This window comes from Lactuca sativa, chromosome 6, assembly GCF_002870075.4.
Source record: "Lactuca sativa cultivar Salinas chromosome 6, Lsat_Salinas_v11, whole genome shotgun sequence".
NCBI classification, from domain to species: domain Eukaryota; kingdom Viridiplantae; phylum Streptophyta; class Magnoliopsida; order Asterales; family Asteraceae; genus Lactuca; species Lactuca sativa.
In genome coordinates this window covers 193,254,544-193,326,632 of record NC_056628.2, presented here as the reverse complement: position 1 = coordinate 193,326,632, position 72,089 = coordinate 193,254,544, and the positions used below count along the sequence as shown (strand labels likewise).

At 37.8% G+C, this 72,089-nt stretch overlaps 3 protein-coding genes, 2 long non-coding RNA genes and 1 pseudogene across 11 annotated transcripts; 2 read left to right on the top strand and 4 right to left on the bottom strand.

Annotated features, from left to right (window-relative positions):
- Positions 1-18,231: 18,231 nt before the first annotated feature.
- Positions 18,232-21,003, top strand: LOC111879670 (putative receptor protein kinase ZmPK1). The gene has a single exon (XM_023876134.3). The coding sequence runs from the start codon at positions 18,507-18,509 to the stop codon at positions 20,868-20,870; it is 2,364 nt and encodes a 787-aa protein (XP_023731902.1). The 5' UTR covers positions 18,232-18,506; the 3' UTR covers positions 20,871-21,003.
- Positions 21,004-50,020: 29,017 nt separating this feature from the next.
- Positions 50,021-53,053, top strand: LOC111879609 (probable methyltransferase PMT10). Of its 2 annotated transcripts, none has more exons than XM_023876069.3 (9): positions 50,021-50,790; positions 50,869-51,018; positions 51,096-51,366; positions 51,463-51,573; positions 51,657-51,816; positions 51,890-52,147; positions 52,242-52,364; positions 52,440-52,517; positions 52,595-53,053. In XM_023876069.3, exons 1-9 carry the CDS (start codon positions 50,149-50,151, stop codon positions 52,797-52,799), a joined length of 1,998 nt encoding a protein of 665 aa, XP_023731837.1. In that variant the 5' UTR covers positions 50,021-50,148; the 3' UTR covers positions 52,800-53,053. The 2 variants fall into 2 exon arrangements, with proteins under 2 accessions (XP_023731837.1, XP_023731838.1); XM_023876070.3 differs by having other exon boundaries at positions 50,023-50,790; positions 52,598-53,053.
- Positions 53,054-54,883: 1,830 nt separating this feature from the next.
- LOC122194658 (uncharacterized) lies at positions 54,884-57,064 on the bottom strand. Its single transcript, XR_006184019.2, has 3 exons — positions 56,546-57,064; positions 56,241-56,451; positions 54,884-56,101 (listed from the first exon to the last, which is right to left on the bottom strand). It is a non-coding gene; the product is annotated as an uncharacterized LOC122194658 (long non-coding RNA).
- A 259-nt stretch (positions 57,065-57,323) lies between these two features.
- LOC111879653 (serine/threonine-protein kinase TIO-like) lies at positions 57,324-64,606 on the bottom strand (annotated as a pseudogene).
- Positions 64,607-64,630: 24 nt separating this feature from the next.
- Positions 64,631-65,302, bottom strand: LOC122194877 (secreted RxLR effector protein 161-like). Its single transcript, XM_042896175.1, has 2 exons — positions 65,236-65,302; positions 64,631-65,124 (listed from the first exon to the last, which is right to left on the bottom strand). The coding sequence occupies exons 1-2, from the start codon at positions 65,300-65,302 to the stop codon at positions 64,631-64,633; spliced, it is 561 nt and encodes a 186-aa protein (XP_042752109.1).
- Positions 65,303-67,834: 2,532 nt separating this feature from the next.
- Positions 67,835-71,362, bottom strand: LOC128126740 (uncharacterized). 6 transcript variants are annotated; one of them, XR_008224899.1, is made up of 6 exons: positions 70,626-71,362; positions 69,278-70,155; positions 69,043-69,100; positions 68,758-68,909; positions 68,480-68,600; positions 67,835-68,173 (listed from the first exon to the last, which is right to left on the bottom strand). It is a non-coding gene; the product is annotated as an uncharacterized LOC128126740 (long non-coding RNA). The 6 variants fall into 6 exon arrangements; XR_008224898.1 differs by lacking the exon at positions 68,480-68,600 and having other exon boundaries at positions 69,278-69,995; positions 70,075-70,155; positions 70,626-71,361; XR_008224897.1 differs by lacking the exon at positions 68,480-68,600 and having other exon boundaries at positions 69,278-69,388; positions 69,573-70,155; positions 70,626-71,359.
- Positions 71,363-72,089: the final 727 nt, after the last annotated feature.

The following is a 72,089-nucleotide window of genomic DNA, read 5'->3' as shown; positions in this document are numbered from 1 at the left end:
CCACACACCAATTCATGACAGTCTCTATTCATACCTACTTCCAACATATGGACGACTGTGGCCCGTTCAAATAATTTGACTGTTCTCAACCAATTAAATTATTCAGGAAGTCAAAACATGCAATGTGAAACACAAGAATAATACTAATACCATATGGCCTCAAACCTTTGAGCATAAATAAAACACCTTTTATATATCACCATATCGATTACTCATTATTTGTTGTTTCGGGTAATCAACTTCTTACTCGAATTATTACTACACTTGTCCCATGCTCCTAGCATGCACACAATGTTTACTTATGGTTCTTACTTTGTGAAATAGATCAAATTGAACACATTTCCAATCATACTCATTTCACAACTCCGAATCCTTTTCATAAGTGAAAGAATATCTAATTCTTGCCACTTATGGAATATGTTAGATTCTAACATTTTATGCAACGATCCTTTTGTAATGTCACTACACTAAAGTCACAATGACTATTGCCAATGAAATTACAAAGTCCTTTATTGGAGATTGTTACAAGACAATTCCTTAGATATGATGTCTCTCACTCAAAGTACATTCCTTTGAACATCCTTTTTGCATAAAAGTTTCTAATCTAGTCATAGATTATCAATATTCAATTCCCAATATGGACACGTTTCCATATTTTTCCATATGACAACTCATTCTTAATAGAATCTTATCTATTCATAATAATGTCGATATGGTCCATCCAATATGGAAACATTTCCATATTTTCCAATACTATACTTCCAACTACTCACAAGAGACCAATCATCAGCGAACTTTGGATTGTCCTTTGATAGTTGCTTAATTATTTTAGTCAAAACCAATTCTTGTCCTTTTTCCCTCTAAATGCGCTAGACATTTGGAAAATTTTAGAATGGTCAAATATTATAGCATTTGCAATCGATCCAATACCCGAAGCGTATGAGACACGATGCAAAATGTCTTACATAAAGATTTGATACTTCATCAATCTTCTGCCATAATGTTTTATTTGCTATGTTCTCAAAATTCGAATTGTGAAGAGGAATGTCGTAATCATAATCGAAATTTTAAGAACACACTATGTTTCTTTGACTAAGTTATTAACATTCTACAACCTAAGCCTTTAGATTTGAAACGAAGCATAATATTCTCTCCCTTAATTATAGCAAAACAACTTTACAACCCTTACGACTTTGCAAGGTATAACTCTTGTTTTCTATAATTAATATTTCCAACTTGCAATACGTGCCTTAATAATCATACAATCATAACATTTATGCTCCCAATATCATGATGATTATTATAAACATAAGACTCATACTCCCACTAGCTTTGACATGTATTCAGAAACAGTTTAACTTTCAGAAAAACAATGCTTATTGAACTTCTTAAGTTTATGTTTCTAATACTTAGTGCTTTGATAATCTTTTATCAAGGCTTCTTGAACTTATACACCTTTGCCTTAGATAGTTCATATGTGTGTCTAAACAATTGCCAAACCTCACAATTCAAATTATGAAAAGGGATACCGTAACCATAATCGAATTCGAGAATGCAATTTTACAATCACTATCTTCTTAAAATCTTTCTAAGTGAAAGTATTTCCTCACAGTCATTTTCATGAAGGAGGGAATCTTATGACACTTAGATTTTAATGGTGTATGCGTTCCTATCCATGTGAATTTGTCAAAACCAAGGTTTACGACAAATTCAAACTCATATGGATCGAACTTTCTTAATCTTGATTTCTTGCCTTATGGTAGCACAACTGCCCACCATGTCTTCCAAGTAGTCAAGCAGCTCACCTTTTTCTTATCAATGTACTTTCCATTGATCAAGGTTCTTTCCTTTTATGCATTCACATGCATAATTAACTCAATTGGAATGGCACAGAAACAAAATAGTGTCAACACGATAGGTTGTAAACCTCAACTCATGTGCTAGTGATGATCGATAAGGTCTATTTTGATTTGTTCTTGAAACCTTTCAAGACCATTAAGACTCCCACTGACTCCTTGACATATAAGATTCTCTTGTCAATAAACATTTCTTGACAACCAAATATTCAAGAGTTAGTGTAGTTTTTATCAAAACACTTCATAAATTGGTCCATATTTGATGAATGCTATAAACCTTCTTAATACTTATCACTCAATGTCACAATCTTAACTCTAAGACTTGTTTTGGAACTACGTATGATTGACCTCTTGATTTAACCATTTCTTCAATTCTTGATTCCTCTTCTTAGACATACAATTGTACTAAGACTCACTTAGAGGATCAATTGAGATATGGTTCTTAATCATTAAGACCTATCATAAAGCATAAAAGGTACTCTCCCTTCTTCTTAGAATGGATAAACTTTTATCTTTCTGCCTATTTGATTCTTTTTATTCGTTCTACTATTGATTTAAATCAATTCAGAATTACACTTAATCTTATAAGTATAATCATATTTACTAAACATTTAGTAAATCATGATTGATTCTTTGTTACTCTTATGGTGGACTTGATCAACACGCAACTTTGTGTATTCGATCTCCTAGTCCTTCACTTGACACTTTGTCAATGAATTAGTCTAATTTCCAAATATGAAATTTCTCATTCATCGTGCAACCAAGTTGCATGATTCCAAGTTTCTGTCCAATTGAAACTTGGGCGATGAGAAACTCTCCCTATTTGGTAAATTCTTGACTTTCCATAAACATCATAAACAAGAATCATATCCACTTGTTGTAGAAATATGCAAACATCAATTTTCATAACGATTTCATTGCAAGGAAATAAACAAATAAATAAATCAAACCAAAATTTATTTTATTTGTAAAAGTAGCGGAAAACATTTGTCCTTACAATGCAAAATCCATTGAAAACTATGTATTTCAAAAGGAAAAGTTCTAACAACTCTATCATAACTATCTAAGCTCAAAATCTAATCTTCAAGTCCATGCGATCAAGATCCATTCCTTGTGATTAGATTCATCTTGCTCTTTCACCAAGCTTCCTTTCTTTTCACCGATCCTGCAAAACATTCAAATGCAATCTTATCACATCATGTATTAAGAATCAATGAATAGGAACTTAACGGAGTTAGATAGTGGATTTTACCTGAAGCGCAACCATACTCTTTGACTCTCCCATCTTCTGGACTCTTCAGGCTCTTTGGGCAGACTTGTATCCAACGCCCTTTCTTTTGGCAGCAAACGCAGGTCGGTTCTCCTAGAACGTCCTCGGAAGCATTGTCGGTTGACTTTCCCAAAAAATACGCTCCATTGCTTCGTGAAATCATTTCTGATTCAACATCAATGAGCATGTAAGTTAGGTCAATGAGGTTGTCGTCATGATCCATCATATAATACTTTCTTTTGAACTCATTATATGATTCAGGAAGTGACTGCAAAACCTAATTCACATCTAACTCATCCGGGAATGACACACCCAACATTATCAACCTATCAATGTGTGATTTCATTCCTAGAACATGGGCACACACGGGTTTACCATCTTCATGTTTCATTTCTAATAGGGCTTTAGTGATATTGAACCTTTCAATTCTTCGATCTTGTGGGTTAGGGAGAACAATTGGAGGAGGAGGAAGTGAAGCATGATTTCTTGTTCCTCGATCGAATCGTGGAATACCATCTTCATGTGGAATGCTTGTTCCACGGGATTTGGGAAGACCATAGTTGTCGAACTTAGACATCTACAAAACGGGACAAACAAATTCAAGTTAGTTGATTGATTGATTCCTTAGTAAATCACCCAAATGAGATACTAAGGCTAGGACCCAACACAATACTCTACAACTCGGGAGAGGGATGCCGTAACCCAAATTGCAGAACATTTGAAGGTAAGTGAATGACGATTCACTAATTTCCACCATGAAAAAACGAAAAAGAAATTTAAGTTTTAAATCTATGAAAACTCCTAGATCCTATGAGATTCATTGAACAATTTAATGGCATGTTTAAATCTCGATGTGCCCCTCTTGTTTGTGACTGGGATGCCGAGGATCACAAAGCGGGTGTGAATAACCATGCAAACTACATGGTGCCCCCACATGTTACATTCACCTATTCGATGTGCCGGTAAACCACACACGCTCCACCGAACTATGACAAACATTGAGTCACCCTTTGCTACCTTTGCTTAGAACCATTTAGTGTGCCGGTAAACCACACACGCTCCACTAACGTCTTCGCAAGGGTACAAAGTGTAATTTCATGGAATTGCATCAATTCACTTTGCCTAAGTAACTAAGATTGGGAATTTGAAAAACATTTAGTTACTTTTATACTTCACTATACTTATAATGGAAGGTTTCGTCCTATCCTACCCGTTCGGCTAACGACCCTCCATTAGTCAAGAGTGCGGTGGGTAAGAGTGGATACCCATTCAATCGCCATTTTATAGGCAATTTCCTTAAACACCCCTTATAGACCAGCTTCGTGAATGAGGCCTACTAACGGTAAGACCGACTTTTACTCATACATATATATAATGTTAGACTTTTAATGTTATATATAGTATAGGGTGTATTTTACACTTTTAAAATATTAGGTGGTCAAATTTAACAATTATACTTTTAATTCAATTAAATTGTAAACCAAAACTTTATGGATTTATTAAACCCCTTTTAATTATACCCCTTTTAATTAGTCATAGAGTTGACTCGGCGAGTAGGGTCAGTCAGGGGTTGACTTTGACTAAGGACTTTGATTTTGGCCAAGGGTTGACCGTTGACTTTTAGGGTTTGGTCAGCGATGTGGCCTTTGGGCCAAGAGAGGGGTAAAATAGTCTTTTACCCTTAAGAGGGTGCATTGAGAGGATTGATTCTAGTCTCGAGAGTTATAGTCATGAGAGTTTTGCCTTACGTGTTAGGCGGTGGCGAGTTCGAGATCCGAGTATGGAGATATCTGCTCTTTGCTTGCCAGGTGAGTCTTCTCACTATATTTTACCTTGAGTAGGTAACCAGAGTTATGTGACAGAGTATTTGTATGCTATGTATGTTATGTGTTGTACTGCATTATTTCTATGTGATTTATGCTGTGCATGGTTGCAGAGTTGGAACCGAAGGGTTCCTAGAGTTAGAACCGGAAGGTTCATAGAGTTAGAACCTGAGGGTTCACAGAGTTTGGGTGCACGGACCCATAGAGTTATAGCCTCGAGTGGCTTGTATGTGTTATGTGTGTGGTATTTTGGGGAACTCACTAAGCTTCGTGCTTACAGTGTTTTGTGTTATGTTGTTTTCAGGTTTCTTTCAGTATCACGGTACGGCACCGGCTTGATTGTACACACCAGAGCAAGAGTCATATTTTGGAGGATCCTGGTTTTCTATGCAAGTGAAAATGGAGCTATGTTTTGTAATTTGATTATGAATGAGATTTTTAACAAGTGTTCTAAGAATAAAATGATTATTTAAAATGAAAATTTTGTCTTGAAATTTACGGTGTTACAAGTTGGTATCAGAGCCTTGGTTTGAGGGATTCGGATGCGCCTTCGAGTAATTCTGGACTCAAACTGAGGAAGTAAGAAAAGTTTTCAAAGAAATAATTTTCTAAAGCGAATAAGAGTTCAAAGAGAAAACGAGAAAGAACAGTGTGTACAATCAGCCAGAGCCCGAACGGTGATTTCCCAAAATACCCTTACTTTTGTGTTATGAGATATTTATGATGCACTTTATGAGATATTATTGCATGCTAGAGACAGGCTAGGTATTCCATATATTAGGAGTAGAGTGGCCTGATTTGTGATGCCTTAGCCTAGGAATTGCTGTGATATGCGTTGTGCTTTTGAGTATGTGATGAGTGAGAATATTTGATTGGAATCCTTTAGGGGATTTGAGTAGTGGAGTAATCTAGGGAAGATACCTAGACGAGTACTGTAGTACTTGGAGAAAGAATAGTTAGAGCCCGCGAGGGGAAGAGTTGCAGAGTTCGGTGGTACTTTCGAGGATGAGCAGAGCAAGCGGAGTTATCACCCAGAGTGAGTCATATATATTCTTCGATGCTCGAATGCTGCTTGCTTCGTGCTTTGTGGAACTCTCGATGATGGGAGTCAGCTACCAAGCGAATATGACGATATTCAGGAGGTAGATGGCTGGCATCATTAGGAGCTCTTCAGCAGCTGATGGCAGAGAAGTGTGGGAATCTAAGAAGAGCCTAGGGAGTAACCTTAGCCAGATGAGTGCACTGGCAGGGTAGAGAATTTCGCTGGGGAGCGAGCGCGCGATGGAATTGGTGAACGAGAAGGTCGAGCAGCTACTTAGGAGCTCCGGGATAGTCCGTGTGGAAAGTATGGGTAGATGTGGAAGGTAGTATGGGCCCGTACTACTGAAAGCAGAGGACCCATACTTGATACAGGGAGTATTCTGAAGATTCTAATGAGCGCATTAAGGAGTGATGTATGGTTCGAGTACCATACATCAGAGCAGATTAAGGAGTGATGTATGGTTCGAGTACCATACATCAGAGCAGATTGAGGAGTGATGATATGGTTGAGTACCATACACCGGAGCATATTGAGAAGAGATGTCATAGGATGAGTACCATGGTTCGTAGTGAATGATGCTTGTGATTCTCTGGTTATCCGATCGCGATTGATGAGGTAGAGATTGGACGCTATGGGTTTTAGGCCTGTAGGCCATGATTGAATTTGGAGAGGCGTCCCTCGAGAGGGAAGGCGAGATCCTATCAGAGTATTTTGGTAAGGAGTTAGAGGGAGAGGAGAATTTCGGTCTGAGTTGGGCAATCAGTCGATAGAGGAGAGGTCACCTTCTATGTAAGTGGTGCTATTTATGTTCGTGTGCGGAACATGAAAGGCCTGATGTTTTAGTTTTGGGTTGGGGGTAAACCCTGCAGGTCGTCATTGATGATGATTTTTCCCCCAGTGTATTAGGTAGCATGTGTGCCGCGAGGCGGTGACTTATCATGAGCAGATAGTCAGTTGGGACTGAGGTAGTCGAGGACCACACTACACCTATTTGAGTATAGTAGGATGTATTATAGTGGTATCAGTGGGGAGTTCAGTCGAGTTTAGCAGTGCAGAGAGTTTTCTATCTATGTTGGGTGTTGAATATGGGAGTGGGTCCCTGTTCTTGGGATGATCCCGGTGTTGGAGCGATGTTTGATGAGTTGAGGTGAGGGGTACGATGATTTTGCGGTTCAGTCTATGAGCCAGAGATGTTATTGAGCAGTTGAGATGCTTAGTGCTAGATTGGTATGAGATTTGGAACGACTAGAGGCAGTCGTGATGAGAAGTTCTTGAGGAGTTCATCAGAGGTTCACAGTATATGAGGTCGATTGACTTCCTTAAGAAGGAATTATCGGGCGTTGTGTAGCACTTTCCTGGGGCAGGTGCGATTTCGCTGGTGAAAAATAGTTGTGGGTTGGTTGCGTGCTAATTGGTGATGGTTCGAACCCTAAGTGGGGGAGAACCGGGTACAGTATGTAAGAAAGCAGAGATTTGTCAAGAGCAGTTATAAGTGGAGTATAGAGATCTGCTGTAAGAAATCATGAGACCAGAGATGTCGATGATCGAGGAAAAAGGTCAGAGTGAGTTAATGCGGGAAGTACTTGTTGAGAATGATGAATGTCTCCACGGCAGGTGTTTGGTGGTCAGTGTTGTTGCAAGTAGATAGAGAATGATTGGGCAGCCAACTCCCGGGTCAGTATGTGTATCCTTGTTTGGATTTTGAGCGGTAGAAAAAGGGTTTCGGAGGATCATCAGTGTGTTCTGAAGGGTTAGCGCCTTCCTTGTATTCCAATTGAGTGTTTGGATGCACTGAAGTTGCGCATCGTGTGATATCAGAAATTATTATGGGATTCAAAGGAAATGTATTGTCGTGAGTGTATGGTATTGGGAGTAAGGGAATCAGTGGTTGTGGCAGGATCTTGTGATGTTCTGTTGGGATATTCTGAGGTATCCGGGTATGATACCTTTATTTCGGAGTTACTCGTAAATCTTGAGTTGAAACGATTTGTGGTGTATCAGGTATCTACGGATCTAGTGGGAGCCTTTCGAGTATGGGCATCCAGGGAGATTATTAAGAGAATGGAACTTCGCAAGGGTGGGCATTTTGATATGTCGATTGCTTCCAGAGTCTGGAATGTGTATTCGAGCCGAGTATGGGTGGCTACCTGTGATAGTCTGCGGAGCATGAACTAGTGGAGTCAGAGGGTGTTGTGATACTGCGGGGAGCCGTAGTACTCACTAGTCAGAGAGTGTTGTGATACTGCGGGGAGCCGTAGTACTCACTAGTCAGAGGGTGTTGTGATACTGCGGGGAGTCGTAGTACTCACTAGTCAGAGGGTGTTGTGATACCGCGGGGAGCCGTAGTACTCACTAGTTAGAGGGTGTTGTGATACTGCGGGGAGCCGTAGTACTCACTAGATGGCAAGAGAATGTGATGATGGAGTGATCTCCGATCAGTGTATGATGTGGAAGAGTTTTGGGGCTTGAGTATCCCTAGTATTGAGTTCTGGAGCCTCGGTGTTGAACCGGGGGCGAGACTGGGGTCACCGTCTCTGTCGGGAGATGCGGTGAGGTGCGCAAGGGGTATGCGCAGCAGAAACCAGAGATTAGAGTTTAGGCGATCCTCGGTTGGATTGTATTTTCTCGCATGAGGAAAAGAGAATTTTGTGACTTGCGCGTCCCTGGGCCGGGATAGTGGTCACGGGGAGGAAGTTAGTGGGTTATTTGGATCATGATGATGTCTGAGGACACTTCAGAGCGAACGAGCGATTCAGACGCTCGAATACATGCTTCGGGCATGTGTATTAGACCTCGGAGGGAGTTGCGGCACGTATTTATCTTTAGTTGAGTTATCCTATATCAACAGCCATCATTAGTGCATGTGTATGCCACCCTTTGAGCTGTTGTATGGGAGGAGGTGTCGGACCCTCATTTCTTGGGGAGAGGTAGCGCATGGACCCGAGGGCCCTTGCGAGCAGATCCAGCGCATGTGTGATGCATGGAGTAGTGGCAAGGTTGGCTAGTGGTTTCCCTGGGTAAGGGAAGAGAAAGGTATGTAACCCCCGGGGGGGGAGTGTTGGTTCATGGAAGTGAAAGTAGTAGTGAGAGTGGATGATTTGGAGTATGGTGGTTGAACATTGTGTCTGTGACAGTGGTATGGAATGACATCATGTTGGGATGTCTGCTGAGGACGCGGAAGGGGTTCCGTGAGAGTAGGGCCAAGAGTCTCAGGATGAATGCAGGGAGGGAGTCGGGGACTCCCAGCTTGATTCTGATCAGGGTATTGGATATGTACTAGTGGTTCATCCTGGGGGGATGTTGGAGGATATCATCAGTGCATCGGGTTTTTCCCAACCCGAGGGTACTGGGCAAGTTCAGCATGCGTATGTGATTGCAAGAGGAGAACTCGTGGGAGTTGTTCTGAGATTGAAGAGTGGGTCTTTCTGTCAGCACGGAATGGATAAGGTGGGATTCGGATCGGGGATCCGATGGTTCATGGCTTTCTAGCCCTTATGGGTCGATCGGTTGTTGATATTTGGAGCAGTGATACATCTCGGGTAATTCTCGATTGTTGAGTGTGATTATCAGAGGGTACTGCCGGTGCCCGGTTTGAGACGGTGGTCAGGACACCGCAAGGAAAGAGGAAGTGAGTTCGAGTTCGATGGTTATGCTTTGATGAACCTGGTCCAGTTAGGGCCAGGTGGCGCGCCGTGGGAGTATTTTGTAGTTGAGTTGCCATAGGCTTCGAGGACGAAGCATAATTTAAGTGGGGGAGAATTGTAACATCCCGAAATATCAAGAGTAGAGTTGAAGGGCTAAAAGAGTAAGTTGTGAAAGAGTGACTCGGCGAGTCCATGGATGGACTCGGCGAGTAGAGTCGCGACTGGGTCGCGTGCTAAGTAGCCGACTCGGCGAGTCAGTGAGGAGGACTCGACGAGTAGGCGCTGATTGGAGAAAACCCTAATTCTCGGGGTTGAGCCCTATATAAAGAACATTATGTTTTCCTCCCAGCCTCCTTATCACCCCTTGAGCCCCAGAAAACCCTAAATCGCGGAGAAGCACCATTGTTGAGTGGATTGGAGCTTGGAGAAGTAATTGTTGAAGGAATTTTGGGAGATTGAAGGCTTGGAGCAAGGGGCTTTGCTTGGATTCGAATTACATTGCAGTTGGGGCATCTCTTGGAGGTAATATCTCGTTCTTGGGTTGTTATTATGTGTTTCTTCATTTTGGGGTTTGTGGGAACTTGTCTATGGATGTAATGGGAAGTCTAGAGGTTAGATCTGAGGTTGCTACCTCAGATCTAGAAGGGAGAAGAATCAGAGAGCATGAAAGTCCCTGTGTTGGAGTGTTTAGTGAAGCTTTCATGTCCCAAACCCTAGCCCAATGTGCAAATGGCCTAGATCTCTTTGGATTCATGTAAAGTTTGCCACTTTACGTGATGGATGAGTGGTAGGAGGCTAGATCTATGTTTTGGAGCAATTGCATGGCCTGGAATGCTTCCGAATGGATTCAGACCGGTGGTACTCGGCGAGTCACATGGGTGTACTCGACGAGTTGGATGAAGATGGCCTGGAACTCGGCGAGTTGTATGAACAACTCGACGAGTAGGTTGATGATAGTCTTGGACTCGGCGAGTCTGTTCTTGGACTCGACGAGTCTTGTCGAAGAATCCCGATATTCCCTGGTTGAGTCGAGAATCGGTGAGTCAAGGGATGACTCGGTGAGTTGTGTGCGAGTGGACTCAGAGTTGTTGGACTCGGCGAGTCTCGGAGTGACTCGGCGAGTTAGGTCGCGGATTGAGTGAAGTTCTGATTATAGAAACTCGGCGAGTCATAGAGTTGACTCGGCGAGTAGGGTCAGTCAGGGGTTGACTTTGACTAAGGACTTTGATTTTGGCCAAGGGTTGACCGTTGACTTTTAGGGTTTGGTCAGCGATGTGGCCTTTGGGCCAAGAGAGGGGTAAAATAGTCTTTTACCCTTAAGAGGGTGCATTGAGAGGATTGATTCTAGTCTCGAGAGTTATAGTCATGAGAGTTTTGCCTTACGTGTTAGGCGGTGGCGAGTTCGAGATCCGAGTATGGAGATATCTGCTCTTTGCTTGCCAGGTGAGTCTTCTCACTATACTTTACCTTGAGTAGGTAACCAGAGTTATGTGACAGAGTATTTGTATGCTATGTATGTTATGTGTTGTACTGCATTATTTCTATGTGATTTATGCTGTGCATGGTTGCAGAGTTGGAACCGAAGGGTTCCTAGAGTTAGAACCGGAAGGTTCATAGAGTTAGAACCTGAGGGTTCACAGAGTTTGGGTGCACGGACCCATAGAGTTATAGCCTCGAGTGGCTTGTATGTGTTATGTGTGTGGTATTTTGGGGAACTCACTAAGCTTCGTGCTTACAGTGTTTTGTGTTATGTTGTTTTCAGGTTTCTTTCAGTATCACGGTACGGCACCGGCTTGATTGTACACACCAGAGCAAGAGTCATATTTTGGAGGATCCTGGTTTTCTATGCAAGTGAAAATGGAGCTATGTTTTGTAATTTGATTATGAATGAGATTTTTAACAAGTGTTCTAAGAATAAAATGATTATTTAAAATGAAAATTTTGTCTTGAAATTTACGGTGTTACAACATTAGGGTTTAGAATTTAAATATACATCAAAATTAAATTATTAATCAAAATTTAAATTCCAAAACTTTAGGGCAAGTTTTGAAACCTTTTTCAAAACAATAGGGTTTCAACTATTTAAATTTCAAAACAACAAAACTTTTGAGGTCAAATTTAAACTATAAAACCTAAGGGGAAAATATGAAACATTTCATAACACAAGGATCAAATAACAAATAATCTAAATTAACATTTAATCACATAATTATCCATATTTGATTTATTTAATGATTTCTTGCAAAACAATTTACCAATTTAATCAAAATAATTAATCAATTATCACATAAGGAAACAAATATTTTATTAATTGATAAATATCTTCAATTAGATCAAGAATATACTCATATATATCTAAAAATCGGATTTATATTGATCTAATATGATAAGGCAAGTATCCTCAAGCAAAAACAGCAAGAAATCCCGGTTTTCCCTCATTCTGACTAGCCGACTCGTCGAGTCAGGCATGGACTCGTCGAGTCATCATGAACTCGATGAGTTCATCTAGAAACTCGGCGAGTTCAGCATGCAAAACCACAAAAAACGAATTTTCTCAACATACAAGGCATCAATACAATAGAAACCAATCTAGGCTCTGATACCACTGATGGGTTTTGGTCCTAAGAACATCCTATGTGCTCATAAAAACCCTAATGCTTGGATCTAGGTTTCTCTATTGTACATGCAAGTTATCCAAGACTATAAACCCTAGATCTAGCATATGATAATCAATATAACATATAATAAGGGTTTAGATCATACCTTAATTGTTATGTAGCAATAACAATCTCAATTCCTCCTTGTATTGACTTTAGAAAGCTTAGAGTCACAAATGTCACTCCTCTAATGGTTCACAAACACCAAGAACAAGAGAATGAAGAGGAGAGAGGATGGAGGCTGCCCTAAAACATGTGACACCCTAGGAGGATGCTTAGCCACGTTTTTGGGTCATAAGGGATCTATATATATAGTAGGCTATTAGGGTTATCTAACAAGGAAACCTTAATTTGGATGCTTAAGCCCTAAGCAACCCATGGATCCCTTTCCTTAAGGCCTTGGACGATTTCTTTATGGGTTTCCCCATAGAATTCGTCCACTGCTTATTATAAGGCAATCCATGGCCCAAATTGCAATTATCTTATAATTACAATTCCAGTCCCTTAAGTTTAATTAATCTCTTTTAGTCACAAAACTAATTACCAATTAATTATTGACTAATATTAATTAAACAATATGATTTCTCCTTTAATATATTATTCTCATAATATATTAATAAATCATATTTAATCCTTTCTCTCCATAATTCATCCTATCAAGTTGCTTTGGTGAAGGCAACCCAAAAGGACCATGCACCATCGGGTCAACTACATACCAAAATAGTTATGGACTTAGACACTAATCCAACAAAATCTTTATCATATTTTGTTTTGGGAAAAATTCCGCAACACTTTTATTTAAAATGTTACTTTGATTTTCAAACAAAACATAAACAAAATCGGTCTTTTCTGGCCGTGAAAATGGGGATGTCACATCCAGAAACCACCATTGCCGTTGTCGGAAACCACCATTGGTACCGCGAAGATTTGAAAGACGACATGGACCTCCGTTGGAACGCATTCGATTAGAAATCCCTCGTCGAACCGCTTACAATCTCTCTCTCTCTCTCTCTCTCTCTCTCTCTCTCTCTTTCTCTCTTTTACTCTCACACACTCTCACTCTCAATCTCACCTCTCTCTCCCTTACTCGTCATCGATCTGAAAAGCTTTGTCGCCGAACTAAAATCCCTCGACATGGATCTCTCTCTCTCTCTCTCAGATATGAAAAAGCTTGTGATATCAACAAACACTCTATATTTATTCTTAGCGAACCGGCTTCGGATAATGCTAGGGTTCTAGTGAAGTTAAGTTATAACAACTCCGTATGTTTTTAGATATACATCTTCGTCTTCGTTTTTCAGATAGAACATTCAAGAACTTTATCCTTAAAACCCAGATCTGAACCAGATGATTTTCCAGCAAACGATGTTAAGAGAGATAGAGATATGGATATGAGGATGGGTGTTTATGGCGGTGCTCTACACGACTCAGCTGATGCGAATTAAGAGGTGGTGGTGCTCCATTGAAATATCAAACATACAATAAATGGTGGTAGTTGCCTCCAGTCTTCTCAATCCTTTAGACCCGCCAGATCTTTCTAGTCTTTGTCTTTCCAACATTGAAACCCTTTGTCGCCGGAATCCGGTGGTGGTGTTATTTCCCTTTTTGAAAATAAAAAAGGGGAGATAGGTTTTGTGAAGAGAGAGAGAGAGAGAGAGAGAGAGAGAAAATGAGGGTGGAGGATGGGGGTGGGGGTGGTATTTTCTTTTAATTATTTTTGATAAAAAAAAATGAAAAAACAAAATCAAAAGGGAAAGTATGTCATTTTAAATATTTTCAAAAAGTTATGAACCAAAACCGCAATAATAACTCTATTTTGGACTAATGGTGCTAGTTCAAAATTTTTTGTACTGAAGTGGCAATTCTTGAGTAAACACGAAGACCATTTTTCCAATTTTGTCAAAAAAAATTTAAGAATTATATCAAATGTTTTATTTTACACACACACACACACACACACATATATATATATATATATATATATACATACATACATACATACATACATACATACAGTGGCGACCCTGAGGGTGTGTCGACGGTGCAGTCGCATGAGGACTACGATATTAGAGGGCCTCCGATTTTTGGGACAATTTACGCGTTTAGTCTCTATTTTTAAATTTTAATTCGGGTCATCCCTATAATGTTTTTTCTTCACCCGGACCGTCCCTAATAGACATGAACCCCTTTAATCTTTCAAGAACCTCACCTGAATCCTTGCTATAGCTTATCGTCGTCTTTCAATCATCACTGTTGACATCACCAGCGACATCATCGTCGACCCCACCTTTCAAGGTCCTACCCTTTGTCTCTCCCCCTCTCTTTCTTCTCTCTCTCCCTCTCTCTATTACACATACACATACACACACACACACACACACACACACACACACACATATATATATATATATATATATATATATATATATAGTCAAAGTCAATAACATTTGCAACCATGAAGTAACCATGAAATGAAGTCTGCTTCGCCGGATCTTTAACTCGTCCGACTGGAATCTCGACGAAATCTACTATGCAGGACTTGCAACTTTGTCGGCGACCACATCTCCTCTCTTTTTGGATTAGCTTCTGATATACTTCTATAACCACAAATGGTGTTTATAGAGTGTAAGAGGGTTTTTGTCCTACCCTAGATTATAAATACGAGACCTGATGTAAAAGAACTGTTGCATGGATTAGCTCACAGTCGGAAAAGAGAATAAGGAGGATGTGCGCTTGTGATCTAGGGTATTGGGTCTGGTGTTGAATCCCGATAGGGTTTTGTGTGGTTGTTCAGGAGTGACTGAGAAGGAGGGAGATGATGGGTGAGGACGGTGTCTTTAGTGGTTGTGGAGCACCAGCAATGTAGTGGTTGTGGAGCACCGATGATGTAGTGGTGGTGGAGTGCTGACAAGAGAAGGGGTGACAGTCGGTTTAGATAGAATGAAAGATGGGGGAGAAATATATAGGGAAAGGGAATAGGGATGTGATTATAGATTTTCTTCCACATGAGCATCGCTAGAGCTTCGTCCTTGTCACATGGAGAAGAATTGGGGTTTCAAAATGAAAGGGTGAAGAAGCAAAGAATTCAATTAAAAAGGAAATGCTTTTGTAGGTTAATATTTATAATGAGTTATGTCCTAAAGGAAATAACCAAAATGCCCTCAAAAGTGGGCACTTAAGTAGGCTTAACGGTGCAAATCAAATGAAGTTTGGCATAATGACCATTCAAGTGCTTTCAAACTTAAGGATCATCCATACAACACATTTCTCATAAAGGACCATCTATGATATTTATGTAAATTATAGGGACAATTTCTATAATTTTTTCGAATTTATATAGCTTCTGTAGCCTTTTGCTTTTATCATTAAAGAAAAAGCTCGGAAAAAATCGTTTAGTAGTAGGAGCTTCTAGCTTTTATATAAAACAAAAAGCTTCAAATCTAAAATCTATTTCAAGTGACTTTAACAAAAAAATTGTTTTTATAATTTTGCACATTAACTTAATTATTTTTTTTAAATGATGTGTTTTAGACAAGTCTTTTTATATAATTTGCATGTTTTAAAAGCTTATAGATATTTGTAGGGGTGAGTATAAACCGAAGAGAAACCCAAAAAAACCACAAAAACCAAAGCCAAAAACCCAAAATCGAAACAAAAACCAATGGAGCGGTTTTAAAATTTTAAAGAATTGAAAAGTTGTGGTGCGGTTCGGTTTTATATTAAATAATTGCACCAAATTAACCGAAATAACCGCATAATTTAATATTTTGTTTAAATACAAATATTTTGAACGAAGCTTGAAGGCGCCAATGATTGCATGATTATTAACATCCTTAATTAATAGAATAGCGATAAGGCCATTCAGAATACTTAGCACGAGATGGCTCGTGGTATGCGTGGACCACGACCACGACCGTGCACACCATTCCGGCCGGTCGTGGTCGATCGTGGTCATGCTCGATCGTTGTGTGTTCCACGAAATCAAACGGAAAATGCTATTGGTTGATGTTTGCAACAGCTAGTTTCTTGTGCAACGGATTTTTTTGTTTTCTTTTTTCTTTTTGACCTTTCAAATATATTAAACTTCTTCTATAAATATCACACTTATATTAAATATACTCACACAATTTCTTCTTTGTTTTCTAACAAAATCACATACTTCTTTTACATTCTTCCAAAACCAATGGCTCCTAAAAGGATGAATTGGTCAGAAAATGAAGAATAGAACTTAGCACGAGCATGGGTAGCAGCTTTAGAAGACCCAGTAATGCCTCCTAATTTTGGATAAAAGTTGGAAACGTTTTCCATGATTTAATGGGTTGCCAAAGTCGTAGTCTTGATGAAATATGTTTGAAGTATCGCGATATGAGAGTTAAATGCCTTGAATTCAATGATATTTATAGCTTTGTTATAAACAACGTACACAAAGACGACCCGTTTGTTGTGGCCATGAACCAATATGAAGACACGAAACACACACTGTTTAAACATATCAAAGTTTGGCGAAAATTAAGAGAGTGCCCAAAATTTAGTGATTAAAAATAAGGTTTAAAAAGTAGTTTAAGTTGTTTGTGGTTGCATTTTTATGGTTTTTTTTATGTTTTTTGTTTTTTTTTTTTAAATTTTATGTTGTTTGTCTTAAATTAATGTAATATTGTTTCATTGAATAAAAAACTAGTTAAAAAAATATGTTTTATTGTGTTTTTGAATTAAATTTAATTAAAAAAAAATATGTGTTGTTGTGTTTTAATGTATTTTTGAATTAAATTTAAATAAAAAAATGAGATGGTGTTTTAGTGGTAGGTATCACATGTTAGTAGTAGGAGAATATGGTGCTGATGTGACATCGACCACATATGTAATATGTGGTGAGTATAATGAATAGTCTAATAGAGACTGAGATTTGTTGAATAGTGAAATTCTCTTTATTTATGGTTGTGTTTATTGTTATGCAACATGTTAATAGAAAACAATTATAGATTTGTTAGTTTATTCACTTATTGAAGTGACTCATAAATTGTATAATTCTTTGTGTTAATAGAAACAAGTATAGATTTGTTAGTTTATTCACTTAATGAATTGACTCATAAATTGCATAATTCTTTATGTTCTACATTAGGTCGAATTTGTTAGTTCATAAATTGCATAATGCTTTTTTTATTATTATTATTATTATTATTATTATTATTATTATTATTATTATTATTTTAACGTAATAAAATGCAACTTACAAGATAAAAATGGATTGAAAAGATGAATTATTTGCAACAAAAATCTAGAAATAAGTAAAAGTCAATAAAAAATTATATAAATAAAAGAAAGTCAACTAAAAAATTTTGTTTGGACATGAAAAACCGTATCAATTTAACCGCAAAAACACACCGCTTCATTTTGTGGTTAAAAACCGAAATCATATTGAAATAACCGCAATAACCGAACCTAAACAAACCATAACTTTCGGTTTTTGACTATAAATACCCGCAAATTGCGGTTACAATTACGCTTTGGTCCACAAATCATACTGAACCGCACCATGTTCACCCTTAGATATATGTGTCGAATACTTATATACAAATAAAAGTTAAAGTTTGGTTGAGGGTCACCACTTTAATCAATATTTACTACTAGGTGTAAAACTTGTGTATTATACGGGTTGATTAAACAAAATATTAAATATTAAAATGTAAACATTAAGTATTTTTTAAATAAAATTTTGAAATAATAAATAAAGAAACCTATTAATTATAATTACTATCACATTTACTACATTTAATACTTTCCATATATATAAATATAAAAATATTATGTGAAAGTGAAAAAACCAACAATTCATTGATTTCAAAAATATAATAAAATAAATATCAAAACTCATGAATACATGTCAAAATTTCATTTATCATAGTTGATTTAATTATGGTTATTTGCCAAATTGTCAACTTAAGAATTAAAGAAGAGTGTTTATTATATTCTAGATTAAAACAACATAACTTAAAATTTAGAAAGTCCTTGCTGTATTCTTTTATTGACGGAATAGAATTTAACAAAGAACTTCTGATCTGAGTTCTGACTATGCTAATATGAAAGTCGGTGAAGTGATTTCCGCCACCGTGCAAGTCAAAGAGAAAGTCAAACACGTCTCTTTTCCTGTCGAGTAGAGTATACTGCTAATCGAATAAATGCTTTTGTTTCTTCAGGTTCACATTCTCACAAAATCATGGCTATCATCATCTTCGTCCTCTTCTACATTTTCTTCCCTGTCCATGGCTTAACCGGCGGTTCATTCTTATCCGTCGAAAACAACGACGACATTTTAGTTTCGCCAAATGGGCTTTTCATCGCCGGTTTTCATCAGGTCGGACAGAATGCGTATTGCTTCGCTGTCTGGTTCTCCGATGAACTCATCACCGAAGGTCGAACCGTCGTCTGGATGGCTAACCGAGATGAACCGGTGAACGGAATAAACTCGAGGCTTTCCTTATTCAAAGATGGCAATCTTGTTTTAACTGATGCTGACCAATATATTATTTGGTCAACACAGACAAAGTCAACTTCTTCTTCCTTGTACCTGCAACTCCATGACACAGGTAACCTTGTCCTCCATGAACGAGAACAAACTATTTGGCAAAGCTTTGATTATCCAACAGATACCCTTCTTCCAAATCAACCATTAACCAAAAACACACAGCTTGTTTCCTCAAGAAGCTCCACTAATTGTTCATCCGGTTTCTATAAGCTCTATTTCGACATTGATAGCATTCTTCGCCTTCATTACGAAGGTCCAGAATCAACCACTGTTTTCTGGCCGGATCCCGGTTTGCTACCATGGGAAGTCAGGAGATACCAGTACATGTACAATCGATCTGCCACCCTTGATTCCGATGGTCGATTCAACTCATCAGACGGTTTCGGATTCTTATCGGCTGATTTCGGGGTCGGACCACAAAGAATGATGAGAATCGACTACGACGGTGATCTGAGATTATACAGTCTCATTGAGCATCAAGGAAGAACGAAATGGGAAATTCAATGGCAAGCTGTTTCCCATTCTTGCAGGATTCATGGTATCTGTGGAGCAAATAGTCTCTGTATTTATTCTTCAGGAAGAAGAAGATGCACTTGCTTACATGGGTACAAAATGGTGAATTCTAAAGATTGGAGCTCCGGATGTGAACCTGATTTTGAAGTTTGTAAACCAGACGATGAAGCTTTCGTGGAGCTTCGTCATGTAGAATTCTACGGATTTGATATGCGGTATCACGATAACTACACTCTTGATGCTTGCAAGAAAGATTGTTTACAAGATTGTAATTGCAAAGGGTTCCAGTTTGGATACAATGATGATGATGTGGGAACTTATTATTGCTACATAAAGACTTCTCTATATAATGGATACCAAATGGGGTTCTACAATTCGATGTATATCAAGTTACCTAAATCGTTGGTGTCATCTTTTGTTCCGAAAGCCATCGAGAAGTCAAGCCTCCGGTGCACCGGCGGGAAGGTGACGCAGATAATAAGATCGTACGAGAAGAAACACGAAAGTAAGATACTTAAGTTCGTGCTTGTGTTGGGATGCGTGATTGGGTTTATCGAGATCATTGGCATCTTGTACTTCTGGTATAAGAGCTCTAAACGCTCAGTTACAGCGTCGGAGCAAGTTTATTTTCCGGCAGCCACAGCGTTCAGGAAGTTCACGTACAGTGAGCTGAAAAAGGCTTCATGTAATTTCAGTGAAGAGATAGGTAGAGGTGGCGAAAGCGTCGTTTATAAAGGAAGATTACCGGATAACCGGATTGCAGCGATCAAGAAGCTCAAGAACACAAACCACCACAATGAAGACGAATTTCAAGCGGAGATCGACACAATCGGGAGATTAAATCACATGAATCTGATCGAAACATGGGGTTATTGTGCTGAGGGAAAGCACAGGCTTATCGTTTACGAGTACATGGAGAACGGATCGTTGGCCGGAAACTTACTCATCGGAAAACTGGATTGGGAGACAAGATTCGAGATCGCGAAAGGAACAGCCAAAGGGTTAGCTTATTTACACGAAGAATGCTTGGAGTGGGTTCTTCATTGCGACGTGAAACCTCATAACATACTCTTGGATGCTAATTGCAATCCAAAGGTGGCGGATTTTGGTCTTTCGAAGCTATTGGATAGAGATCGAACTGAGATATCGAACTTTCCAACAATCCGAGGGACTCGAGGCTACATGGCTCCAGAATGGGTGTTTAATCTTCCGATCACTTCGAAAGTTGATGTGTTTAGCTACGGGGTTGTGATACTGGAGATGATAACCGGCCGGAGTCCAGGGCGGCGAAGCCATGAAAATGGCGACACAGGCCTTTCGGTGACTGAGTGGGTGAGAGATAGGATTCAAGAGTTTGATGAAAGTGGAAGGGAATCATGGGTTGAGCTGATTGTAGATCCTTCGATAGGTGGGGAATATGATCGGAGCACCATGGAAAACCTGGTTAAAGTTGCACTGCAATGTGCGGAGGAAGATATGGAGGCGCGACCCTCGATGAGTCAGGTAGTTAATATGCTTCTACATCCAGAAAAAGATTTGTAACTAGCCGAGTGTCATATATGACTTGTATTTTATGTGTAGGGTTACTTCTAAACTTGTGCATTTATGTATTTCTTTTTCCTCGTTCACTACTATATAAGCATTTAAATCAAGAAATTCCTTGCATTATAATAATCAATTGGAACTTGGGAAAGAGATTAGTGACCTAGAAATGATTTTTTTTAATGATTATCACATTGAAAACATAATTATGATATTAAGATAATGAGGGATTTATGATCAAGATCAAACAGAATGGTGAACAAAGAAAACATAACCAGAGCAATTCACATGTAACTAGATTAATCATTAAGTATAAAAACCAAGAATGTGAATTGAGAAATAAAACAAAACACAGGGTGTTTGTTTTAGCTTATTTTTCAAGGTTTTTAGCTTATGAGCTTACGAAAAAATTAATGGTTGAGTTAGCTTATTAGCTTAAACTTATGAGTTTATTTTATCTAAAAATATGCAAATTTTCATAAGCCATTTAAATTCAGGTTTTTTTTTTCCAATATATAAGCTTATTTATGTGTATTTACCCTTATTCTTCTTTTCCCAAAACACTAGAGCTCTCTTTCCTAAATGTGTAATGTAATTATAACCATTTTGGTCATTTTACAAAAAATAAACTAACTTAAACACTATTTTAAAAAGAATTTATTAGTTTATAAGTCATAAGCTAATTCAAACACTTTTTTACCTTATAAACTAATAAGCTCCTAAATTATTAAGCTTTTAAGCTCATAACTTTAAACCGAAAAAAATAAGCTTACACAAACACCCCTAAATCATGGTTATGCTCTAGATTTTAAAGAAATGTTAAGTCAACGGACAAACAATTCAACATGTCAACTCAACCAAAAGTCAACAATAATTAATTGGTAAAGTTGAAAATTTATACCTTTTTACCCTATCTGATTAAGTGGGTTAGGTTATACTCTAAATTTCCTACATAATTTAACTCATCAACCCCTTTACAAATTACATTTATCATTATTTTATATTTTTGAATATCAAATATATAATAATTATATTATATTTATGTTTATTGATGTATTTTTTTTATAAATCTGAACAATTATTAGAGTTTTTAAAATTTCTAAAAGATTTATTTGTACAATTATTGGAATATGTACCATATTTAATTAGGTGTAAATTTTTATTTATTTTCTTGAAATTTAAATAGGACATGTTGGGTTGTGAAAAAATAAGCATATCAATCCACAACCAATTTAATAAATAGGATAAGTTCATATGAAAATTCTTAACTCGTTACTTAAAAATTGTTAAATTAAGTTAAATTTTCAAATACATTTAATTAAATGTGTCAACCCGAAATGACGACCAAACTTATTTCTTTATCTATAACGTAAACTTTAAACTTAATTTGTGATCTTACCATTCACTTGTCATGTCTTTTTCCGATACAATCCACCTAAGCAATCCACCTACGAGCATCCATAATATATAGTTCAATAGAATAGTCGAATGTTGAATGATTAATTGGCATTCAATTAATTAGATGCTTTGTTTTCTGATATTATGCTGTCATTCAAAGGAGACGATGTTCAATGGTTAATAAACTCTTCAATAAGAAAAGAAAATCTTTTACTTATTAAAGATATATTACATTGAACATTATAAAGTTGAATGCATGTGTAGAAAAATTAATAAAAAGTCATATAAAAAATAAAATGATATGTAAATCCATTAAACTCTAATAAGTTAAACGTATGAATATCCTAAATCTAATGGATGATGCATTGTTATACCATTTTAATACACTTTTGTCTTATTATTTTTATATGAACTTACTAAGATATAACATAAACATAAAAATGATAGTCATTTAATAAAACAACCATATTTTTTTGTGTCAAATATAAAATTGTGTTTTGAATGGTCTCTAATATAAAAACTTTTAAGCATATTTTTTTGCACAAACATTCATAAATTGCAAAATATATTGGTATTGTGGAATCATTAGTACAAAACTCATTTAATGGTATGATTGCTTATTATTTTTTTTGGTGTGGTTTAGTTACAAAATACAATCATTAAATAAGATTCACATTAACAAACTAAGGAACTGTACCATTTAATGTATTTGTTCGTGCGGTTTTCATATAACTGTATAAAAAGAAATAATAAACATATTTATTGATGCCATAGACAAAAACTGCATCATTAAAACACATACCGACGCATTTTTTAAATACTAATTCAACTTTTCAACTAAAAAGCTCTGGGGATGACGAAAGGTCATAGACAAACCGGCGCATGGACGGAAGTCCGAAGGAAGAAACCTCCGGTTAACACCAGCATGGAGACCACCTTCTATGTATCTAACATACCCAATGGATCCAGATTAGCTGAAATAAGAGCCCCATTCACCAAGTTTGGTCAGGTGGTAGATGTATTCATCCCTCCCAAGAAGAATCGCAATGGCAAACACTTTGCTTTCATCCGGTTCAAAAAGGTGAAAGATGAATTAACACTGGAAAACACTCTACAAGGTATCAAGTGTAGTGGATACGTTCTCGAAGTAAACCTGGCCGAGCACCCAAGAAACTCTGCAAAAGCCTCAACTAATGCAACCCGTAAAGTGCCCATGCAACCCCAATTCCAGACACATGCTAATACCCCAGGTGGGTTCAGAGACTGAAGATCCTTTGCCCAAGTTGCCTCTGCAATTGGGTTCCCCCTACCCCTCCTCCTCCCCCGCCCCCTATTCCAATCAAGGTCAACACATAAATGGATAGTTGGATTCATAAATCAATACTTATTGGGGAAGCACATAGTCTTGACCACATTGCAAACATCCCAGAATCATTAATCAATGGGGACCACATCAAATATATGGGAGGTTTAAACATCGGCATTGCCATGGGATGCTCGGTCAGTACAAACGCCTTCCTTGAAAACAAGAATAATTGGAGTGAATGGTTTAAGTGGCTGACATGGGGGCCAAAAAGATCTACGCTATGAAAGAATGGCTTGGCTAAAAATCATTGGACTTCCCCTAATATTATGGGACGAGGCCACCTTCTCTACCATAGTAGGAAGATTTGGATGGGTGACTCATCCATTTGACACCATTGGAACCAGGAGAGATTACTCGATGGGAAAAGTGGGTATCATCACATCGGAAATGAGATGGATTAATGAAGAAGTAAGGGTCTCTGCAGGAGGAGAAATAATTTGTGTCGGCATCGTCGAGTACACCGTCAACTGGTCGCCTTTTACGCCCCTCCAATTTGACAAGACCATCGAGTCAGATGGGGAAGACGACACAGGAGACACAGATGATGAAGATGGTATATCTGAAACATGGATGCAAGAGAATGATGTGGTGCCAGAGGATGGGGAATATAGACTTGATAGTATATTGGGTAACAAGGATAAAACTTCGGAAGAGCTGATGGAAGGATCATAATCGACTAGAGAGGCTTCATTGACAGACTCGACGGTGCCAAATTTGTCTGTTGAGGGTGCGACTCTTAAAATCCCATCTATTCCAGTTCTCAAGGTATTGGCATCGGGAGGCAATGACAACATTAACTACATTAATTACCCTATTTTCAACAATGATGTGGTAGGTAGGAGCAAGTCCTGGGGACGTGGAAATGGGACCCAGTTGGGGGAAAACTTCCCAGTAACACTTCCACTAGGTTGTTTTGGGCCTTCCCAACCCCCATTAATCCAATAAGATTCTCGGCTCAAGCAAGTTATGAAGATAAAGCCCATCCGGAGCAATTAGGGTCCATGAGAAAAAGAAAGTGGCTTAGCAAATCAGGGCAAAAATCCAATTCTCCTCTCCGTTCAGTCTTCTCCTCTTCTACAGATACTCCTGGTGATCCTGGTATTCTCCTCCCACCCATTGACAGAAACCTCGATCCCAATCAGCCCAATCCTCTCGACCTAAACAAAAACCCGGCTTCCCACTCAGCCTCTGATGCTGTTTCAGAAAGTAACAATGTGCCCTCCTTCTCTCAGGAGATCGAAGCAACTACAAAAGTGGGGTTTGCTGTCGGATTCCAGATTGATTCCAAAGATGCGATTCTCTCGGAAGTCATGGGCGATTCAGGTGAATACAACCATGATCAATGAACTGCTTAAGTCTAAACATCAAGGGCATCGTGGAAGATGCCAAGGTGGGATGGGTTAAGAAACTCAAGAATATAAATAAAATAAATTTCATTGGAATTCATGAAACATGGATGGGAGACTTCACCAAAATTGACACTGGGGGATGCTGCGATACCTCTAATTTCGACTTTGAGGGCGTTGACTCTACCGGTAGGCCTGTTGGTCTACTTTGCATATGGAGCCCCCATTTATTTCAAAAAACTGAGGTCATTAAGTCTAGATACTACTTAATAATTATTGGGCATTGGACTGGCCACAATGGAAACACAATATTTGCTAACATGTATGCCCCTCAAGCTCCAAATGATAAAGCCAAACTCTGGGCTGATCTTCTTGAAATCATCCGCTCCAAGACTGGTAGATGGGTAGTTTTTGGAGACTTTAATGCAGTAAGGCGTCCGTCGGAAAGGCTCAATTCTCATTACTGCAAACGCACCGCTACTGATTTTAATATATTCATACAAGATGTTGGTCTACATGATCTAAATATGGGAGGCCACCAGTTTACTTATTTTCATGACGAGGTCAAGCTGAGCAAACTTGACAGGTCCCTAGTTTGTCAAAATTTCTTATCTTCTTTTCCCTCGGTTGCTACAACGGCTCTACTCCACGAACACTCGGACCATTGCCCAGTCACACTAATATCACAACATATCGATTTTGGACCTCCGCCCTTCAAATTCTTTAACTCCTGGATTTTGATAGAAGGAATTGAAAATACTGTCCTCCAAGCTTGGAATACGTTTCAAGGTTATGAACCTCCTGACTCTTATTTGGCGGCGAAATTGCGACACCTCAAGGATGCAATTCGTAATTGGCAGAACCTAGCACACATCAAGGAGTTTGATGTTGTGACAAAATTGAAACTATCTATGGAAAACCTGTTATGGATAATGAGGGTGTCAATCCTAAATGTGGTAAGGTGTATCACAGGAAGAAGAAAGAAGCATCAGGGATTTAGAATTTTTAATTTAAATAGGTTAAGAAAATTATTTACTTTTTGGTGTTGGAATCGTTTAAGGATTCTATCAGGATTGAGTTTCTAGTTCCCATGTTTAAAAGATTTTCTAGCCCTATTTAAAGGGTGTTTTTGGGAGAAATAAGATAGGCTTGAAATCAATTATTTTAATCTCTTAGAATAGTTTAACCTAGTCTCCTCTCCAGGGAGATTAGGTCTTAATAATACTCACGGTTGCAAGAAGCACAACCACAGGGCCTGTCACGAGATCTAAATCCCGGGGCGTATCAAGTTTGATATCAGAGCCAAATCTCGTGATGTCTGTCTCAAACGATGAATTGATGAAGAAATTGGAAGAGTTTATGATCCAACAAACACAAAACACCAATGAATTAAATGATGGGTTTGAGCCATAAGAACATTCCTATATGCACATACAAACCCTAATGCTTGGATATAGGTTTCTCTAATTAAACATGTAATGTATCCAAGAATTTGATTAATAGATCTAGTATAATAACATAAGAAAAACAGATCTAAAGGATTACCTTAAGTTTCTTGCTTGAATCTTCTTGTCCTTGGAGCTTAGAGTCACAATTGTCACTCCTCTAATGGCTTACAAACACCAACTTAGCAAGAGGATGATTATATATATATATATATATATAGAGAGAGAGAGAGAGAGAGAGAGAGAGAAGGGCTAGGAATCGGCCAGGGTTTCTTCAAAATCAAGAGTGTCGATTTCCTTGACCCCATGGGTCTATTTATACTAGTGAGTCTCCTAGGGTTTCACCCTTAAACCCTAATTGGATAACTTAGGCCCTAAGCAATCCAATCTACTTATTGATAAGCGTTGGACGATTTCTAAGTCCTTCCAAACCCTATAACCATCCACCACCTTAATCATAAGGAATCATAGCCCAAAGTACAACTATCATACAATTGACAGTTTATGCCCCTTTATTCAATTAATCACTTTAAGTCACCAAATTAATTCCTAATTAATTTATGACTTATATTAATCAAATAACAATATTATTATTCCTTATATTATTCTCATAATAGATAAATAATATTTCTTCTCTCATTATAAATCATCCTGTCAAGTTGCTATGGTGAAGGCAACCCAAAAGGACCATGCACAATCGGATCAAATACTTACCAAATATAGTTGCAGCCTTAGACACTATTCCAACAGTCTCCCACTTGGATAAGTCTAGTAACTATATACACAAGCATAATCCGATTAGCAATCGTAGCTCTCAAAGAAGCTGTCAAAATCTGATCTTATCAATCTTGTCCTTTAGATAAGGGATCGTACAGTCCTCTGTTTAGATATCATGCGGACAATTCTATGGAACCAATTGTCCAGCAATTGGTTTCTCGATCTCAGATTTATTTAACATAGAACTTAATCAAACACATCAATTTAGTTCTGACCGGGCCCGACACTTAAGTCAAATCAAATCATCGAGCGGCCGAGATATCGCTTTTACCCTCTTAGGATAAAAGTAACAGATAAACTCCGACTTATATGCATTTACTTATTCATTAATCAATTATACACAACAATGCGTTTTATAACATCAATTTACTGATGCGGTTTCGCATTATCAATGTACAACCAATTAACAAATAACAAACCATATGTCTAGGTTTTAAGACCATATGATATTATCGTCTTGCGATCAACCTTTTTTCGTCACATTCCATAAGGTGATTCCAGCAAGCGCGGGTTTGTTCCAATGCTCAAAACTAGTTCATAAGCACTCATGAACGTTGCAGCAAACTTTTGCTATGTCTAATACCATTTAGACAATCTACACACCAATTCATGACAATCTTCATTCATACCTACTTCCAACATATGAACGATTGTGGATTGTTTGAATAATTCGATTATTCTAAATAAACTCAATTATTCTGGAAGTCAAAACATGCAAAGTGAAACAATAGTTAAACAATTAACATAAGACAGTAGCTTTACTTATAAATAATACTCCTTTATTTAATCATCAAATGTTAATTACATTTATCTATTACAAGTTTCTAAAACTATCGAATCTAAACTAATATCATCCTTCAGTCCAATACTCCTAGCATGCTACAAAAGCTTAACCCTACTCAGTCCCTTCGTAAGCGGATCTGCTGGGTTATCTTCTGATGATATCCTCTTAACCACGAGGTGTCCTTCTTCTACTCGATGTCTAATGAAATGATATTTTCTGTCGATATGACGAGATCTACCATGATCCCTTGGTTCCTTGGTCAAGGCAACCGCTCCTTCATTATCACAGAAAATTTCCATAGGCTCCTTTATGGTAGGTACAACTCCAAGATCACCAATGAAGTTCTTCAACCATATTGCCTCCTTCGACGCTTCGCTCGCTGCAATGTACTCTGATTCACACGTTGAATCAGCTACGGTTTCCTGCTTGGAACTCTTCCAAATTACTGCTCCTCCATTCAGGGTAAAGACCCAGCCCGACTGCGAACGGTAGTTGTCCCTGTCGGTTTGAAAGCTGGCGTCACTATACCCTCGCACCTTCAAGTCATCACTCCCCCCGAGGACTAAAAACCATTCCTTGGTCCTCCGAAGGTACTTAAGGATATTCTTGACCGCAATCCAATGGGCTCTGCCAGGGTTCCCTTGATATCTACTAACCATGATCAAGGCGAAGGCTAGATCAGGGTGAGTACAAGTCATAGCATACATGATTGAGCCAACTGCGGAAGCGTATGGTACTCGGCTGATTTCTGCTATTTCAGCTTCGGTACTCGAACTTTGAGTCTTACTCAACTTGGCATTACTTTGTATCGGTAATTCTCCCTTCTTCGAATTTTCCATACTAAAACGTTTTAGTACTTTATCTAAGTAAGTGTTCTGACTAAGTCCTATTAGTCTCTTACTTCGTTCTCTCACTATCCTTATTCCCAAAATATAGGAAGCCTCTCCGAGGTCCTTCAGAGCGAAGCACTTCCCGAGTTAGGACTTAACCTCCTGCAGTGTCGGGACGTCGTTTCCTATGAGTAGTATGTCATCGACATACATAACGAGGAAGCTGACTATACTCCCACTGGCTTTGACATATACACATGATTCATCTTCGCTTCGTACAAATCCAAACTCTTTGACTTTCTCATCAAAGCAAAGATTCCATCTGCAAGACGCTTGCTTAAGTCCATAAATGGACTTCTCAAGCTTACACACTCTATTTGGATGCTTTGGATCAACGAAACCCTCTGGCTGAGCCATGTAAACATCCTCAGCCAACTTTCCATTAAGGAAAGCAGTCTTGACATCCATTTGCCAAATCTCATAATCATGAAATGCGGCAATAGCTAGCATCACTCTAATAGACTTTATCTTCGCAACTGGTGAGAAGGTCTCATCATAGTCAACTCCGGGAGTTTGAGTAAAGCCCTTCGCAACCAATCGCGCCTTATATGTGTGTACGTTTCCATCCATGTCGGTCTTCTTCTTGAAGATCCATTTGCACCCAATGGTCTTACGTCCGGGCACATTTTCAACCAAATTCGAAACTTGGTTGTCATACATGGATTGGATCTCGCTGTCCATCGCCTCTTTCCATTTTGCAGACTTCGGGCCTGCCATGGCTTCCTTATAGCTATTAAGTTCATCTAGATTTATTAGTGTACCATTACTAATATACGTGTCCCCTTCGGTAGTAATATGAAAACCATAAAACTGGGGTTGAACTCTAACTCTTTCGGAACGCCTAAGAGGTAAGGACTCATCAATTGGTTCAACCGGAGTTTCCTCCTCGGGTTGAGCGCCAGCGGTAGAGGTTCCTTTATTAATCGATTCTTGAATCTCTTCAAGCTCGATTTGCCTCCCACTGTCTCCTTGGCTTATGAGTTCTTGCTCTCGGAAAACCCCTCTCCTCGCAACGAAGATAACATTGTCCTTCGGTCTATAGAAGAGATATCCAAAGGATTTATGCGGGTAGCCGATGAAAATACATCGCTCACTACGAGGTTCGAGCTTGTCGTGAGTATCTCGTCTTACGAAAGCCTCGCAATCCCAAACCTTGATATGTGCTAACGAGGGAGCTTTCCCTGTCCACATCTCGTGAGGTGTTTTGGCAACCTTCTTAGTAGGGGACTCGGTTAAGGATATGGGCGGCGGTCTCTAAGGCATACCCCCAGAATGAGATAGGTAGTAAAGCACGACTCATCATAGAACGAACCATGTCCAACAAGGTTCGATTACGCCTTTCTGCCACACCATTCAACTGCGGTGTCCTAGGTGGAGTCAGTTGTGAAACTATTCCACATTCTTTGAGATAGTCGTGGAATTCAAGACTTAGGTACTCTCCTCCTCGATCGGATCGAAGCATCTTGATTTTCCTGCCCAATTGATTCTCCACTTCATTTTTGAATTCTTTGAACTTTTCAAACGTTTCTGACTTTTGCTTGATTAAGTAAATATACCCATATCTACTATAGTCATCGGTAAAAGTCACATAGAAGCGGTTCCCATCCTTTGTGGTTGATCTAAAGGGTCCACATACATCGGTATGTATGAGGTCCAATAAACCCTCACCCCTGTCACATGTGCTAGTGAAGGGTGATTTGGTCATCTTTCCAAGTAAACAAGATTCGCATGTGTCATCTTCCCTAAGGTCGAATGACTCCAACACTCCATCCTTTTGGAGTTGGGCTATGCGCTTCTTGTTGACATGCCCAAGACGACAATGTCACAAGGATGCTCTATCCATACTATTGGAAGAATCCATGCACAAAACATCATTTCCTAGGTTATCTACAATCATAACAGTTTCATAAATTCCATTACATGGTATTGCTTCAAAATATAAGACACCATTTAGATAAGCATAAATTGAACCATTCTCATAATTTAAAAGAAAATCTAAATCCTTGTCTAAACAAACCATGGAACGAAATGATGTTTCTTGCCATTTCTGGCGAGTAGCAACAATTATTCAAATCTAAACATAATCCATTACTAAGCACTAGAGAATACACTCCAATCTTAGTCATAGGCGACGATCTTCTGTTCCCCATGATTAGATTTATTCTTCCACGCTCCACATCCCTATTTCTTTTTAGTCCCTGCAGTACAGAACAAATGTGGTAACCACACCCGGTATCGAGGACCCAAGAAATAGCATGAGATGAATCATTAGAATTAATTGTGTAAATACATGCGAAAGACGGCTTGATCTTTCCTTCCATGATGGATTGAAGGTATTCTGGGCAGCTTCTCTTCCAATGCCCTATTTTGTGGCAATGGTGGCACTCTGCCTCTTTCGGGTTAGGGTTAGGCTTAGCAGGATCAACTTTGGTCCCACTAGAAGATGAACCATCTCGGGACTTTCCCCTGCGGTGACTCTTAGACGGAGCCTTCCTCTTCTTGCCCCTTCCTTGCCCAATTGCCAAAACAGGAGCAACGGGTGGATTGGTAGTTGGTGCAACAGACTTGTCCTTGAGGTTGCTCTCAGCAACCCTTAGGAGACCTTGGAGCTTACTTAGGGTGACCTCTTTCTTGTTCATGTGGTAGGTCATCCTAAATTGGTTGTAACACGGAGGCAAGGAGTGAAGGACCATGTCGATAGCCAAATCTTCCCCAAAGTCGACATTCAACTTGCAAAGACGATCGACATACCTTTGCATCTTTTGCAAGTGTACAGTTAGAGATTCTCCATGTCCCATTTTAGTGGAGATCATGTTAGTAAAGATCTCGTAACGTTCCTGCCTCGCGTTTTGATGGTATCTCTCCAATAAGTCTTGATGCATTTCGTATGGATACATGTCCTCATAGGACTTTTGGAATTCAACGTTCATTGTGGCTATCATGATGTAATGAACCTTCTTCGCATCATGTTCATGAGTTTCAAAAGCAGTCATTTCAGCCGGAGTAGCGATTTCTGGGTTGATCTTCTCGAGCTTCTCGTCAAGGACATACTCCTTGTCCTCGTAGCGAGAAATCGTGCGAATGTATCTTATCCATTCGCTAAAGTTCGTTCCATCGAAAGTTACCTTTTGGCAAAGGCTCATCAATGTGAATGAACTAGCAGCAACGTTGTTCGCGTTTGACATCTACAAATAGAAAGGACAAAGATTGATTAGAATTTAAAATCCCTAATTATCACCCAATAAGAAAAATTAGGGCTAGGATCCAACAACATTATTTACATATTAGAAAAGGGATGCCGTAATCCAACATGCAAACAATTTGAAGGTAAGTGAATGACGATTCACTAATTCTCCACCATGAAAACATAACCTCAAGTTCTAAATGTATTGAGAATTCCTAGTTTTCGATGAGATTCATTGAACTTTTTAATGCCATGTTTAAATCTCGATATGCCCCTCTCGTTTGTGACTGGGATGCCGAGGATCACAAAGTGGGTGTGAATAACCATGCAAATCTACACGGTGCCTTCATTGTAACAATCACCTATTCGATGTGCCGGTAAACCACACACGCTCCATCGAACTATGATAAACAATGAATCACCATTTTCCACCTTTGCTTAGAACCAATTAGTGTGCCGGTAAACCACACACACTCCACTAACTTCTTAGCAAGGGTGTAAAGTGTAATTTCATGGGATTGCATCAATTCACTTTTCCTAAAGTAACTAGGATTGGGAATTTGAAAAACATGTAGTTACTTTAATATTATACTTTTAACGAGGAGATAGAGTTGCCTTATCCTACCCGTTCGGCTAACGACCCTCCACCGATCAAGCAAGCGGTGGGTGTGAGTGTACACCCATTAAGCGCCATTTTATAGGCAGCAACCTTATACCCACCTTATAGACCGGCTTCATGAATGAGGCCTACTAACGGTAAGACTAGCATTTTAATTATACATACACACACACACACACACACACACACATATATATATATATATATATATATATATATATATATATATATTAATCTTGTAATATTATATTAGTATAGGGTTGAATTTTAAACTTGTTAAATTGTCTAAATTAAACTTTTAATCACAAAACATAATTTTCAAAACTTGAGGACAAGTTTTAAAATTTTCAAAACATAAGGGATCAAATAACAAATAATTTAAATTAACATTTAATCACATAATTATCCATATTTGATTTATTTAATTGTTTATTACAAAACAATTTACCAATTTAATTAAAATAATCAATCAATTATCACATAAGGAAATTATTATTCAATTTATTGGTAAATATCTTCAATTAGGTCAAGGATATACTCAAATATATGTTAAAATCGGATTTATATTGACCCATTAAGATAAAGGCAAGTTTCCATAAGATAAACAACAAGAAATCCCGAAACTAGCTCCTTCTGACGCTCGAACTCGCCGAGTACCACAATGTACTCGCCGAGTTGAGGCCTACTCGCCGAGTACACAGTGGTACTCGCCGAGTTCATCAGGAAGAAGGACAAAAAAACGAATTTTGCAATCAACAATCAAGCAACCAATGCATCAATTCAATAGAAACCAATCAAGGCTCTGATACCACTGATGGGTTTGAGCCATAAGAACATTCCTATATGCACATACAAACCCTAATGCTTGGATCTAGGTTTCTCTAATTGAACATGCAATGTATCCAAGACTTTGATTAATAGATCTAGTATAATAACATAAGAAAAACATATCTAAAGGATTACCTTAAGTTTCTTGCTTGAATCTTCTTGTCCTTGGAGCTTAGAGTCACAATTGTCACGCCTCTAATGGCTTACAAACACCAACTTAGCAAGAGGATGATTAGAGAGAGAGAGAGAGAAGGGCTAGAAATTGGCCAGGGTTTCTTCAAAAGCAAGAGTGCCGATTTCCTTGACCCCATGGGTCTATTTATACTAGTGAGCCTCCTAGGGTTTCACCCTTAAACCCTAATTGGATAACTTAGGCCCTAAGCAATCCAATATCCTTATTGATAAGCCTTGGACGATTTCTAGGTCCTTCCAAACCCTAAAACCGTCCACCACCTTAATCATAAGGAATCATAACCCAAAGTACAACTATCATACAATTGACAGTTTATGCCCCTTTATTCAATTAATCACATTAAGTCACCAAATTAATTCCTAATTAATTTATGACTTATATTAATTAAATAACAATATTATTCTCATAATATTGTTATATTATTCTCATAATATATAAATAATATTGTTATATTACAAACACCAAATTAATTCCTTATATTATTCTCATAATATATAAATAATATTTCTTCTCTTATTATAAATCATCCTGTCAAGTTGCTATGGTGAAGGCCACCCAAAATGTCACAACTGGAAATTTTGTGTCATGTAATCTATACACTCAAGCTAATGTGAACCCAAAAGCTTAAGAACATGTGTAACACCTATGATTATGACTTCAAAAACTTCAATCAAATACATCATACAAAGTACTACAAATAGTCATCAAACAATTGGAGACCTTAGAAGCCCTTGTTTAAGTCCACTTTGGACTAGGACTTCCTTATTGGATCCAAATGGACCAATAAGCTTCCAATTAGACTATCATGGGCTTAGAACCCTAATTTGGGCTCTAATTGGACCCACACTAATTTATTTCAACATTTTGGGCCATGTTGGGCCTAGAATGAAATGAATTAGAAGCCTTGATACATGAATAACCTAAACTAGTCCAATAAAAATATAAAAGTCCTACCACATTCTTTTAGACTTAAAACATACCCAAGGCTAACTCAAATATTGGGCTTAGGAGCAAAAGGCCCAAATTTCTTTTTTTTCTTCCATGTTTTCGGCCCAAATCAAGCCCAAGAGGAGAGTTGACTTTACCATTGCCACCTCATTTTTATTCATTGGATATCCATGCATTATATCTCATTCTTCCATGCAAACATCACCTCAAATATCATTTCTTCTTCCTCTCTCCCTCACTCTCGGCCATCTCAAACACACACACATCTCACAAACTCTCTCAAGAACACTCAAGAAAACTACTCCCTCTCCACTTAAAGATCTCGAAATTTAGGAAGCATTCAAGAGGAAATTTCCACAAATTCTTCATCTAAGGTAAGATTATGCTTGGATCTATGACTTAGATTCTTTTTGTTATCAAAATCTTTTCCTAATCCATGCAAAAATCGTGATCTTACATCCTAGAAACACCTCAAACTCGAGATCTTCAAGGAAAGAGTGCTAAGGCCAAAAATCACCAAGTTTTCCTCCATATTTTCTTCAAAAACCGAAACTACATCCTAAGGTGAGCTTCATACCCCCTATTTTCTGTTTTTATGAGTTTTGTGGGGGGGAATACAAGTGAAAGTGTAGATCTATATGTGTTTTGTATGCTTTGTATGATTTCCATGCTTATATGTGTGCTTTTGTGTGTTATAATATTGGATCTAGCCATAAAACCCCTCAAAACCGAGATATACCTTATGTTAAATGATTTTAGCATCAAATATATTTCTACATACAAAGTGTTTCTAGAAAAATAGCTAAATGGCTTAGTAACAATTTCTTTGGGCTAAAAACACAATTTTTGGACCTAAAATGTGAAAAATACAAAATTAAGGGCCCAAATTGACATATCACGAATTCTGATGGATGAGGTGTGTCAAAACAGTTTCAATAAAACAATTTCTGGAAATATACTCATTTAGAGGATTAAAAACATAAATTTCAAGCTTAATGGGCTAAAAATGACATTTTCGGCCCAATGAGGCCCATTATGCGAGATTTTCTGTTTTGGAGGGCCAAAACTGTGTTTTTCTGTAAAACAGTGGACTATAAGTGTTCCAAGTCCTTTTCAAAGGTTTAAAATGCTTTTTAAATTTAAAAAGGACCAAAGTTGCAAAAAATTTACAATTTGGGCCAAAATTGTCAAAATTGCGAAAAAGAAGGGTTATAACCGAGAAAACTGAAATTTCAGGGACTTAAACTGTTTTCTATGAAAAATATGCTGAAAAATATTAATTTCAATAATTTTTGGTGTTAAAATGTCAAGAAAATTGATTTAAGGACCAAACTGGAAAGTATTTAATTAAAGGGTTGAAAAAGTAAATTTTTCAAACAATGAGGGGTTGAAAACAGAAAACTTTCAAGGCTAATTCAATACACGCAATTTGATCAAATGATGGCACCGCGACTATCGACGAAATACAATACATTACAATACCAAAAGTCGTTGTTAAACGAATTGGTTCGGTCTCGAACCAATAAAAATCAGAAACTACTAACACGACGACACTACGACACTATGACACTACGACACTACGATTCATACAAGTAACGTTTAGGAATTCAATATACACGCGAGTGTGCACAGACGTCTACGCACCATCTTTGGGCCCCAAAAGTGTAGAATCTTGTTTGTTGGGCCTAGCTAGCCCAATGACCTGATCTTAAGGCCCGAAGACCTCTATCTTACGAAGTGTTGGGTTTTACCGATCTAACACGACGTAAAAGGACTTTCAATGGCTTGTATACTACTGGTCCCCAAGGGTCCTTTGGTATTGCTAGTAAAGTCTACATTTCATGCGAGGCGGGTTTGGGACCCCTCGTACCTTTTTTTTATCCCCAACCGGTTAATGGAGTCATCGAGGTCTTCGTGTCCTCTTTCTCTTCGGATGTGGGACTACACGTAGTCAGGGCGGTTGGATAACGTGATTAGTACGGACGACGCCTACGGGATCGTTAGTATAGCTATAAACTAGTCGTTTGTGTAACGCGTGTTTGTAGCAATTAATCATGCTCAAAAATAATCCAACGTCACCTGGTATTGATAACTTCACGCGTTGCAATGGTTTCAATGTAAATTCATGGAATTCAAAGAATTAGGAAAACATCGGGTTTTCCTAGGGTTTTTCAATACATACAGATTCGAAATACATACAACTTTAATGAACAATTTTTTTTTACAAGTATAGAAACAAACAAGCATACCTATGGATCTTCACAAACGTTTTCAAAAGCTTTTCTTTTCAGAAAATATCGGATTTTCTGGTGGTTTTCAAACGATACGAAACATTGTTTTTCAAATACCGCTTATGAACTCACCAACATTTCACATGTTGACGTTTTTCAAAATACTTGTATTCTCAGGGAACCAGTGAATCAAAGGAAATCATATTCAGTGATGGCTTGCAGTTTATTTATGTACGAATCGAACAATTTATTTTTGGGAATGTAATGTTTAAACAATGTACTTCATGTAAACTTTACTGGTTGTACTATATTAATGCATGGTGACGAATGTTGTTACGTTTCATATATATACAATGTTATGGTATTCAATTGAGTCACGACAGCCCCCGAACGTTTCCGCCGCCTGGTTTGGGGGTGTGACACAAAAGGACCATGCACAATCGGATCAAATACTTACCAAATATAGTTGCAGCCTTAGACACTATTCCAACATTAAAGACCAGCACCAATGATCTGAAGGTGGCTGTGGTAACCCTGCAGTCCAAGCAAGCTGCGATAGAAGATGGATTATAAGCACAAAGTCAAAACAAGACATACAAACAAAGGGAGGATGAAGACAGTGAAGATAAGTGTTTCGAGGGGGAGAAATTTGAGGATCCACCAGAAGAAGGTCGAGGAAGGGGCCGAGGGTGGACTTTTGGCACTGACCCAAACAGCAAGTGGACTTACTTTACAGGATCGATCGGAAGGGGCAGAGGGCAGGTTGAAGAAGGAATGGGACGAGGATTAGGAAAGAATTTTGAGTCCTGGTGCACCGGAGGACAACAACCCATCAAAACCAATTGGCAGTCGGCTAAACCCGAGGGATCCAAACGTCGAGGACTAGAATCACCAAAAGAAGGGAACGATAGTGGGGATACAGGATGTAGCACCTGGTTCCTGGTATATACTCCTTGTGATTAATATTTTAATTTTATGCATTTTTGCCTTGGACTCGGCGAGTTGAAGGACCAACTCGCCGAGTAGGAGCAGGATAAGGCGCGGGGTTTGAACCTTGTACTCGGCGAGTCAGTCCCCGGACTCGGTGAGTAGACCCTGTTTGGACAAAAACCCTAATCCGGGCGTTTGCACCCTATTTAAATGCTCTAACTTGGCCTCCTTAGTCCCTAACACTTCCAGAGAACTGTAGAAAGAAACCCTATCCCCCATATTGTTCTTGAGAGTGATTTTGGCTTTGTGGAGAAGGTTTGGAGCTTAGAGGAAGGAAAAGGAGGTTGAAGTGTGCAAGGAGGAGAAGTAGATCTGGAATCTACATTGTGAGAAGCTTCCATTCAGGTAGAAAAGTTCTTACCTTGATCATTAGTTCATTAGATCCCCTTTTGTCCCAAATTGGTGGTTTCAAGCCCTAAAACCTCAAATTTCATGTATTTATGCTTTAAGTTCTGAAAGGACTTCAGATTGGGATCTTATGGACATCCTAGAAGTATAAAGTCTCTGTGGTTGGGGTTATTGAGGTCCCTATTGGGTGTATGACCCCTTAAAGAGCTTGGATTTGCCTTCTTAAGCTCATAGGGCCATGCATGCACGTAAAGTTTGCAACTTTACGTGATAAGCATGCCCTAGGAGCATAGATCTATGGGTTAGAGGTGTTGCATGTCTCATTTTTGGTCTGTATGGGAAGTGGGTCGAAGGGACTCGGCGAGTCCCAAAGTGGAACTCGGCGAGTTCTATGAAGATGGTCTTAGACTCGGCGAGTTGGATGAACAACTCGGCGAGTCCTATGAAGATTTCCTGGAGCTCGCCGAGTTGTTCTTCAAACTCGGCGAGTCATATGAACTTTCACTAAGTAAGAGGGGTTTAAGTGTCGAAGGTCCAACCCTTCGTATCTGCACGCGGGATTAGCAGTGTAACGTAGTCCTAAAACCCCAAATCCTCTTGCGGGATGTTCTGGTGAGGATTGGAAGCGAGTAGGAGATCTGCTCGTGGAACTCGGCGAGTTGCTCTCGGACTCAGCGAGTCGGATCACGAGTCGGTTCCATAGTCCCGAGTAGTGAGTCAAGGGCGACTCAGTGAGTGGAAAGAGGGACTTGGCGAGTAGGACCGGGTTAGTAGGAGGAGGACTCGGCGAGTCTGTGCCACGACTCGGTGAGTCCAGTCAACTGGAAGTTGACTTTGACCAAGGAATTGACCTTGGACCAGGGATGGGTCAATCAATTGACCTAAGGGTATTTATGAGTGGCTAATCTATGTTTATGGGTTGGCAGCCGGAGGATTACCGGTGCAGCAGCCAGACGTCGAGTAGTCAGACTTTCGGTAGCTACTCTTCGAGGTGAGTTTCCTTCCAGTAGTAACGGGTCTAAGGCACCAAGGTCGGCCCGTATAGACGATGTGCTAGTGTTGGAGTGTGGGTAGAGCCCGTATCTCATGGTTGAGTTTGATGATGATATATGCCAGTATGATAGATTTGTCTATACTTGTTGTCTGTGTGATACTTGTATGTTATGGATTAGCAGCTGAGTGTGGGGGAGGCCCGTATCTCTCTGATAGTGGAGTGTGAGCGAGGCCCGTATCTCTCAGATAAGGGAGTGTGGGCGAGGCTCGTATCTCCTATCTAGCGGAGTGTAGGCAAGGCCCGTATCTTCATGAGTGTGGGCGAGGTCCATATCTCCTAGTTGTTCATTGTATGTTTGTATGATATGAGGTATTGTGGGGGAACTCACTAAGCTTCGTGCTTACAGTTTTTAGTTTTGGTTTCAGGTACCTCTTCTTCAAAGGGGAAGGAGCTGGCGCGGTAGCGGCCCATCACACACATGCCTCGTATTCTGCACTATGAGATCTTCCTGGGGATTTGTACTCTGACATTATTATGTTTATGAAAATGTTTTCCAGACATGTGATATCTTTTATGAAATGTTATGATCGGTGAACGCTTTTATTTCTAAATGCTTTACTAAGTATATGTTTTAAAAATGAAATTTTTGTTTCGTATTTTGGGACGTTACACAGGATACCGCGGGGGGGAGGATTCCAAGATTTGCCAAGATGGAGTTTCCGACCTACGATGGAAAGGGTAATCCAATCGAATGGCTTCAAAGGTGTGAAGATTTTTTTGAAGAGCAACAGACTCCCATGGAGTCTTGGGTGAGACAGGCCACCTTTTCACTACAAGGAAAAGCTAGTGCGTGGTACCACAACCTGAGACGGATGAAGACATGCTTGAACTGGTTTGAGTTTTCAAAAGAATGCAGAATTAGATTCGGACCACCAATGAGTATGAACCCATTGGGTGAATTGACCCGTTTAAGGCAGTCCAGTTCAGTGGAAGACTACTGCGAGAACTTCGAGTCCTTGCTGGGAAGGACGACAGGAGTAACTCCTGACCAAAGCATATGGCATTTTTGTGCGGGCTTGATCAATGTTATCCGCTACGAGGTAGAATTTGCTAGACCCACTACGTTGTACTATGCCATGAATCTCGCCCGACAAATTGAGCTCAAACTAGAAGAAGAAGGTCGCCCAAGAAGTTTTGGGGCACCCTTATCAAACAGGAACGGGAACCGAGAAGCAACCACGGGTGGGACCGGAACCACAAAGTCAGAAACTCGCAACCCAACTTTTAAACGCCTCACCACCGCGGAGATGGCGGAGAGACGGGCTAAAGGCCTTTGCTTCAATTGTGATGAGATGTTATCTATTGGTCACAAATGTGCTAAACTTTTTTGCATCATGATGACAGACGAGGAAGAAAATGATGATTATGAGGAAGACACCCCCACAATACCGCTGAATGCAATCAAGGGTGAGAAGACGGAGCAAACCTTTCAAGTCCGGGCCAAGATTGGGAATGGAATTGCATGGGTGCTTTTGGATAGTGGAAGTACCCACAATTTCATAGCAACAAGGGCAGCTGAACAACTTGGGGTAACCATTTAGCACCGACTAGGACTACGGGTCGCACTTCCAGATGGGGATAGAATGGCCAGCAATGGGACCAGCAAAAACTTACCAGTAGAGGTACAAGGGTATAAATTCCAGGCTCATATGTTTGTTATTCCTTTAGAAGGTTTTGATATCGTATTAGGTATCCGATGGCTACAACAACTAGGAAAGATATTATGGGATTTTACGGTTCGGGAGATGGAGTTTACAGTTAACGGGAAGAATATTAAGTGGTTTGGTGAGTCCCCTGACACAGCAAGCTTGGCCGTGCTCACCAAAAATGATAGCCTAGCACCAAATCTAGATGATATTTTGGAGGAATTTGATGATATATTTAAAACACCACAGGGGTTACCCCCCTCTTGGCCGTGTGACCACCGAATCTGCCTCAAAGTCAACACCGAACCAGTGGCCGTCCATCCTTACCGTTACCATCATCTTCTTAAGGATGAAATCAAAAAGCAATGCAATGAGATGTTGAGAAGCGGGACTATCAGACCTAGCCAATCACCAGTTTCCTCACCTGTACTACTAGTAAAAAAAACAAGATAAAACGTGGCGTTTCTGTGTAGATTATGGGGAGCTCAACGCAAAAATTGTGAATGATAAATTTCCGATACCCGTGGTTGAAGAGCTCCTCGATGAGCTGCATGGTGCGTCGGTCTTCACCAAGTTAGATCTTACATCGGGATATCATCAGGTACGCATGTTCTAACCTGATATCGAGAAAACTGCTTTTCACACTCACCATGGACACTTTAAATTTCTCGTGATGCCTTTCGGGTTGTCCAACGCCCTGTCCACATTCCAAAGCTTAGTGAACGAAGTCTTTCATGCGTATCTACGAAAGTGTGTCCTCGTTTTTTTGATGATATTTTAGTCTATAGCCCCTCTATATTTGACCATGTGGCTCACCTTCGAATCATTTTTGAGCTGTTGCGAAAACACAAATTATTTTTAAAACGAACTAAATGCACGTTTGGGAGCCGAGAAGTAGTTTATTTGGGGCACATTGTTCACGGAAACGGAGTAGCAGTCGATCAAACGAAGATAGAAGCTATTCGTGATTGGCCAAAACCACACAACATTCGAACCTTGCGTGGGTTTCTTGGATTAACGGGATACTATCGTAAGTTTATCAGGGATTACGGGATCATCGCGGGTCCATTGACAGGTATGTTACGTCGTAACAGTTTTATGTGGGCCCCTAAGTCCGAACTCGCCTTTACTCAGTTGAAAGACGCGCTCTCCAACTCCCCAGTTCTTGTATTACCAGATTTCACAGCAGTTTTTATTGTTGAGTGTGATGCATCAGGTAGTGGAATTGGGGCCATCTTGCAACAAAACAATCACCCTGTGGCTTTCTTTAGTCGGAAATTGGTTGATCGACATCACAAGCTTCCGGCATATGAACGAGAGCTAATTGGGTTGGCTAAAGTCGTGGCTCATTGGCGGCCCTACCTATGGGGTCGACACTTTTTGATCAAAACTGACCACTACAGCCTCAAATTCTTTCTTGACCAACGGCTAACCACATACCCACAACAACATTGGGTTAACAAATTACTAGGGTTCGATTTTACGGTAGAATATCGAGCGGGATCATTAAACCGAGCAGCAGATGCGCTGTCAAGGAGAGAGGACCAAATCGATACCGAAGAACTCTTTTTGATGTCAGATTTGCAACCAAAAATACTCGACACTCTACGCGTTGAAATTGAAACTGATGATGAACTTCGGGAATTGCGAAGAAGGATAATTGACGGAATCGAGGACAACAGGTGGACTGTTAAAGACGGACTGATCATTCGTGACGGATGGGTGTATTTAAAATCCAGCTCTCCGCTGGTTGATGAAGTGGTCTCGACAGTTCATAATGCCACTCATGAAGGGGTACAGAAGACAATGGAGCGGATACGTAGTGATTTTTATTGGAAGGGTTGGAAGGCTACCATCTAAGTTTTTATTCGAGAGTGTGTCGTGTGCCAACGAAATAAGTGGGAAACCCTCCAACCAGTCGGTCTTCTTCAGCCCTTACCCATTCCGGAGTCCGTATGGTCGGATATTTCAATGGATTTTGTCGAGGCGTTACCCAAGGTGTCGGGTAAATCAGTCTTGCTGGTGGTAGTAGATCGATTTTCTAAGTCTGGTCACTTTATTCCCTTGGGCCATCCCTACACTACCGAGTCTGTCGCTAAAGCCTTCTTCACGGAGGTTTTTCGCTTGCATGGTCTACCGGAAACAATAGTTTCAGACAGGGACAAAGTATTTCAAAGTGCTTTTTGGAAGGAGTTGTTTCGCCTATCTGGATCTCAGTTAGCTTTTTCCACAACATACCACCCTCAAAGTGACGGTCAAACAGAGGCAGTCAACCGCACTATTGAAATGTATCTACGATGCTTGGTGGGAGATAAACCCCGTACATGGTTGGCCTGGTTACCATGGGCAGAGTATTGTTATAACAATTCTTATCATACAACATTGAAGACTACACCATTTAAATTGGTTTATGGGCGTGATCCTCTCAAATTACTTAATTATGTTGCAGGTCATTCTAAAGTCGAAGCAGTGGATCAAATGCTTATTGATCGGTCAGAATTTTTAGCTGTGGCCAAAGTAAGACTTGCTGAAGCTCAACAACGCATGAAATTAACTTATGATAGTCACCACAGACAGTTGGAATTTCAAGAAGGCGATTGGGTTTGGTTAAAACTCCAACCCTATCGGCAGCTCACAGTGGCTAAGTCGAAGTTTACGAAGCTTTCTCCAAAGTTTTATGGGCCATTCTGAGTGCTACAACGAATTGGATCCGTCGCATATCGTTTAGCTCTTCCAGAGGGTCGCCGCATCCACAATGTGTTTCACATATCCCTCTTAAAACCCCACCAAGGAGTGCCACCAAAAGTTTTTACTGCTTTACCACCCTTAGTTGATGGTAAAACCCTACTTCAACCTTACAAGGTGTTGCGTGCTCGTTGGTATGAAGGAGTGCCTGAGTTACTGGTTCAGTGGTCTGAAGGAGATGAAAATTGTGCGACCTGGGAAAGGCGGGAAACATTTCTAGAAGCTTATCCCTATTATGAGCTTGAGGACAAGCTCAAATTGGAGGGAGGGAGTAATGTTATGGATAATGAGGGTGTCAATCCTAAATATGGTAAGGTGTATCACAGGAAGAAGAAAGAAGCATCAGGGATTTAGAATTTTTAATTTAAATAAGTTAAGAAAATTATTTACTTTTTGGTGTTGGAATCGTTTAAGGATTCTGTCAGGATTGAGTTTCTAGTTCCCATGTTTAAAAGATTTTCTAGCCCTATTTAAAGGGTGTTTTTGGGTGAAATAAGATAGGCTTGAAATCAATCATTTTAATCTCTTAGAATAGTTTAACCTAGTCTCCTCTCCAGGGAGATTAGGTCTTAATAATACTCACGGCTGCAGGAAGCACAACCACAGGACTTGTCACGAGATCTAAATCCCGGGGCGTATCAAAATCTTGACAAAATAGCAGAATCAAGACCACTAAATGCATCAAAACTTATGGAACGAAACACTAATTTTCACAAGATCGTCGAAGCAGAACGTTTGGCTACCCTTGATCTGAAACAAAAAAGCAGGGTAAAATGGATGAGAGACGGGGATGAAAATACCAAGTTCTTTCATGGATTCATAAACAACAAAAACAGATGTACTCGGTTGAACGGACTCACAATAAACGGGTTGTGGACCACAGACATTAAAAAAAATCAAATGTGAGGTCCTGTGTTTCTACAACGATAAATTTAAAGAGAAATGGGTCTCAAGGCCTTAGCTTATCAGCCCTTTGTTTCGATCTATATCCCAGATGGGTTTACATTCAAATTCATAAAACCTTCTGGGAGACTATGAAATCGGATATCCTAGCTTTTGTTAGTCACTTCGAAAAATATGGCACGTTTGCTCGAGGCTGCACTTCATCAATGATAACCCTTGTTCCTAAAATCAAAGACCCAACTTTGCTCAGTGATTACCAACCTACAAGCCTGATTGGATGCATGTACAAAATAATTGCAAAAATTCTCGCATGTCATCTAAAATCAGTAATTGGACACGTCATTGGCGATGCACAATCAACATATGTTGAGAAACGAAACATCCTTGATGGCCCACATATCATCAATGAAATACATTCATGGGCTAAAAAGGTCAAACATAAGGTATTACTATTCAAGGTAGATTTTGACAAAGCATTTGATTCGATCAATTGGGAGTATTTGGACTCCGTTCTCTCACAAATGGGCTTCAAAGAGAAGTGGAGAACATGGATTCGTGGCTGTCTCTCATCCTCCCGAGCGTCTGTCATCGTAAATGGATCCTCAACTAAAGAATTCAGCTTATCTAAAGGTGTGCGCCAGGGAGACCCGCTCTCTCCTTTTCTATTCATCATAGCCATGGAGGGGCTAAATGTAGCATTAAAATTAACATGTAATCAAGGAATCTTTAAAGGAATCAAAATCCCAAACGGCGGTCCTCTAATTTCACACTTATTTTATGTCGATGATGCGGTTTTCATTGACGAATGGTCCAAGTCCAATATCACCAACCTAGGTAGAATCCTAAAGTGCTTTCATGCTTCCTTTGGGCTTAAAGTCAATTTCAATAAATCAAGGGTGTTTGGTATTGGAGCCTCCTCTAGTGAAACAAACAGGTGGGCAAATATTCTCGGGTGCGAGGTGGGGGTATTCTCATTCAACTATTTGCGAGTACCAGTTGGAGCGAACATAAATCTGAAGAAGAATTGGAAACCCATAATCGATCGGTTCATTTCCAAACTTTCAGTTTGAAAAGCAAAGACGCTATCTTTTGGTGGTCGATTAACATTATTAAAAGTAGTTCTTGGCAGCCTTCCGACATACTATCTCTCTCTTTTCAAAGCCCCGCTGGGGGTGTTGGATGCTCTCGAAAGGATTAGACGCCGATTTCTATGGGGTGGATATGACACTAAATCTAAAATCCACTGGGTCTCATGGGACAAAGTTACAACTCCTATTGATAAGGGCGGATTGGGTGTAGGATCATTGCGTGCACTAAACACTTAACTTATTGTCAAATGGTGGTGGAGACTGAGAGAAGATCAATCTGCTCTTTGGTGTCAGGTCATTCACGGGATACACAATCTTACTAGACGTGCTGTAGATCAATTGTCAAAGAAAGGAATTAGTGGTGTGTGGAACAACATCGCTGGGGCACAATGAAGAGAGCTGACTTGGACTACAAATGTATTATAAAAAAATTAATCGGTTTGGGTAATTGCACCTTATTTTGGCATGACATTTGGTGGGGAAATGACAAATTAAAATCAAAATTCCCGGAACTGTTCGCCTTGGAAAGTAATAAATGTTGTTTGGTTCAGGATCATGTAACACCAACAGGTTATAGTTGGGACTGGAATGCTAACCCCTGGTCGGGAAACCTAAATCAGAATCTTGGGCATTTTTGACTGCAATGGATGCATTTAATCCAACTTTTGAGCCAGATACATGGCGTTCGTGTCGACCTCATCCTTGGATTCAAGCCATAACTAATAAGGTTAAAGAAAATGTGTCAAGAATGGAGGTACAATCATCCGAAGATGTTGTCCCCTTTAATTTCTTTACTCCAATCAGAATTATCAGAGATGATAATCTATGTAACTTGCGATGAAGAGGGGAGAAAAACATGCATGTACATTGGGATGAAAAGAAACAACAAGCTGGAGAAGAAGATGAGAAAAAGCATCGTCCACGAGAATCATGGAATTTTAAATTGATACAAAATTAGGGTAAAGTTTTTTTTTAAAAGTAAATTAGGGTTAATCCAAAAATTTTATTTAGGAGGGTATTTTTGTAATATGATACAAAATTTTGAATTTTAAATAATTTTTTTAATATTAAATTGATTTGATCCTAATAAAATTATGAGATTGGATATAAATGTGATATATATGTAATTTTAATTTTTATAAGGATATATAAGTAATATTATAAATTTCTAAGGATATAAATGAAATTTTCCCATTATATATATATATATATATATATATATATATATATATATATATATATATATATATATATATATATATATATATTAACGAGCGCCCATGGGGATTCGGGAATAGACTGTCTACCCTCATCTTGGCCCTTAAAATTAAAATGAGGTTTAACCATGTCCTTGTCCCGATTTTTTTTAAATAAATACCCCAACCCACCCACCCATACGGGATTGGGAACCTATAAGACTTTTTGACATCTCTAGTTTAAAAGTTTAGAATTGGGGTTGATTGAATTATTGTGGTCGTTGTTGTTGTTTGTAGTAGTAGTTTGAGTGGTATGGAAGGTTTGTGAATTGTTGGATTGGGGATGTTAACAATTGCATGTAATTAAGATGTGTATATAGATCATTTGAAGTGTTTGGGGGTGGTTGAGGTGTTCGAAGTGGATGGAATATTTTGATTTGGATCCAGATTTTGAAGAAAAGATGAAAAAAATTAGAAAGAAATGTGTTTTTGTAGTGTGAAATGTGTATAAAATTGTTGGTAGTCATAGTTATAAGATATATAGTTTAAATTTGAAATTTTTTTTTATTAAACACAAACGTATACATATTCAACATTCAACGGTGCAATTTTTAACCGTTTGGAAATGTGTTCGCTTATTGGTTGTCTTCGCACGTAGAGGGCGTCACGTCACAACACATCCACCTTCTTTGGGGGCGGTGTTCATGCATGGATAAATGTGACACATCGGATATCATGTGCGTTTTCCTCTCCCACACCAGACATCCTTATCGTATACGATAGTCGAACATTTTTGGATAATTTTGAGAGGTTAAGATCGAATTTTATATCGTTCCAATTTTATCGGATGTCCCCTTGTGTGGAAAACATAATTAAATCACATAATTGTTTGATGCACTATAACATCATTATCGATCCCAAGGAAATTGTGTCGTGGAACTCAACTGACTGCTGTTGGGTTTCTGATTTTGTGAGAGACGACATGTTTATGGTATGTTTGTTACGTGAACGATTAGAACTGGCGGGACATGTTGTCAATGATGGACCATTCGACCGGGATAAGTCGGACCCCTTTAAGATCCTATACTTCATTTCGAGAGCAAAACTTGGAAGAATACCATCTACAGTGGCATTAAGAAACAGGGGAATCATAATTCCAAATATGGATGAGGAGTCATGTGATCATGTTTTGTTAACATGTCCTGTAGCGATGGCAATCATGGACTCGATCCTTGCTTGGTGTGAAATTAGATGTGACAGATTTCTTTCGGTGGAAAATATGTTCATTTTCATCTCACGATGGTCGAAGTGTAAATTTAAAAGAAAAATGTTAAATGTGATATTAAGTGGAGTTTTATAGTGCATATGGACTCATAGAAACAAAAGGATATTCGAAAATCCCAATAGTCCTAGAGAATACGGTGGAAAGAATAAAAGCAACAACATTCATATGGTGCAAGCAAGGAGGATTATTCAAAAATATGGATCGGAGAGTTTAGAATTTATGTCCTTTCCTTTGTTTGTAATTTTTCCATGTTTTTCCTGTTCTTTTTTTCTTCTTCTTTTCTTTTTTTTACTCTCTCTATGTACTGTTTGTATTTTCTTCCACATCTCCTTGATGTGGGTTGCTATGATATTTGCCGTTTCAAAATAATAATTAAAAAAAACGAATTTTATGAAATGGAGGTGTATCTCCCGATATTGTTAAGAGTCAATAGATTATTGGGCGGGCAAACACGTATGCAATCTATCCCAAATGGACATTTAAGCTTACTTTTTGCGAGGTTGATTTTCTAGGATATTATTGTGCTTTTCTTTAATACGTTTATGGAGTTATTAATTTTAGTCAATGTTCTAAATAACGTAAGGTGTGGTTTGACGGCAAAATAAAAATTAAGTCATAGTGTTTTTCAAGGCGTGACTATATTATATACATTAAAAGATATAAATAATATAATTATTGAATTCTTTCAAATATATGAAGTTTTTAGAAGTGTTATATTAATAAAAAAGTTAACCAAAACTCATTTATTTTAGGTCCGATAAAAAAAAAACAAAAAAACTCGCGCCTTGAAAAAAGCTCGCGCCATAACGCAATAAGGCGCCTTAACACGTTATTTGGGCGTCACGTTTCACAAACCCGCCTTAGACGTTTTCGTAACGGCTACACCACGCCTCGCGCCATGGCACGCCTTGAGGCGCGCCATGGCGCGTTTTTTAGAACCATGATTTTAGTAAATGACTTGATTTCAGATAAGGACGTATCTTGCCATGGCACACCTTGACACGTTAGGACCCCAGCCAGGGGCTCTGCCCCTTGGACCCCGCTAGGGGCGCTGCCCCTTTGGAAACCCCGGACCTGGGAGTGCTGTCCCCGAACCCCCGACTAGTTGTCGAACCGGCTTCTAACTCGATCTTATACATGCGTGCACTCCGCACAACCCCGTACATGTACTAGAGTACAAATCATGAAGCCCCTTAGCTCACATGTTAGTTCCAGTTACTTAAAATGACATGGTGACACTAAAATCACCAACATTTGATTCTCGCCAATATGGATTGTCGCATGCGTATTATACAATTATTATCATTTGATTTTTTCTAGATATCTATAGGATGTGGTTTTTTTAAGATCTAATTTGAATATCAAGTTCCATATGCTAGAAATCGTGGAGATGTTACCAACAATCTAATACCACAATTATCCATTTTTTTTTGCCCCCTTCAGTTTTGTTTTAACTTAAGTATTCCAAGTATTCAATTCTTTGTAAAACTTAATCAATTTAGAAGTTCGAAACTCTAACTTGTAAAACTTAATCAATTTTTATAGTTTTTTCTCTGAAAACATTTCAAACCTATATAATAACTTCATAATTTGGCCAATTATAAATTGATACTTATTTTATACTATTATTAAAATAATTGATCAATTTATTAAATGTGATGACCTAACATCGTCATTTTTATGAATATCTATCGAAACAAATCATGTGCAAACAGCCAAACAGGACCATACATGAAAATCCATCAAGATAATGTGCAAAAGATAGACTCGGAACATTATGAACCATAAATGGAACTTTACTGAATATCAGGGACTTAAAATGGAAACTTACTGAATAAGATGGATTATAAATGTAAAGTATCTAATCATTAGGATATCATTTGTCATCTGACAGCTGCTTTTTACTCATATTCCCAAATTTAACTACGTAGAGTAACCGGTACGGACAATCGACATCTCTCACTGACAGAGAGTGGCCGTCACTCCAACGGACCACCGCTGACCGCTCGCCGCCATGAGAGCCGCAACGAGCGTCCCTTCACCGGATCACATCACAAACCCCAACACATTCATAAAAATTCTAGTCCTGTCGTTCTTCTCCTTATCCCTCTTCTTCGCCGTCAAACACTTTTCCTCCGACACTACCTACTCTCAGGAATTCTCTCTACCGTTCTCCTCCACCACCAACACTACCACAGCCGTCCACGCCGATGTCAATTCCACTGCCAGCAGTTCATCCACTTATTTGGCCTCACCACCAAAAGCGGCCTCTCCGCAACCGCCGCATCTGCAGCCCGAAGATGTTATTGAGAGGACGGGAATTGTGGACGAGAACGGCGCGATGACGGTTGACTTTGTGATAGGGGATTACGACTCGAGTTTACTTGAGAGTAAGGTTAACGAAAGTTTGGGGGAGAGTGTTGTAGAAAGCGATCAGAATTGGGAAAAAATTGAGAAATTTAGGGTTTGTGATCAGGGTAAAAGAGAGTATATACCTTGTTTGGATAATGTAGATGTGGTTTCTAGGTTAAATTCAACTGAAAAGGGCGAGAAGTATGAAAGACATTGCCCAGCAAAAGGAAACGAATTGGATTGTCTGGTGCCCAATCCCAAAGGGTACAAAGACCACATTCCATGGCCAAAAAGTCGAGATGAGGTATGTTGATTTACTTTTCTTTACCTAATGCTTGTTCTGTTTTGCTTGTTTTAGTTTCTTACGCTCAACTCACAACAGGTATGGTATGATAATGTACCTCATACACGTCTGGTTGAAGATAAAGGAGGACAAAACTGGATATCAAGAAACAAAGACAAGTTCATATTTCCAGGAGGTGGAACACAGTTCATACATGGCGCAAATCTGTACTTGGATCAAATCTCTAAGGTTTTCTGTCTTCAATTACTGTAGATTATAAATCAAGTATCCATCCCTTTGATTCCATCTTTCTACCAAATGTACAGATGGTTCCTGATATTGCATTTGGTCAACATGTTCGAGTTGCATTGGATGTTGGTTGTGGTGTAGCAAGTTTTGGTGCTTTTTTACTTGATCGAAATGTGACTACTCTATCTATAGCACCAAAAGATGTTCATGAGAATCAGATTCAATTTGCCCTAGAGCGTGGTGTTCCTGCCATGGTGGCAGTATTTGCAACACACAGATTGTTATATCCAAGCCAAGCATTTGATTTAATACATTGCTCAAGATGTAGAATAAACTGGACTCGTGATGGTATTCCCCTTTCAATTGTTTTTAGATTTTTCTTAGTAGTATTTAGTATTTACTGATATTAATTATCTTTTTACCTTTTGTTGGTTTCTGTTTAAGATGGAATTTTGCTTCTGGAGGTGAACAGGATGCTAAGGGCAGGAGGATACTTTGTGTGGGCAGCACAACCTGTTTATAAACATGAAGATAAGCTTCAAGAACAATGGAAAGGTGACATGACAATATGACATTTCTATTTACAAAATTCAATAACATATATATGTTATATGAATAATGTAGTAAATAAAATACAGAAATGGAGGATCTTACTGGACGCATATGTTGGGAACTGATAGCAAAAGAAGGATATATCGCCACATGGCGCAAGCCTCTCAACAACACCTGTTACTTTACACGTAATCAAAACACACAACCTCCAATATGTGAAGAAAAAGATGATCCAGATAATGTTTGGTGAGTCATTGTTTTATTATTATCATCATCATTAACATTATGTTCAAGTGTTTTACAATGTTGTATCATGTAGGTATGTCCCACTGAAGGCATGTATAACTAAATTACCTGAAAATGGTTATGGAGCTAATGTTACAGAGTGGCCACTACGCCTTCATCATCCACCAGAGAGGCTTCAAAGTATAAAAATGGATGCTTTTGTATCCAGGAATGATATATACAAAGCAGAGTATAAATATTGGAAAGAAATAACATTAAGTTATGTTAATGTTTTTCGTTGGAGGACTTTAAATGTACGAAATGTGATGGATATGAGGGCAAGATATGGAGGGTATTAATTAATTATTAAATATTCAATCAATTTCTTTTTCTTATATATGTTGTTATAGCATGTTGATGTTGTGTATGATATGATATGATGACAGATTTGCAGCAGCATTGCATGATCATGGGGTTGATTGTTGGGTTATGAATGTTGTTCCTGTTAGTGATACAAATACTTTGCCTGTTATCTATGATCGTGGGCTTGTAGGTGTTGTGCATGACTGGTATGTAAGAAATAGCAACCTACTTTCATTTATTTATTTATTTTTTATTAATTAAATCTTTTTTTTTTTGGTCAGGTGTGAGCCTTTTGACACATACCCTAGAACATACGACATATTGAATGCTGCTGGGCTCTTCTCCATAGAGCAAAAAAGGTAAAATTTGTAAAATGTTAGGACTTGATGGATAATAAGTAACTAAAAAGGGTTTTTGTTTTGTTTTGATTGAAAAGCAGGTGTAGTATGTCTAGCATAATGCTTGAGATGAATCGAATCTTAAGGCCAAATGGACATGTGTATATTCGGGATGTTAATTCTGTGATTTATAAACTTGAAGAAATAGCAAAGGCGATGGGATGGATGACACATGTGTTTGACAATGGTGAGGGTCCCAATGCTGGGGTCAAGCTTTTGACATGTGAAAAACGCCTTCTATAACACAAACAGACACTTCTCTCGTATTCATATTCCTTAAAAGTATATACCAGATAGCTGCTGCAACAGTTGTAGCCTTAAACCTTAAATTGATCGTTGGAAAACTCGAGTAGGAAGTTTGTTGATGAAGGAAAAAATAATTCTAATAAATAGGTAGATTTACTTGTATTCTTTATATGGATAAACGTTGAATTGAATATATTAATTGATTGTAAAATTGAAAAGATAAGATAAAGGGTATTGGAATGGTAAGATGACTCATGAATCCAATCCGTTTTGGCATTTTACTAAAACTTTTATGTATAATTTATAAACAAGGCTCAAAAGTCGAAACAAACTTTCAACTCCCAAAGCTAAGTAATGAGAAAAAGGTTTAAACATGATGTGGATTATTCAATTAATTTTACTTGATTTTTAATTCTTGTTGTCTGTTACAATTTTTTTATTATTATTTGAATAACTTTTCAGTCCCTTTTTGGTATTCTTTTAACCAATCTAACACAACTTTTTATTATTTAAAAATAAAATACTTTATTTTATGAATTTTTATTTTGAATATTATTTAAAAAAATGTGACATTCTTATATTTGATAGAAACAAAATAGAAAGATATAAAAGTCGAATCATGTTTTTTTAAGTGGATTAATAAAAAATATAAATAAAAATACCACCATTTATCATAATTAAACTGACGGAAATTATTCTTGGTGGGTGTAAATCATTATTTGTATATATATATAGAGAGAGACGACTCATAGTGAGTTAGCCCATCTTGTACTCCTGTCCAAATAACCATATGTTTTGGTTTAATTACTAGTTTTTCTCATTAACATTATTTATATAATTAAGATATTGCCTAACCTAAACATATGCATATAAAAGCGAAAAACATGAAAAAAAAAAAAAAAAAAAAAAAAAAAAAAAAAAAAAAGAAGAAGACAATAAGATGGCTTAGTAAATCGATTACAGATTTCATAATTTAAAGCCTCATCATTTTGCTTCTTGTGAGTGTCTCTCAAATATGTTTGGAGTGACCCTGAATTCGACACTGATGTACAAGCCAAGTGAGACGGTTTTTGAGGTGTTGGTTTTCAAGTCTTAACCGGTTCAGCTCTTCTCTTAGTTCCTCTAAATGCCTCATCTTTCGTTGCCTGGATCGTCTGGCAAATTCACGGTTAGCGACCATCCATAAATTACGCCGTTCTTCATTGACATCAGAACCAATGTTGGTCGACATGTCAGGCTCTAACCGGGGGTGGGAAGGTATCCCATGGATTTCAGCCATGGTTGTGTTATTGGTGAGTTGTGATTCGCTTGGGTCCAACTCACTTGACGACATAACGCATGCTAATTTCTAACTTTTAAGAGTTTTGAGTTTTGCTTTTGCGGAAGAAATGGAAGAATGGAAGGCGTTGGGTTGGAGCCAAGTATTTATTGACGATGCACCATGTGAAAGTGGGTTCCACCAAAAAAGTATTTCAATTTTCAACACATCTATCTATGCTTTTTTAACTATTCTCCAAAAAAAAAATATTGGACATCTTTGATTGATTTATTTGATTAATCGCTAAAATGTTTTTATCATATGATTAATAATTCAACTATTTTTTTTTAACTGCCTAAGAAAATAATCTTTGATCACTAGTAAAAATACGTTTATGTTCCTTTTTGTCTTCAATTAAAAAAAAAAAAGATGCTTTTTTAAGAAATACATGCGGACTATAAAAAGAAGCGAGTGTGATGTGAGTTGGCAAGGTGAAATCAATGCCAAAAATTAAGAGCTTAATAGCTAAGGAATCAACCTTAAAAGTAAAGCACATTTCACCTTACCCAAAAACCCAACGTCATATAATCCACTTTGTAAATTCTTTACACATAACAAAAATAACAATAACAACAAATTTAATCAATCAAAATCAAAAAGCCGAAAAACGTAGGCATATATACAATCCAAAAAAGGTTAAGAACTCTAAAAACCTTCGTTTAATAGTTATTAAACATGTGAATACTTATTAAATATGTAAAAACCTTAATTTTTTTTGTCTTTTTGTTAAAAAATGGGTAAAATCGTAATTTTTATAGTCTAATATTTTCATTGATATTTTAACACAATATGTATATAATACAGTTCATTTGCAGTTTAATATAAACAAATTCAAAACTTAATACAATACATTCTACATTAATTCAAAGATTTAGAAAAGACAATATCAAACTCTACTACCACCACCAACTACCACACGCCGCCAACAACCACTTGTGCCAACGTTGCCACAATCTTTCATTCCAAATTAGATCTGTATATAAAATCATACATTGACAACTTAAATAATACATTCACAGTTTAATAAACTTATTAATTCACTCATTTAAAGTTTAATGGAAAACAAATATTAAAACTACTATATTCTTATATATTTATACAACACAAAGAATAAATATATTCACAAGAAAATTAATACAAACATTTATATATAAATATATCATATTTTAACACAAAATTTATAACTATTCATATTTTAATACAGTTGATTCACAGTTTAATACACAAAATTCACAATTTAATATAATAAATTCACAATTTAATACAAAATTATACATTTACAGCCATATTGTCAATGTAAAAATTACATTTATACCTTAAATATCTGGAAGATAGTGCTTCTTTCAAATTTTAAATTATACAATATTCACAATTTAAATTTTACATATTTTATTCAAAATTAGAGAAAATCGAATATATGTACAATGTTTATTTATTTTCATATTTTTGAAGAAACCACAAAATTCATAAAAAGTTCACAGCTTAATACAAACAATTCACAGCTTAATACAGTCACTTCATAATTTAATATAAAAAATTCACAGCTTAATACAATAAGTTCACAGTTTAATAAACAAAACTTATATATTATCAACTTAAAACTTACATTTATACGTATATATTTAGCTTCGTTTTTGTGTATTAAATTGTGAATTTATTATACTAAGCTGTGAATAAACTTTACAGCTTAATACACAAAATTCACAGTTTAATACAATACATTCACAACTCATTTATAAGTATAATTTCATATTTCATCGTATTAAACAACCAATTCACAGTTTAATACACACATAATTATGGCATATTTTAGAAGCAAACATTAAAAAAAACATATATATGAATCATAAGAGATGATAACTTATCTGAAATCAATGAAGAAGATGAGAGAAATAGACTATATCCTTACTCTACCATCACCACCAACAACAACACCGCTAACTACCGTATTTTGCCAACATCGTTCCTTCATAAATCATATCTAGATAAAAAAAATCAGAATTCATAGCTTAATTCAACATTTCAGATACTAGTTCATAGCTTAGTGAATAAAAAGTGTATTCATAACTTAATAATTTACATATTCACAAATTAACACATAAAAATACATATTCACTTACTGAATTTCGTTGAGGCATTTCATCAAACACTTTATATGCACCACATACATCAGATCCATAATCAACAAAAAACATCATATCTTGACAGAACAATAATAGCCTCATCATCTTTGACGTCAAGTGATGTTGTTTGGCTCTCCGGTAAGGTTTGAGAGTGGAGGTTGATGGTTCACCGGAGCAAAACAGAGAAAAAATGGAGGCAGTCGTAGATCTGGAGAAAAAAATGGTTTACCGGATCTTGAGATGAAAAACAACAAACATTTTTAAGAGATCTGATATAAATAACACAAAATCAAATGTATAACCTGAAGAACACAAAACCAGATATCGTTGGAGCTCCTTCAATCTCGTTAGAAGTGGTTGTTAGCCAAACCTAACATGAAATTGCACAAACACATCAGATCTGGTTAGATCTGATGTAAATAGACACGTCGATCTACTGGTGGAGGTGTTCGGCCTTCTGCGGTGGTGTCGGCGGTGGTGTTGCTGCCGACGATAGTTGGTGGTGGTGGCGTCGTCGGCGGTAGTTGGTGGTGGTGGAGATCTTTGGGTCTGTGTTCTTTAAAAAATGTTGGGAAAGTTTTTTGAAAGATTTTGAAATGTTATAACTTAGATCTGATCGTAACAATGAAAAATATGTATGTTTTATAACATTAAGTTAAATTTACAAAAATAAGTTATAATGGTTCTTATGGTTCTTATTATTTTTTGGTTCTCATTTGAACCTTTACCTATATATATATATATATATATAGGGTTAGGTTATTTTGTTTTCACTATCTATTGTGTGCATGTATGATTGATTATGGACCAATCATTTTAGTTATTTTAAGAAAGTAATTAATGCATATTACATGTTGAAGATATAATGGATATTAATTACATCTTCAACATTTAATATGCATTAATTACTTTCTTAAAATAACTAAAATGATTGGTCCAAAATCAAACATACATGCACACAATAGATAGTGAAAACATTTGAACCTAACTCTCTCTCTCTCTCTCTCTCTCTCTCTATATATATATATATATATATATATATATATATATATATATATATATATATATATACACTAAAAGGTAAGAATTAAAGAGGATGAAAATATTGATGGATTTATAATGAAGCTATTAACACAGGTTGGGTTGGCATAATACGTAACAAGTTTTTAAGGTTGAGAGGAGGTTCTGTTGAAAATGATAGAAGCACAGCTGGCAATTGTTGATTCCGATGATTGACGGAGTTGTCCAATGACAGGGTACAATTCCGAAGAACGTAGGAATTGTGTACATGGTGAATGAGCACACATCTTTGCTAATGAAAACAAAGCTATTTTTAGAGGTGACTCATCAATCGCATCTCTCCTGGTTGGGGGGTTAAGACAACAGTCTGACACCAACTTCAGCAATTAATGCCAGCATGCAAAGTATATATGCAACATCACTTGTTTAAAAGAACTTCAAATAAGGACCAAAATTGCAAGAATCAAGTATACTTAGGGACCAAAAATGTAACTTAATATAATAATATTTAGAGTTTATAATGATACCATAGACATACCTGCATTGCTCCTTTAGAGACAATATGTTGAGAAAGTTTGTTGGAGTTGCGCACAAGATTACTGAGAGCACCACATGAATTTGCTTTACTTTTGTCATCCTCCTCTGCTGACAACAGAGGTATGCATTTTCTCAGCTCTTCATAAAACATGTCACAGTGGTTTGCTGCATTACCAATCTATAATTAAAATCAAATAACAAAACCTAAGTTTATTATTTATATATAAAAATTTAAATATATTTTATTTTTTTAGCATACAACTTACTGCAAAACAAGCAAATTTACGAGTGCGTTTGTCCCATCAGAGCACCTATCAACCAAGAGACTGATGATTTTGTGCTTTGCCTGTAATATGTATGACACATATCATTTATCAGACAGAAAGTAGTTTTAGTTATACTATATGTTTTTTTTTCAAAAAAGAAAAGAAAATAATTAATAGACATTTGGTACTTGAGTTGATACTTGCCAATAAATCATAAAAGTAGGAACTATGCCGACACATATTGCCAATAACATTGCAAGCTTTGGCATGAACATTTGGATCTTGGTGTGTTAGAAAGTCTTTTAAGAGATGTAAAATATTTGCTCCATGTATGTGCTCATAAAAAACCTGCATTTCATTTCATCATATGTTTTGGAATATATATATATATATATATATATATATATATATATATATATATATATATATATATATATATATATATATATAAGATACTAAATATATGATATGTAATATTTACCTTATCCATACGAGCCAAGTCTGAAATGATCATGAGAATATCTAGAGTGACTTCTCGTGGTGATGAGGAGTCAAGTAGCCTTCTCATTTTGTTTGGATCCAAGAGACCTCTTTCAAGAAGTTGAACAACAAGTGATCTATGAAGAGTCATTTTGGCTAGAAATGCAACAGCTCTTGCAGTGTCTTTTAACTCCATGTGTTCCAAACACTGAGTTATTTGACCTGGAATTCCTACCTGTAATATAAATTTATAAACAATCATTGCATGACGATGATGATGATGATTAGACCATTTCCATTAACACCCTTATAAATATTAGCTTCCACAAATTTTACTCATGTTTTTTCATCACAATAACTTTTTTAAGGGAAAACCGTGAGTACCAGCAACACGTTTATGCTTTTGCTAGAAATATGGGCAATGTACTTTTGTTTACCCATAATAGCAACATGCTTATATTTTTTACATAATAGCAAGGTACTTACATTTCGCCACCTGGCAGACACTGGCATAATGAGGATATCGTCCATACAACCCCCACTAGAGATAACCCGATCTGATCGTCTAATTGATCGTTTCCTAATAAATCAACAAGAGTTTGGGGGATTCCACTCGCGCATAGATGTTGAATCGCTAAAGGCCCACCCCAACGTAGTCTAGATTCCAACAAACCGACACAACCATCTCTGATTCCGTTCCAATACGAGAGCTTCCCTCTCATTCCATTCCCATCTAGTGTTGAAATCCTGAGGTAATCACAAAGAGTAGCACTCCGTGGAATTAAAGGCACGGCGATTTTGGAAATTGATGTTTCAACAGAAGGAGAATTTTCGAGGGACAAAATGGATGCGAGTGCCAGCATGGCAAACATGGAATGAGATTGAAATGAATTTTGAATTCGATCACATAAAGAGTAATGGTGTGCGAGGTCGGAAAGGCGAGAACGTTGTTTTTTGGGTGATGATGTCAGCATGAATAGAGCTGAATTTCTTCCCGAAGATTTTAAGGATTGTGCGACTGCGAAAAGTACATGATGTTGGCTTTGGCTGCAAGTGAAGGATGGAAGGTTCATCATTTGGATGTAAAATCAGCCTTCTTAAATGGGATTCTGCAAGAAGAAGTATATGTCACACAATCAACCGGTTTTGTTGTCGCAAGAAAGGAGAACATGGTGTAAAGGTTGAACAAGGCTCTTTATGGCCTTCGTCAGGCTCCAAGGGCATGGAACGATAGGCTTGATAAAACATTGAAAGAAATGGGATTCCAGAGATGTCCATAGGAATATGTTGTGTATAAACTCCAAAAGTCAAACAGGTCGTTGATTGTCAGGGTCTATGTGGACGACCTGATTGTGACAGGTTCAAGTGAAGAATTAGTTGTTGAGTTTAAAAGAAGGATGTTGAAGTTTTTTGATATGAGTGACTAGGGAACCTTATCCTACTACCTAGGGATAGAAGTTCACCAAGACAAGGATGGCATCACAATCGGTCAAGCAGGGTATGCTAAGAAGATTTTGCAAATAGCAGGCATGGGAGAGTGCAACCCATCTCAATACCCAATGGAACCCCGACTGGGTTTAACAAAAGATGAAGATGGAATACCAGTCAATGCTACCGAGTATCGATGCCTCATCGGAAGTCTTCGCTATCTCATCCACTCAAGACCTGATTTGAGCTACTCAGTTGGAGTAGTGAGTAGATACATGGTATCACCAAAGCAGAGCCATCTCAAAGCAGTCAAACACATTTTGAGGTACATAAAGGGGACAACTAACTTTGGTCTAATGTACAAGAAAGGTGGTGATAAAAGGCTTATTGGATTCAGTGATAGTAGCCATGGAATGGATATCGATGGTAGAAAGGGTACAACAGGAATGATTTTCTATCTATCAGGTAATCAAATCACATGGTCGTCCCAGAAACAACACACTGTGGCCCTATCTTCCTGTGAAGCAGAGTTTATGGCAGCAACTGCAACAGCATGCCAAGCACTTTGGCTAAGGAGTCTCCTCAAAGAATTGACCGGTTGGAAGGAAGAATGTGTCAGGATGTATGTAGACAACAAGTCAGACATAGCTCTTATGCAGAATCCTGTTTTCCATGGGAGGAGTAAGCACATTGACACTAAGTTCCATTTCATACAGGGTTGTATTGAAAGGAAACAAATTGATGTGAAACACATAAGTGGTGAAGAACAAAGAGCAGATCCCTTGACAAAAGCTTTGCCAAGACTCAAGTTCTTATAGATGAGAAACCTTTTGGGAGTCGTAAGACTTGAGGACAAAGTTCAGAATTAAGGGGAAGTATGTGGAGGAAAAAGTAATTCTGACCTGGTCTTTTATTGACCTTGTCAATAGGAATAAGTGGCTTAGTTGCCACCTAGTTAGGAGCCCATGTTTTTCAGTTTTTTAGCTTAGCAGTTTTTCCTTTGCTTATTATTTAAAGCCTTGTAAGTTTCTTGTTTTATTATCAGAAATAAGAAGAAAATCTGGGAATCTTTTCCCTGCAGCTCTGTGTTTTGCTTTATTTGGGTATACTCTTTTGATCAAAACAGGGGCCTGCACCTACACATGAATGGCAGATTAGGGTATGTGGATTTGGTAATTTGTTTTCAGATTATTTTGATCTCCTGTTTGTTGATCTCTTTCGAAAGAAGCACAAAGTGATAATATGGAAAGGATTTCTGAAATAATTGTGTTATCGCCACCTCCACTCACGACTGTGGTAACAGGTAAAGAGCTAGGCAAACCGCATAAAACACTGGTGAATGAGGTATTATGTAAACAACACCTTAAGATGATCTGATAAGAAAAAAAAGTTGGATTATTATGTAATAACTCGTTTTAACAGACAAAAAGATTAAAAACAAAATAAATAATTACCTGAATACCAGAAGACAATACAGTAGCCTCTGTGCGTTGGCGGAGACAATAATAAAAAGCAACTTGTACAGCTTTTGATCCAAGAAATGCTCGTGTGATTGCATTCACAATCTTTTCAGAATCCCCACCGATCAACGGTTTAGATTCATCGTCATTAATATTAATCCAATCCAATGAGTGCGAACGGATGGATCTCAATGGAAATGGATTTTTTTCTCTTTAGTTTAATGAATCTCAGATGCATCGATTAATGACCAAGTCGCCCTGCATGATTCACATGCAACACGTATAAGATTGGATGAGCAGGACATGAGACTTGTGCCACAAGTTACCAAGCATGAAACCAAAGTCTCTAAAACTCCTGATGTTTTGGCATGAAGTCAGGGCCAGTCCTGACGATTGGCAACCCGGGCGAGCGCCCAGGGCCCATGCCCCTAAGGGGCCCAAAATTTATGGGTTATATACAATATATGTATGTAGAAAAATTAGCTTATGTGTATATTTGTTAAGGCCCAGGCCAAATTAAATCAATCTCAAATCAGCCCAAGAAACTAATTGGAAGGCTGTTGGAAACACTGCATATGGGAATTAAGCACAATAGACAACGTAAATTAGGGTACCGAATCGACACTTGCACAAACATCAGACACGAGTAGACATCTCGTTAGTCGTGTGAATCAGTTATTCCATATCAAGCCTTGCCGCCTCTGAATAGACATCAGGAGATGCCTTCATCATCACCACATCACTCTCCACCCTCGATCTATGGCCTTCCCCTTCATTTGATTTTTATTCCACACACTAGGCATATATTTCTGAATTGATTTTCGATTTCTGGTACTGTACAAGCTTCTTATCAAAGCTTCTGATTTTTGATTTAGGGTATGTACAAGCATCATGCGCACATTTGAGGTATGGCCTGATCAAATCTTTTTTTTTTTTATGATTTGTATTTTTGTTTTTCATTATTTGTTCTAATCAAAGACTCAAAAAAAAGTGTAATCCTTCTAATTTTTTGTTTTTGTTTATGGTTTCTGAAATCTGAACTCCATTCTTTTAGAGCCTAAATTATTTTAGATTTCTGGTACTGTACAGGCTGCTTATCAGAGCTTTTGATCTTCAATTTCAGGTATTGTACAACCATTAGGTGCGAATTGAGGTATGGTTTGATTAAATTTGTTTTTCTGATTTTTTTGTTTCTCATTTTCTACCATCAAAGAATCAAACAAAGTATCAAACATTCTAATTTTTGTTTCTGTTAGTATATCTTATTTCTAATCGTCTGATCTCTATTCTTTCAGCCTCAAACATTTAAGATTTTTCACTCAATCATGTAATATGTTTGCAGATTTTTGTATGTAGTTGTATAATCAACATTTTTATGTTCCAACTTTTTTGTTTTGTCTCTACTAATTTTTTGTTATTGATTTTATTTTGCAGCTTGCTAATAATGGTTGTGGTTTAAAATGTGTTGATGTCTCACCTAATAATTACCTAAGGGAATCAATGTAAGAAAAATTAAATGTTGTGGCAATATTATGTTTAGAGAAATATAGGTTAAACAAAATTGATTTTGATAATATTACTAATGATTTTGCATCTTCAAATCTTAAAGATAAGCATTTTTATTAGTTGTTTTTGTAAAGGTTGTGGTTATATTATTAATTCAACTGTTTCGTAAAAAAAAATATTATTAATGATGTTTTGTAAATGGTGTCTATTTCAAATCTTTATTATATAATGGCTTTGGGGGGACTTTTTTTCTTTCTTTCCTCGGGCCCAAAATATATATGGACTGGCCCTGGATTAAGTATCTCTTTAAGACCTTCGTTTGTTGCTACCACATCAGCACGCTTGGTTGCTGGGGATGCTTTGAAACCTTGTGCTACTTGAGATAAAATAATTGTGATGCAAGCAATGGATTCGTACACAATTTTTCCTAAAGCATCTTCTGTGTTCTGAGAAACCTACATTTAACACTTTCTTTCTTAACAACTATTGTTGTTGAATAGTAACCTTCTTTACTAATTACCAATATGAAAACGTAGTTTATTATTTATAGGAGTAAAATGCATTTTTATTTCCTGCACCTTGCCTTCTTCTTATGAAGAAAGTCATGGAAATGAAAATTTTGTCATTAAATTGATAAATTCAAACTTTTTACAAAGTAAGAATTTCACTTATGCCCTTCTTAAACATCAAAATATCATACAATTTCTAAATATCATATATACATTTCGTAAGCTTTTACAATTAATATCACATTTGCCTAAATCAAATCATTTCTTTTTAATACTTTATAATAATTTCATACATTTAAAATCAATAAAATTCTAAAAAACAAAAATGACTAAATTGCTTATACTTCTTGTTGGTATTGCAGGGAAAGCTTAAAGTGGTATGAAGGATTTTATGAGATAAAACAAAACAGAGAGTAAATTACACGAATGGTCCCTATGGTTTGAGGTAATTTACGTGTTCGGTCCCTAACTTTTTTTTTAACTCGGGAGGTCCCTATTATTTGTTTTTGTTACGCGTTTGGTCCTAATGTTTGTTTTTGTTATGTGTTTGGTCTTTGTCTTACCTAAAAAGACTATTATTTAAATAGAGAAAAATATTGGGGTAGGTAAGATAAGGTGAGGGGTGTGAGACTGAGGGTGTGTTTATTTAAATAAATTAAAAAATCAAGGGTAAAATATTCTTTTTAGGTAATACAGGGACCAAGTACGTAAAAAAACAAACAGTAGGGACCTTTCATGTTAAAAAAATAAGTTAGGGACCAAACACGCAAATTACCGTAAACCATAGGGACCATTCGTGCAATTTACTCCAAAACAGAGGACAGGGAGCAAAATGGGCAAAAGCTGCACTGTTTTATTCACTTTCACGGTAAACAAAAGAAGTCACATACTACCAACGACACTTTCACCTTTTAAACTAATCAAATGCAGAAAAATAAAGAAACTAACTCATACTACCCTCTAGACTCGGTACTAAATCCAACATGGCTGCAAGCTTATTCAAACTCTACTTTTGACCACTACTTTCAGCAAAAATAATTAAAATAACACATATCCAAAATTTCTAGATTAAGTCAACAATCTCCCCCTAATCCAGAATTGGTCACCTGCTTGACTCCAATCAGCTCCCTCATCTCTTTATGCTTCACGTTTCCCATTACTTTTGTAAGAATGTTTTCCCTTTACTCCTTGTTGCAAACATGAGTCACCTTTACTTCATCATTTTCCACACATTCTCTAATAAAATGGAATCTTGTGTCAATGTGCTTGCTTCTCCTGTGAAAGACCGGGCTTTTCATGAGGTCTAAGGTTGACTTGTTATCAATGTGCAGAGTTGCAGGTGCTATTGTTTGTCTGGTTATCTCAGTGAGTAGGCATCTTATCCAAATATCTTGACATGTTCCCATTGTGGCTGCCATAAACTCCGCTTCACACAAGGATAGAGCAACACTTCGCTGTTCTTGAGATACCCATGTAACTAGATTATCATTGATGTAGAATGCCACACCATATGTGCTTTTCGTATCATCTACATCCATCGCCAAATCACTGTCTGAATAGCCATCAATCTTGATTTCTTTCTCACCTTTTGAATAGACGAGACCATAGTCTAAGGTGCCCTTAACATACCTTATGATACCCTTTACTAACTGGAGGTATTTTTCAATTGGTTTTTCTATAAATCAGATTACAACACCAACTACAAATGAAAGATTTGTTCAGGTATGTGTTAAATATCGCAAATTTCCCACAATGCTTCTATACTCAGTTGGGTTGACTAGCTCACCGTCTTCATCTTTTCTCAGCTGTACTTTCTGATCAATTGGGCACTTGGTGGGGTTGCAGTCCTCCATTGTTGTTTTTGCTAGAATATTTCTTGCATATGCCTCCTGCTTTAATGTGATCCGACCTTCAAATTGATTAACCTCTATTCCCAGGTAGTGAGATAGTAGACCTAAGTCACTCACTCAAACCGTTTTTCATCTGAGTCTTGAAGATCATTATTTCTAAACAAGAGTATCATAAGGTACCTATCTAAACAAGAGCACCTTTTGAACTCCAAATCCTTCAGGTACCTGTCTAAACAAGAGTTCCAAGCTCTAGGCGCTTGCTTAAGCCCATAAAGAGCTTTTGAGAGCTTGTAAACTTTGTGCTTTTGGTTTGGTTTCTCAAAGCCTTCCGGTTGTCATACATACACTTCTTCCTCCAGGTTTCCATTCAAGAAAGTTAACTTAACATCTAAATGATGTACAAGCCATCCATGAGTTCCTGCAAGGGAAAGTAGAACACGTACCATCTCAAGTCTGGCAACCAGTGCAAAAACATCTTCATAATCGATTCCGAGTTTCTGAACGTAACCACGTGCCACCAATCTCGCTTTGTGCTTCAATATTCTTCCATTTGGGTCTCTTTTCACCTTAAATACCCACTTCAATCCAATAGCTTTTTGTCCTTTTGGGAGTTCAACTGGGTTCCATGTCCGATTTTTCTCAATTGACGCGAGCTCTGTCTTCATTGCTTTAATCCGCTCTGATCGCTTTCTTGCCTCTGCATATGAGGTGGGTTCATCCTCATTGTGAACCAACAAAAATCGCTCGGTGTTTTCAAATAGGCCAGATAGTATTCGGAATCGCTTGGGAGCGCCACCACCAGTGGAGCTTGACGTCGTACTTGAAGAACTGACGGAAGAAATTGGGGTTGTTGGCGACGTCGATTGTTGCTGCGATGGACTCCTAGTCGGACTAAAGGAGTCGGTACCTAGGTTATCATGTGGGTTTGTGTGTGAGTCCATCTGGGATGTATTGGGCTCCGACCCACTTTCAGTCCACATATCATTGGATTGTGGCAGCCCGTCTTCACCTTCTTCTGGAGTTATTATTGATCCAACCTCATCTAAATCATTTAGGTCGTAACCTTCCATTGTAAAGCTCATACCTAGTATTTACTTTATCTTGACCGCATTTTCCCACTCCCATTCCTTATCTTCTTCGAACACCACATCTCTACTTACACAAATTGACCCCGTATCTGGGTCTAGTAGTCAGTACGCCTTTGTTCCTTTCTCCACTCCAAAATGAACCATCTTCTTATTTCTATCTTCTAACTTCTTTAGGTGTCTTTTGGCAATTTTCACGTAGGTGTAGCCTCCTCGAGTTGTTTTGTGTTTACTCTGTACAGAGTATACATAGCGTGACTGGCAGCTTCTCCCCACAGCACATATGGTACTCTCATCGTCTTCAGATTGCATCACTGTAACATCCGGATTTTCAGGTACTTTATTTTGTGATTCAATTTTGAAGTTTAAGGAGAGACTCGACGAGTCGAAGGCCTGACTCGCCAAGTGGTGTCGGGTTACCACGTGGATTTAATGAGTGGACTCGACGAGTCAGAGGACTGACTCGCCGAGTAGATCTCGGGCAGAGAAAACCCTAAGTTTCGGGCCTGTGCCCTATATAAGGACCTTATGACCTCCCATTTGCGGCCATATCTTCCTGAGAGCAACCATAAAGAGTATTTGAATGTGTAGAGTGAGAGGGAGGGCTATCTATGAGAACCCGAAATTTCTATTATGTACAACATATCAAGTCAATAGAAGTCAGAACAGTTACTGTTAATTTTCAGACTTTTTAGAATAAGTTTGAGTATTTTAGGTTTAACACTTTAGGAGATATCAGGAGAGAGGATGCCCTAGGGTTTATTGTGCAACAATAAAGTCCCGACACATCAAAATATAGGAGTTTACGGCCTAAACAATGGTGTTTACGGCCGTAAACCCCAAGGAGGGGGGTATATAAGTGACACTTAGTCATTTATATCATTTTTCCACCTTTTCAAGAACAAACTGTTTTACTTCAAACTGTTTTACAAACTCTTTTACTTGTCAAATACTTTTACTTAAACTCTTTCATACTTATATATTGTCAAATGCATGCTTATGTATGTATAGTTATATACAGTGTTCTAAAAGGCACGTCATGGCGGGCGTCAAGGCGTGCCATGGCGTGAGGCGCGGCGTCGCCGTTACGAAAAGCTTCATAACGTTGCTGTTAAGCGTGGCGCGTGGCAACGCGCGATATGGCGTGTTATGGCGCGTATTTTTTCATTTGAGACACGTTTTTTTTCTCTTTTTTATACCTTTTCTAATCGGACATACAAGTATTGTGTTTTTTATTAACTTTCTGTTATTAGTTGTTGATATAACACTTCTAAAAACTAGGTATATTTGATATAAACTAGATAAGAAGCCCCGCTTCGCGGGGGTTGGATTCCACGCTAATATTAAAGAAAACCGATGGAAGACATTATGTTAAACGTTTGTCATGGAAGTAGAATGCTATAATTGGTTGACTATGAAAGTATATTGATGCTTAAAAAATGTAGTAAAGTAGAAGCAAACTGAGATATATTCTCTTTTTAAAACACATATGTTGGGTACAAAACTACTTAAACCAAATTTAGTCAAAGGCAACACCAGTCCAACTGCTTCCTCTCGAATAAGCTCTTGCGGCTTTGAGATCCCTTAAGTGATGATTTTGTAAAATTTACAAATAGAAAAATTATAAATGGGTTTCAAATACTTATAATTTTTTAGGACCGACCAAAATGTCCTTTGCTAAAAATAATACATAATGATAACAAAGTTTTGATTAAATTGTATATACTTAACCTCTCCCACAAGATCATCTTCAGAACGATCCGAGAAATTAAAAATGACGGTTATGCCCCTGAAATGTTTTGAATAAAAATCATTGGCATCAATAAGCAATTTTATGAATTAAATATTGATAACAAATATAATGGTAACTAAACTGAAATCAGGCAAAATGGCAAGCAGTTTTGTTAATTCAAGTTGAAAGTTGGATAAATAAGATAACAAACTTTCAAATTGATAAACAGAAAAAAAAAACAGCAGATTTGACAAATTAAAATGACGGTTATGCCCCTTTAATGTGTTGAGAAATTTAGAACATCAATCAATCAATGTGTAATAGAGAACATTTAATGAAAAAAGATTCGATGGAAGTAGACACCAGAATTCTTAAGAGAATTATCATCTTTCAGAATCCGGCCTTTGTAAACGAAAGGCATCTGTTCGTCATAGACATCACAGTTTTGTGCAGGCACAGACTTTAACGATTAAACTTTAAGTACCTAAGGAATGAAAACTTAATTTAATAACATGCAAAAATAACAAAAGTAAGACAAAGTTAGGAGCAAGAGTAGTTAAATCAGATAAGGCAAAGCAACAATAAACCCTATTGATCAAAATTAATATTTCCAACGCTCAATTAAAAAAAATAAGATAAACCTGCAGGGGAAGCAACTAACGAAGAGTGTTATATCTATGGAAGCACTCCGTTCCCTTCGCGAGATGACGACCATGATCTGGCCTTGAAGCCGCTTGACGCCTCCACCAGATTATCTGCTTTGTGTAAAAGATGCATTTTTTTTACTTTCCTCCTGCACTCATAGTTACATATTCAGAAAAAGGTACATATCTAATAATATCAATTTTAGAGATTTCTTTTTTTATTTTTTCTTTTATGGGAAGACACCACAAACAAAGAAACTTTGGATGTTAAAGACTTCGTACCTTCAAATAGCAAAAGGAAACAGGTTCATATCAACTGAGCTGCTGCGATTTCCTAAACCTAAAACAAACCACAAGTAAAAAAAAGTAATTCAGTTATCAGTTCCAATAGATTGATAACAAAAACAAAAGCAAGATTTTACTTTGAAAAATCTTATCCAATTATGCAAATGTCATCCAAATACAAATTAAACTTAATCTAAAAAATTTATGTCCAGTAAAATCCACCATTTGTTACCTTTCCATTGTGTATGAAGCTTATTTTCATGTTTATAAACGGGTTGTGCTGCCCACACAAAGTAGCCTCCTGTCCTTAGCATCCTGTTCACCTCCAGAAACAAAATGCCATCTTAAACAGAAACCAAGAAAAGGTAAAGACACAATTAATATCAATAAATACTAAATACTAACAAAACCTAAACACAATTGAAAGCGGAATATCAAGAACCATTTATACATTTGCTAAAAAGATTGAATCAAAGGCGTGGATACTTAATTTGTGATCTGCAATAACTGAATATAGAAAACCTTACAATGAAAGGGTAGATCATGCCTAGAGACTCAGACTGAGAACGCAAGCCTAATCGAAGCAACACACATACGTATTCTGACCATATACCCTTATATTCTTCACTGTCTATGGAGACCTGACGCCGACGACGGGAAATGATGGAGCTTTCGATCATTCGACCGTTGGGAAGCAATGGATGGAGCAGAAAGACGCTATAGAACACTTCCTCAAACTGGGAGATCCATTAAGTTGGGTGTATATATATATATAACCTTAATATCAACAATTTAACTGTTAACATATAAAAGGTTCATAGATTTTCTTATGACATTATTTCAGCTTTGTTTTTGCGTTCAAAGCGTAGGATTCCAGTCACATTGTGGATTTATGCATGAAGATTTCTCCACAAATTGTATTCAAGGGTAATTTGGTGATTTGCCCCTGCCTTGGATACCATACAGTAACAGGTTATGTACATCCTGGTACAATTATAAACATTAAATGATCCAAGACTAAGCAGCAACCTGCAAATAGGCTATAAATTCTGATGAAGTAACTGATTTTCCATCATGTGCTTTAGATGAAACCCATTCGAATGCTTTCTCCTGCAACGTCAAAAAAATCTTTGGTTTTATTTCATGGACCTTAAATTTCATGATACTGTAACAAATCTTGATGTTATTTAGCAAAAGAAAAGTGGGATTTAGAATTTCAAGTGTTCAAGATAAAGATCTACTGTGACACAAAAGGATCAAGAAAGAAATGAACCAACTTGAAAGAAATTATGCTAAAATTGTAAAGAATTTGATAACATGGGAGCCTGGAAATTTAGCAAGTTTGATTCAAATAGTCATAAACATGAACTAAATTTTCAAGCAGCTGATGGGTATTCTGCAATCGATGTACTCTGGAAAAATTCATCTAATGAAAAGTAGCATATCAAAATCAAAATATGCGAGACGAATTATCCCCAACTTAGACAAATAACCATATCAGATCCCACGAATTTGAAGTAAAAAATAGGTAATTGCATCAATCTAAGTAAAAAACAACAGGAGTTGAAATTAGGGTTTACCGATTCTCACAAGTGAATGTCTTCGACCATACCCAATACCACCCCTAGCACTCGATATCAAGCACCGGTGACCACCTCCATAAATGTCCAATATTCAGCCCTGTTCACGTACGCAAAGGCCAAGAAACCCCACCACCATAGCCGATACCCTCAAAGTAAAAGAAAAATTACCTTCAAGTCGTTCCGAATCAGCCACGAAGAAAGAGTTATATTCGGCGACCGGTAGGGAGAGGAGAGGATGGGATAAAAGCCCTAAGTTCAGATAACAGATAAAGATGGAAGCAAAACCAGGCACAATGAACAACACGTGGACAGAGAATAGAATATTTTCCACAAACGTCGACGCCGGTCGTGCGTACGACACCGCCGTTTTCAACCTCCGTGGCCCATCGACACGTCTTAATATCCCTGATTCAATCGGAGACGACGGTGATCTACAGGACCTCTCCTCCGATTCGATTAGAAAGAAGGCCACAGAGGCCGGAGGTACGGTCGAAGACGTATGTGTAGGTGGTGGAGAAGACATCTGATAAGAGAGGCGGTGGGGGAAGCATGAGGAACAAAAATGAAAGCGGTGGAAGGAACTGGTGGTGTAATAAAGAACGAAGCAAGCCGTTTGGGATGGTGGGCGGTGACCATGGCTGAGGCAGTAACAACGAAGAACCAAAAAGAAACAGCGGTGGACAACGAACCCAAAAGAAAGAGAGAAGAAGAACACGTGGACAATAAACGTAGGGAAAAAAGACACGTAGATGCAAGTCAGCATTCTACATTAACAAAAAGGCTTAATAGATAAAAGGAAAATTGTCACTGCGGCCCAACAAAGTTACGTATAATAGTTTAAATGGTCCCTCGTGATTATTTTTTGCGTTTTAAGGGGTTAAACTTGTTGATGACCGATTTAGAAAGTCACCTTACCCATTTTAGCAGGTAAACCTGCCTCGTCACTTGCCATGTATACGTATGAGGTAACTCACTGAGTCAATACCGAGTTGACTCGATGACACATAAGCTGGCACATGCAGATTAGTAATTATCGCCTTTAATGTCCATCAACACCCCAACAACCTTTCACCGTCGATTCGATTGAGTCCCAGGCACAAGTATCGAATTATAAGGGGACATACGCATGTGGGGTTTGAAGTAAAACAAATCTGAAACTTGTTTACCATTTTCGGGCAAACAATCTTGTGGAAGAACCCTTAAAAAGCAACAATGTCGGCTCCACCACCTTCACCCAACTCTATAAATTCTGGTGAAGACATCAACTACAATGTGCTCCGCTCAATCTTCTGTGATTGTGGTCCGAAGATTGCAGAAAACCAAACTGAAATGAAAAGGTTGAAGGAGCAGCTAGGACAAGATTATATCGTTTTCAGGATCGACCACATCAGTCTCCAGCACAAGCTGGATGATCATGATCAAAAGTTTAAAGTCGTTGGTGTTGCTCTGGGTGGCATGATG

Coding starts and splice junctions, on each gene's coding strand:
- LOC111879670 (XM_023876134.3), top strand. CDS start 18,507: ATGGCTATCATCATCTTCGTCCTCTTCTACATTTTCTTCCCTGTCCAT.
- LOC111879609 (XM_023876069.3), top strand. CDS start 50,149: ATGAGAGCCGCAACGAGCGTCCCTTCACCGGATCACATCACAAACCCC. Junction 51,574..51,656: donor GCTTCAAGAACAATGGAAAG/GTGACATGACAA, acceptor AATAAAATACAG/AAATGGAGGATCTTACTGGA. Junction 52,365..52,439: donor GTAGGTGTTGTGCATGACTG/GTATGTAAGAAA, acceptor TTTTTTGGTCAG/GTGTGAGCCTTTTGACACAT.
- LOC122194877 (XM_042896175.1), bottom strand. CDS start 65,302: ATGGAGGACTGCAACCCCACCAAGTGCCCAATTGATCAGAAAGTACAG. Junction 65,125..65,235: donor GCTGAGAAAAGATGAAGACG/GTGAGCTAGTCA, acceptor TCTGATTTATAG/AAAAACCAATTGAAAAATAC.